Source organism: Musa acuminata, chromosome BXJ3-1, assembly GCF_036884655.1.
Source record: "Musa acuminata AAA Group cultivar baxijiao chromosome BXJ3-1, Cavendish_Baxijiao_AAA, whole genome shotgun sequence".
In the NCBI taxonomy this organism is placed as follows: Eukaryota; Viridiplantae; Streptophyta; class Magnoliopsida; order Zingiberales; family Musaceae; genus Musa; species Musa acuminata.
This window is the reverse complement of record NC_088349.1, coordinates 37635803-37707235: the sequence shown is the minus strand read 5'-3', so window position 1 is coordinate 37707235 and position 71433 is coordinate 37635803. Positions and strand designations below refer to the sequence as shown.

Here is a 71433-nt window from a genome sequence, read left to right as displayed (position 1 = left end):
TAGGCAAAAGTAACTTAATCTTTGCAAGCTGACCGCCATGTTCTATAGTTTTTCTTTTCCTCCGAGTTACTTCAGTATATTCATGTGCTTAGGTTGAACGAAGCTTATAATAGGAAATTGGAACATGTTGCAGATATCCATCTAAAATTCTTGTATTTTTGTCGTAGATAGTGGTAAGTGGTAGGACTTTGCAAGAAAATGCTTGTTCTACATGGCTATGTCAACCAAAACCTTTAAAACACTATGCAATCATATAGAGTAGCATGATACGTGCGTGAGGCACAGAACAAATATGGAGGGATTGATGACCTACTATCTAAGCTTTCAGAGAAGCTAATAAAAAAATATGCGGATGGATGAAACAGAACTACTCAATTAGAAGCCGGTATGACTTGTAAGAAAATAATCATGTCTGTTGAAACAAGTCAAATATTTTCTCAGCATGTTCACTAGTTGGAGGATTGAACTCCAAAGCACCAAAAGCATCTATTTTCATTTTTGTTTAGATAGTATTATTTGGTCCTTTACTATCTCTTACCCATTATGCAAATTCTGCATACTAAAAGGTTAAGTCATGCTTAAAAATAATAACAACAATGGGTTACAAATCGTGGCAAGCATGTATACTATGTTGGAATATCGGATAATTGTTCAAAGTGATCGACTATGCAGTATTCCGAATAATGTTACTGTTGAAGCTATTAAATAATTGTTTAATGCCATCGACTGTAACAATCTGGTTAATTCATGCCGAATCATAACTAATACTACAAGAATTTCATTTTCTTTCCATGTTTGACTTGTATTTATCGTCACAAAATCTTTGCTGCTATCTGTTTTCAGCTAACAATTATACAACACAATCCGGAAGAGAAACTAATCACTCAAACTTGAGTACACCAAATCTGCTATTTAACTGTCCTTCCAGTGTTTTATAATCAAAGACCAACCTCAACAGTAGTATTGAGTTGTTTTTTGTTTATATCAATCATGTATTTATTTATTTATTTTGCAGAAAGTGGTGACAGCGAAACCTTGTTTGTGGAATGGAATGAAGAGACTTTGCTACTTGTTTGCTAGGAAATTTTATCCTGAAGCTCTTCACAACCTGATGCAGTTGTTCTCTAATGACACCCTCATATGAGACACATCAGCAGGAACACCATTGTTTGGTCTGGTTGTGCCTCCTGACATCACATTGTTGAGTCATTTGCTCCATGAAATCCCTGCCAATTCTTGAACTCAAGCCACCTCATTTTGACACCAAACTCCACCATGTAGCAGCAGAAGATTGTTGGAGGCAATTGGGATGACTTGAATCTATGTTTCTCTCTAAGTAGGGATGAGGTGGATACTACTTTATTTGATGGTGCACTCCACCCAGTACTGGTCTTCTCTCTGTTTTGTGTTTTCCTGGTTATTTGATCTCTTGAGCAGCAAAATTTTGTTAGTCCATTTAACTTTATAGAGTGCTCAATTCTTTTGTAGAGAGAGAGATTATAAAACACTTTCTTTGTGAAGTCTTTATGGCAAATCTCTTATTCTTTTTTTGAAAGAAAACTGAAGCACAAACAGAAGTGAATAATTTGGTTAGCAGATTCATAAAAGATGTCATTAAAAAAACTTAAACAATGGAGAACAACTTAAAAGTTCTGAACTTCTAAGATCTGATCTCAAACACAAGCTATATGGTATATTGTGAACATAGTGAATAACAATTATTATGTAATGGATGTTAATACGTACAACATACATATAATGTTATGATGTATAAATCAAATGTAATGTTCTATATCACATTAAAATATGACATAATTTATAAATCATACATAAAAATGATATAATAATGTTTAAAATAATAAAAATCTTCTTGGGTTTGGTCGGATACTATAGTAGATTTGTAGAAGACTTCTAAAATAGCAGCACCATTGATCACACAAAAACATATATAAAGTTCATATGGGATGATAAATGTCAACAAAGTTTTTGGGAATTGAAGAAGAAATTAACCGATGCTCCTATCTTAGTGATTCCTTGCTTATGCAATTAAAGTCTCACAAGAAGAACTATCCTACTTATGACTTAGAGCTATGAGCTATCATTTTTGCACTGAAAATTTGGAGGCATTATCTCTATGGACAGACTTTTAAAATCTTCACAGATCATAAGAGTCTCAAATATATTTTCGTACAGAAAGATTTAAATATGAGACAAAGAAGATGGTTGTACTTTCTAAAGAATTATGATTTTAATATCAACTATCATACTGGGAAGGCTAATGTAGTTGCTGATGCCTTAAGCAAAAATACCTATAGTCTTATAGCCTATATGAATATTTAAAGAAATTCTATGATGATGGAGTTAGCAGACTTAAAACTTAAACTTTTATCGGAGACAAATAAAGGTTTTCTTGCGTGTCTGATGACACATTCATATTTGGTGGAAAAGGTTAAATAATGTCAGAAGGAAGATACATATATTTAGATGATAATTAAGGAGATAGCTCAAGGATTTAGACCCAAATTCCTCCAAGCCGAAGATGGTTCTATTACATTCTACAATCGACTTTGTGTTTCCGAAAGCCATCTAGTAAAGATTTAATTATTGGAGGAGGCACATAGATCAAAATTTAATATCCATCCCGGGACTACTAAGATGTATCGAGATTTACGTCAAAACTATTGGTGCCGTGGTTTGAAGAGAGATATAGTAGAGTTTGTTTCTAAATGTTTGATATTCCAACAAGTGAAGATAGAACATCGAGTACCTATGGGGAAATTGCTTAGGATTTCGATTCCTGAATGAAAGTGGGAGCAAGTCATTATGGATTTTGTAACAGGATTACCCAAGACTGCGAAAGGATATGACAGAATTTAGGTAGTAGTAGACAAACTTACTAAATCAGCTCACTTCCTCCCTTTTAATAAGAAGTATTAATTGGATAAATTAGCAAGCTTATATATTAAGGAAATTATTCGGGTGTCAATTAGCATTATCTCAGATAGAGATCTAAGGTTCACCTCTAAGTTTTGGGGAAGTTTACAAAAATCTTTGGTATATAGTTAAAGTTTAATACAACTTTTCACCCCCAAACTGATGGCTAATTTAAAAGGAGAATACAAACTCTTGAAGATCTCTTAAGAGCATGTACTTTGGATTTTGGTGGGAGTTAGGATATGCACTTATACCTAATTGAGATTTTTTATAATAATAGTTACCATTCTAGTATACAGATGGCTCCATTTGAAGCCCTTTATGGAAGAAAGTGTAGATCACCTATATATTGGGATGAGATAGGAGAACGGAAGCTTTTAGGACCTCAATTAATTCAAAAAGATACTGATAATGTTCGAATTATACATCAAAGATTATTAATAACTCAAAGTCATCAGAAAAGTTATACAGATCGAAGGCGAAGAGATCTAGAGTTCGAAGTTGGTGAGCACGTCTTCTTAAAAGTGTCGCCAACCAAGAGAGTTATGAGGTTTGGTCAAAGGGGGAAGTTAGCCCCAAGATTCATTGGCCCATTTGAGATCTTATAAAAGATCGGGTCTGTGGCGTATAGATTGGCATTGCCCCCAGCTTTGGCTAGTATCCATGATGTATTTCATGTGTGTATACTTCGAAGATATATCAGGGATCCATCACATGTCATATCTTACCAACCTCTATAACTAATAGATGATGCTACTTTTGGAGAACGACCAACCCAGATCTTAGAAAGGAAAGAATATATTCTAAGGAATAAAATTATACCTTTGGTAAATATTTGTTGGCAACACCTAGACCAAGAGGCAATGAGGGAAAGAGAAGAAGATATGCGAGAGCAGTATCTTCATCTATTCTATTAAGGTGAGCTAAATTTGGGAACCAAATTTTTTTATAGGAGGGGAGAAATGTAATCAAATCAAATAATTAAGTTAGTAATTAATTTTTTTCCTTACTTGCCATTGTAATTTAGGAAATATTAATCTATTTCCTTATTTGTTAATACGAATTAGGAAATAACTATTAAATATTCTAAGTAGGGTGATATCATATTAGTATATTAAATAGAAATAATTTATATTAAATAAATATGAAAATAAAATAAATTTTCTTTAATGGAGACTCACCTCCTCCTATTTAAGGGGAGGGATTTCTCTCTTTTGTTTCTCACTTAGCCAAACCTAGCAACGGTAGGAACGAGGAATTACACCCTATTGACGAGAGGTAGGTTTCTATACCTTTCTTGAAAATAAAAGTTTTAGTTTTTATTTTGATTTTTTAAATGTTGAATGTTTTGTAGTTTGAAAAATATTTATCAATTCTTTAAATATCAAAATTTTTATTATTGCATTAAAGTCTATTAACTGAAGTTTTTATAATGTTCTTTAGTTTATTTAATTTTAGATTTAAATAATTTAAAATTTTACATATTTCATGTATTAAATATATGATATTTCTTGGCATTACAACTTGCCTTTAATCTTATTTGGATTAAGATTTTTGTTAAATTAAAATATATTATTTAAAATTTTTGATATTCTTTGATCTAAAAATTCAAATTAAAATGTACTATTCTGAATTATTTAAAATTTATTTGACTAGAATATTTTAAAATTATACATGTGTTAAAAATTTAATTTTTATTTGAATTTAGAAGGTTATTTTCTTGTATTAAAACTTATCTTACAATTTATCTTTTAATGGGTTATTATATTTTTTTGTTCATATAGTTGTTAGTGAATATATGTTGTTGTATGAAATTTGATATGAATTGGATTGAAATTGCTCACAGGCCTAACCCATAGGTTAGGCCACAACCCACTAGCAGCCCGTAAGCCTAACACAACCCAAAGGTCAGGCCTTGGCCCGTAGGCTAGCCCAGCCCAACCATCATGGGCGGTCACATGCGACGCACATGACTAGTCCATGGGCCTGGGCTAGGTCAGTCTTGTGTGATGCATGTGCTAGTCATAGATGCCCAGTAAGCCAATCACGTCAGTGATGACACGTGTGACTTGACACGAAATTTTTTTTATTATTATATTTTTGGCATTTATCATTTTATATTGATTATTGCATATATGCATGTATATATTGTGATGTCCTTGGATCTGTGAAATGGGAATCGAATCGTGATGAGATCACGATAATGAGATCAATTCACCTTTAAACACAGATCCTAAATAATCTCGGTTATAGGTTACTCGAGAGAGACATTGAGATAACTAGATAGATTAGTGTACTGTATAGCCGTCCATATGATAGATGTAGCTAGACTTATAGATGCTCGTGTGGGGACACTAGGGATACAGTACAGGTGCTCATTGGAAACTGAGTTCATAGATTGATCCGCTTACGGAATGCTAGATGGTTGATAATGCCTTATTGTCAGACAACGATTTTGTAGTCCTAATGGTGTATCTAGTCTTTGGACTTAAAACACCAAGATGTCCTGTATGAGTGCTCCATTCTTTGATACCAGACTTATAGGTTTGGATATCTCAGATCTAGTACAACCAGTCATTGGGAGTGACAATCGACCTTACAAGGGCTAGTGAGTGTCGATAGAAGATCACCCACTCTCAGCGTCATGAAAGGAATATCCCATGTGTTCTTGCTCAGGCAAATCCCTGGCTAGGGTCATTCGGATTGAGAGAAAAAGAGTTCTCCGGGAGAATCTGATTAGAATGAGACTCGAGTAGAAACCGTATGGGTTTGACAAAATCATACCCGGTATATGGTCTCTGGGATATTCAGATGGATGAGAGACTATAGTTATACGGTAACTGAGGACAGGCAGGTCTAATGGATTGGATTCACATGTATCGTCTGGGGACTATGACGTAGTGGCTTAGTACGTGCGTAGTCGATGAGTCGAGTGAATTATTATAGAGATAATAATTCAATGAGCGAGAAGAAGTTCTGATAGGTATAGCTCATGGCCAGCTCAATATTGAGCCTAGAGGGTCACACACATATGGTAGGTATTACGATGAGTAGAGGTTCGGATATGAGATATCCGCCAGAGCCCCTGACTTATTGGATATCTAATAAGCCCCTGAATTATTGGATCCTATGGATGAGATTCAATAAGAGCCCATAAGAGATTATTGGATAGAGATCTACTAATCTAAGAGGCTTGGATAATTGGATGCAGATCCAATACCCAATATGGGAGGATCCATTAGGGTTTGACAGGGGACCTCTATAAATAGGAGGGATTCAGTTATTCATAGGCTAGAGTCTTTGCTTGCCTCTCATATTCTCCTCCCCCTCTCCACCTCAAAGCAAGCCTAGAGTTTTGAGGAGCCTAGTCGCAGCCCTATTGTGTGGATCACAGCTAGAGAGGAGGACGCTTGACTTCCTTCACCCTCTCCTAGATATCTGCAATGATTCAGAGGTATACGATCTCTCTAGGTAACACAATCTACTATATACGCAGTTTTAAGTTTCGTGGATTTTTCAATCTTCGCACGACAACGAACATCTCTTTGAGAATAGGGGATTTTGTTTTTGTTCTTCCACTACGCATGTGATGTCGTCCTAAGATTTTCCAACAATGGTATCAGAGCCAAGTTGTTCATGCGAAAATTGGTTTTGAATGTTTGTGTAATGCTTTTGATGTCAAAATTGTTAACGCATTAGGCGAGGAAGGCCAGCAACTATTGCTGCCCTTGCTACGCTCGAAGATGGCTACCTGCTTACTGCCATCTTCGTGTAGGCAGGTCGCCTACAGCGGTGGCCGCAAGGGCGGCGCTCGGCCACCTACGTAGCAACTGCTGATGCACGCGGTTGCAACCGTCAGCTGCCGGCCACCCGTAGGCAGAGCCGCCTATGGCACGCTGACGGTGGCACCCGCAGGCACTGCTTGCGGGCACAACGCCCGCAGCGGCGCTCGCTCACGGAGCAACTGCCTGCACGGGCAGTGGCTGCGGGAGCAGCCCCCGTGGTAGAGGCCCCTGCTCGCGAGCAGAGCCGCTAGCGAGCACACCGCCCGTAGGCAGGGGCAGCGCCCCCGCTCCCCGCCGTAGAGGGCTACCGCCGGCAAGGGTAGCGGCGCCCGCACCAAGCAAGGAGAAGAGAGGGATTGGGGCAGTCTTGGGCCAAAGATAGTTTTGCCCTTGGGAATTTAAGAAATTCCAGTTTCTGTCCTTTGTCTAAATTATGAAAATACCCCTCAAAATTCTAAAATTCTCTACATATCCCTTATTTCAGAAAATATTAATTAATTAAATGGTTTAATTAATTATTATTTTTATTATTATCTAGTAGTCCTATATGATGATGATTTATACATGTGATGTATGATGTGTGGACAGATGATCATGGACCGTATGATGTGTGTACTTATGATTATTATTATTGAGATCTATGAGCCTCCATTATATTTCTCATTTATTATCGGGCCTGCGTGTTTATGATTAAGATATAATCATACAAGGAGGCATAGCGGGAGCGTGGATGCGATAGCGGGACCCACGAGATGAATGATCGCAATGCATGGAGATGTATCAAGATGTCGACGGAACCGACAAGGATGAGATGGACGATCACAGGGCATGGAGATGCACCGTTGCACACATAGATCTTGATGTAAGTGATTAGGCCTATTGGTTCAGGCTTGATCACATTAGGTTGTGGTCCATGATCATCTGGTGTGATTGCTTATACACACATTAGATATGTATATATATTTGCATGCGATGTAGATATATATTAAATATGTATATGTGTGACATATCATATTAGGAAACCAAATCATAGAAACCCCTCTCTCGATAATATTAAGTCGGTAAACGTGAGGTAATTAGATTGACCCAGCTGGCCTTCTATCGTTATAAGGACCGATTTCCGGTGTAGGTTGAGTTGGTCGAGTCCCTCGAGGCTCACCTATATCGCGATTTGCTATCTTGCCTATGACATAGAGATGTCACCGGTGACCTGAGGACATGGTATACTTGGTCGAGTCCCTCGAGGGTATATCATCGAATCAGACTTATCTTGTAACGATGGTGTTGACTTAACCGAGCATCTTGGTTGGTCGAGTCCCTCGAGACCATGGTGATTCGGAGGTCGAATAGGACGGGAATCACAAGGAGTTGTGATCGGCAATAGTTTCCTACCTTTTGGGCTTAGTGTGATTGGTCGAGTCCCTCGAGGTTACTCTAAAATGCTGATTGGATCCTGATCCCCACTAGAAGCTTGCCAGAGAATTTTGTTTCACATGCTGAGGGTGTCGCGTGACTTCCCAGTAAAATAGTGGGAGCATATTAAGATAAAAGTCCATATCTTGATTTTTTATTTCTTGCAAAATCTGTATATTATTCATTTCTGCGGCATCTTTGTTTTCAGAAAATGTCGCTTTCAAATCCCTTACGTGACATACTTGATATCAACCACCTTACTGGTCCAAATTATACAGATTGGCTCTGCAACTTGAGAATTATTCTCACAGAAGAGAAAATCGCATATGTCCTTGATACAGTGATGCCTACGCCCGAGAAATGGGCAAGCGAGGATGAAATCGCTTGCTACGTGAAGTATATTGATGACTCCACTCTTGCTTAATGTTACATGTTAGACTCTATAACTCCTAAGTTATAGAGACAATATGAAAAGATGGATACCAGATCCATTCTCCTACATGTCCACAAATTATTTGAGGAACATGGAAGGACTCAGCGATATGAGATATCCAAGAGCCTCTTTGGCGCTAGGATGACTGTGGGGATACTAGTTCAGAACTATGTCCTAAAGATGATTGAGTGGATAGAGAAACTCACAGGTCTAGGAATAGTCCTAGAGGATAACTTGTGTGTGGGCATTGTGCTTCAGTCCTTACCAGATTCCTTTTCACATTTCATAATTAATTTTAATATGAACAAGCTTGAGATTACTCTCTTAGAGCTCCTCAATATGTTGAGGGAGGCAGAGAGCACTATAAAAAAGGAGAAGCCAGTTCTATACACTGGTGAGACAAAAAAGAAAAGGAAAGCAGAAAAGTCCCTTAAGAAGGGCAATGGCAAGGGTAGATCAGGTAAAGTAAAGGTTGCTAAGAAAGACTCGACAAAGGACAAAGGCCAGTGCTTCCATTATGACAAAGATAGGCACTAGAAGAGGAATTATAAATAGTACCTTGTAGAGAGGGCGAAATAGAAGCTTAGAGAAGCTTCAGGTATATTCATGATCAGTCTCCATTTGTCAGACTCTTATGATAACATATGGGTATTGGATATCGATAGTGCTTATCTTATATGCAATTCGTTGCAGGTTCTGGCAAGGCCCAAGAGACTGGAGAGAGGCGAGATGAACCTCAAGATGGGCAATGGAGCAAAAGTTGCTATAGTAGCTATTGGCGAGGTCACCCTACATCTGCCTGGTGGAGCTATTATTGCATTAGATTGATGTTATTTTATTTCTTCTATTATCAAAAACATTATCCCCATTTCATGTTTGACAGTTAGTGGATATAAATTAGTTTTTTAGAACAATGGTTGTTCGATATTATTAGATGATGAGATCATCAAGAAAGAAATATTCCATAATTGTTTATTTATGCTAGACACTACTCCACATATCATGAATGTAAGTGTGTCTAAGAGGAAACAAGATAAGGTGAATAGTGGATACCTTTGGCATTGTAGGCTAGGTCACATCCATGAGGGAAGGTTCAAAAGTTGCTAAAGGATGGATATCTAGATCCATTCGACTATGAGTCATATGCAATATGCTAGCCTTGCCTTCGTGGAAAATTGACCAACTCTCTATTTAGTGGAATTGGAGAAAGAGGCACTGAGTTGTTGGAACTCATATATAGTGATGTATATGGACCCATGTCAATTGATGCCATTGGTGGTTACTCCTACTTCATTACCTTCACTGATGATTTCTTAAGGTATGGATATGTATACTTAATGAAGTATAAGTCTGAGGTCTTTGAGAAATTCAGAGAGTATAAGAATGTAGTAGAGAACCAGACTGGAAAGAGTATCAAGACTCTTCGATCAGATCGAGGAGGTGAGTACTTAAGTACAGAGTTTACCCAATTCCTCAAGGACTATGGGATATTATCCCAGTGGACACCTCCTTATACACCTTAGCTCAATAGTGTGTTTGAAAGGAGAAATTGTACGCTGTTAGACATGGTACGATCCATGATGAGTTTCACTGACCTACCCATCTCATTCTAGAGATATACCCTAGAGACTACAGCTTACATTCTGAACAGAGTTCCAACTAAGTCGGTAGTGTCTACACCATATGAGATATAGAAAGGGAAGAAACCCGATCTTAAGGTTATTAAGATTTGGGGCTGCCCTGTCCACGTTAAAAGACATAACCCCGATAAGTTGGAATCGAGGACAGAGCGATGCAAGTTCGTGGGATACCCCAAGGAAACTTGTGAATATTATTTCTATCATCTCAAGGACCAAAAGGTCATTGTAGCTAAGAGAGCAGTATTCGTTGAGAAGGAACACACTCTTGGCGGAGACAATTGGAGCATAATAGAGTTGAGCGTAGTTGGAGAACTTAACTCAAGCACCACTCTACAGCCCGAGTCTGTTCAAGTACCTAATACACAAGTTCCAACTTTACGTAGTTCCGACAGAGTATCCCATCCTCCGGAGAGATATGTGAGACATATTAGAGGAGAGGATGTTGAAGATATTGATCCTTAGACCTATAATGAGGCTATTATGAGTATAGACTCTAGGAAGTGGCAAGAAGCCATTAATTCTGAGATGGATTCTATGTACTCCAACAAGGTTTGGAACCTAGTTAATGCGCCTGAAAGTATTGTACCCATCAATTGCAAGTGGATCTTTAAGAAAAAGATCGAAGTATATGGAAAGGTAGACTATAAAGAAAGGCTAGTGGCTAAGGGGTATCGACAAAGGCAAGGTGTTGACTATGATGAAACCTTCTCACCCATAGTAATGCTAAAATCCATCTGAATTCTATTGGCTATTGCAGCACATTATGATTATGAGATCTGACAGATGGATGTGAAAACTACATTCCTCAATGAGAACCTCGAGGAGGAGATATATATGATACAACCCGAGGGATTCGTGTCCAAGGACTGCCCAGATATGGTGTATAGGTTGCTTAGATCCATTTATGGACTAAGATGCGGATGACATCCTGATCGTTTGGAATGATGTAGGAATGCTATCCATAATAAAGGCTTGGTTATCTAAAAACTTCTCCATGAAGAACTTAGGGGAAGCATCCTATATCTTGGGGATTGTGATCTATATAGATAGATCCAAGATGATGCTTGACTTGTCCCAGTCCAGGTACATAGAAACCATTGTTAAAAGGTTTAGCATGGAAAATTCCAAGAGAGGTCTCATTCCGATAAGACATGGGATATCTCTTTCTAGGAGTATGTCCCCAAAGACTCTTGAAGAAAGAGCGAACATGAATATGATACCATATGCCTCAGCGATAGGGTCTATCATGTATGACATGCTACGTACTAGGCCTGATATAGCGCATGCTCTGAGTGTCGTGAGCAAGTATTAGGAGGATCCAGCCTTGGAGCATTGAAAAGCAGTAAAGTGTATCCTTAAGTACTTGAGAATGACTAAGGATCTTTTACTAGTATATGGAGGTAGTAGCCTTAAGGTTGAAGGCTACACAGACTCGAGCTTTCAGTCCGATGTCGATGATAGCAAGTCAAATTCGGGGTTTGTGTATACCCTGAATGGAGGAGTAGTATGCTTGAAGAGTTCCAAGCATGATACTACTGCTGACTCTACCATAGAGGCGGAGTACATTGCTGCAGCAGAGGCAATAAAGGAGGGAGTCTGGATGAAGAAGTATATCACAGATCTAGGAGTCGGGCTAACTAGCAAGGAGTTGATTCATTCTATTGCGACAACTACGGGGCGATTACTCAAACAAGGGAACCCGGGTCTCATCAGAAGTGTTTTAAGGAGGTTCCAACTTATTAGAGAGATCATGACCCGAGGAGATATAATAATGGAAAGAGTTCCATCCGAAGATAACATTACAGATCCACTGACAAAGCCATTGTCTCATATTGTCTTTGAGTGTCACAATGGTCTAATGGGGATCAGACACATAGGTGATTGACTTTAGGTCAAGTGGGAGATTGTTAGTCATAGGTGCCTAGCAAGCCAATCACGTGAGTGATGGCACATATAACTTGACACGGAATCTTTTTGCTTATTATATTTTGGCATGTATCACTTTATATTGACTATTGCATATATGCATGCATATATTGTGATGTTCTTGGATCTATACAATGGGAATTGAATCGTGATAAGATCATGATAATAAGATCAATTCACCTTTAAACACATATCCTAAATAATCTCGATCATAGGTTACTCGAGAGGGATATCGAGATAACCAAACAAACTGGTGTGCTATATACCCATCCATATGATAGATGCAGCTGGTCTCATAGTTGCACATGTGGGGACACTAGAGATACAGTATAGGTGCTCATTAGAGAATGAGTTCACTAATTAATCCGCTTATGAAATGCTGCATGGTTGATGATGCCTTATTGTCAGACAACGATTTTGTAGTCCTAGTGGTATATCTAGTCCTTAGACTTAAGACACAAAGGATGTCCTATATGAGTGCTCCATTCTTTGATACCAAACTTATAGGCTTGGATGTCCTAGATCTATTATAGTTGATCATTGAGAGTGACAGTCGACCTTACGAGGGCTATTGAGTGTCGAAAGAGGAGCATCCACTTTCGGCGTCATGAAAGGAATATTCCATGTATGCTTGCTCAAACAAATCCCTGGCCAGGGTCATTCGAATTGAGAGAGAAAAAGTTCTCCGGGAGAATCCGATTAGAGAGAGACTCGAGTAGAAACCATATGGGTCTAACAGCACCATACCCGGTATATGGACTTTGGGATATTAGATAAATGAGAGACTATAGGTATACTATAATTGAGGATAGACATGTCCAATGGATTGGATTCCCCTGTAATGTCTGGGACTACGACGTAGTGGCCTAGTATGTCCGTAATCGATAAGTTGAGTAAATTGTTATGGAGATAATAATTACTAAGCTAGAAGGAGTTCTGACAGGTATGACTCACGGCTAGCTCGATATTGGGCATAGAAGGTCACACATATATGGTATGCATTGCGATGAGTAGAGGTTCGGATATGAGATATCCGTCGGAGCCCCTAACTTATTGGATATTCAAGAAGCCCCTGAATTATTGAATCCTATGGATGAGATTCAATAAGAGCCCATAAGAGATTATTAGATAGAGATCCACTAATCTAAGAGACTTGGGTAATTGGATGCAGATCCAATACCCAATAGGGGAGGATCCATTAGGGTTTGACATAGGACCTCTATAAATAGGAGGGATTCAGTGGTTCATAGGCTAGAGCATTTGCTTGCCTCTCCTATTCTCCTCTCCCTCTCTAGCTCAGAGCAGGCCTAGAGTTTTGAGGAGTGTCGTCATAGCCCTGTTGTGTGGATCACCGCTAGAGAGGAGGACGCTTGACCTCATTCACCCTCTCCCAGAGATCTATAAGGATTCAGGGATATACGATCTCTCTAGGTAACATAATCTACTCTATATGCAATTTTAAGTTTTGCGAATTTTTACGCATCAATCTTCGCATGACATCGAATATCTCTTTGAGAATAGGGGATTTTGTTTTTGTTCTTCAACTGCGAATGTGATGTCGCCCCCAGATTTCCCAATAGCATGCCTAGTCATGTGTAATGCACATGACCAATAGATGAGTTGGCCCAATCTAGCCTAATATTGTTATTCGATTTGAGCTCAAATATTGATTGAACTAAACTAGGCTTAATTAGTCTAGATCAATTCAGGGTGATTCCGAATCGATTGACTTATTTAAGTCAGTTTAACCTAAATTGAACCTAATCTAGTCCAAATTATACTAGGCTAGGGTGGTTCTAGACCAGTTAAATAAGGATTAAAGATCGGTTCGGTTAGGTTCTAGTAAATTGAGTTCAATTGGATTGATTGAACTAGGGTTCAAGTCAATTGAGGGCTAATTTGTATTATTTGATATTGATAATATTTGAAAGAGATGTTTTAAATGTGTTATTTCATCCCGATATGGACATGACAAGTGTGAGATTATGTTATTTCCCTACAAAGAGCAGGTAGGGCAATTCCCTTCGGGGATTAGCGGGCCGTCAGATGTGACGGTTGGACGGTTCCTCCATCCGTTGTTGGGAGGAACGTGTCCCCACTTTGGCTGGTGAGGGATACCACTTCATCCGCTATTGGGAGTGCAATATGAGATTGCCTCCATCCGTTGTTGGGAGAACACAAACTCATCCCATAGGATAAAGCCTCTCCATCCGTTGTTAGGGGAGTGCTCCTTCGGGTATTTGATATACGCCAATGGGATGATTGAATTTTGATCATGTATTCATTTTGAGTTGACTTTTAGGGTTCCTACTCAGTATTGTTGAATTTTCTTTGTTTTTAATTTTCAGAGTAACCTCCCTCTAGTACTAAATTGGATTCTAGTGGAGAGCAGACCTTCCTCTACCACTAAGTAGAGCCACTTGTATGATTTTTGAAGTTAACATCACTATGTTTATTTTTCTACTTATGATTTGATGAATAAATGAATTATAATAAATATTTATAAATGATGAATAAAATGATGTTTATCTACTTGACTCTGTATAAAAAAATATGGAAAAAAAAAATTCACCATTGACTATTGTATCTCATCATCAAGACCCCTAGTTTCTAAATTTGGTGGTATTCAATAGTTGCAAAATTCATTTAAATATAGATTGACATAATATTTGGGAACTTTAAGACCAGAAGGGTAGATGAAGAACTCATTTATACATAATATCCTTATAAGTGCACTAATAAGGCAAAACTGAAGCTATGCTTTCAGTGAAACCAAGTTATAATTAAGTGTACTACCTCATCTCCATTCTAAACGAAAGGGATTCCAGAGGGGTGTAACTCGGTTTATGTGATAAACTTGAAAAATATCTCGGGGATATAAATAAACAAACTATTCTACTGTCATTGTTGTTTGCTAATGATAAGCTTTCAATCCCTCCCTTATCAGAACAAGTATAATTGTGCTAAGAGTTGGTTTCTAAGAAGGAGTGATGTCTAGAGCAGAGAAAATTGGCTCAACATGGTCCCCAAAGATCATTACACGATCGAGGTAACTGAGGCCAACCTTTTGAGGTATTGGATCTTCTATTTATAATACGAAGAGATTTGTATGCATATCTTGAGTAACAATGAAGCTTATGTGTTGCAATAGAGATGCACAAAACTATTTCTTAAACATTAGTTCAAAATATCAAGTTTATAGGTACATTAAAGAGCTTATTTATCCTATTTCACTCTGATCACATGGTTTAATACTTTTAGGTTCTTAATATCGTGTCTAAATGTTGGTATGACTTTTTCATATTCAATTACCAAAGATTACTATTTTAAATGTTTTTGCTGGCTTTTCCTCTGAACTATAAGTTTTGTCTTAACATCAAGTTTGCATTTCTTGTCGTTTGACTAGTATCATTTTCAATTTAGGCTTTTCATGGTTGCTAATTTTTGGCATCTAGAATTGATAGTAGTAGTTAAATTTAGTCAATGAGATTAACTACAATAATATATATGTGTTAAGTATTTGTATTTCAAATTTAGAAGGGCTCATACGAAAAAACCATCAACATTGAAAAATCTGCATGCAATTTCCCAAATAAATAGAAACATAATTTAAACTTTTTAAATAAAATTAAGAAATCAAAAATTTACATCTACAAAAGGGGAATTATATTTTTGGGATTTTTTGTTCAATGAGTTTTTGAGAGGGATCAGAGGATCACACTGGAATATGACATAATATAAAAAATAAGCAAAAAGTTATCAATTAAACCATTGACCTTCCAAATCTAATTTCATGAACAAAAACTTGAATTTTCTTCGGCCACAAGGAGAAACTCCTGAAGGTATGATCTTAAATTCTTAATTATGGATAATTTTGTGGTGTCCATAATTGTATAAGGAAGACTTAACGAGTGGAAAGCATGATTTGCAGATATAACTACAGTTGAAGGTTACATAGATATAATTGTTTTAAAACACTTCAAAAGTGGAGTTGCTAGATGGCAGCTTCTACAGCCAATATTCTTTTTTATAAAAGCTGGGATGATCAAGGACAGCATCCAACACAGGTAAAAGGAATAGTATCTCAAGTTATCTTGTTCAGGAAGGATGATAAAAACAGAAAAACACAACTGGAGGTTTTTATGCTGCATTTGCTCTCTGATGATTCTGACGTATGCATGATATGTAGACAGCCAGGTTTTCTATGTAGGGAAGTTTGCTTCACCATTAGAACTACATGTGAAAAAATACTTGAAACCTCAATGAATTATGATGACATAATTGTTCTTACTTGTCATATTAGGAAGTACATTACTTCATCAGAAAATATTCCTTAAGGTTACTGTGAATTCTTTGAGGTCACCATAGGGAAATAGAAGTCAACCAGTTCATGATGCTAGTTGTAATAGAAAAATCAGATATTTGTATGAATTGCTAGCCTCAGTGTATAAGTACTATCGAGAGATATTTCACAAGCTGATAAGCACCACAATAATGCATTAATTTTCTTGGCATCTACATTGTGAACAAAGCTCTAGTTTTCTAGACGTGGCTACGAGGAGTGATGTTGCCTATCAAGCTCGCGTTCAGAAAGAAAGATTTGGTGAGATGATGCATAGAACTTTATGAAAAAATTTATGGCAAGTGCATTGTGGAAAAATAGGTGTTAGATGTGCTTCCTAAGCATCGTGCTTTCATGCAAATCCTCACCCAAGACCTGAACATGTCTGAAACCATTTCTTTCGTGGTATGTGGAACAAAAGATCCATCGTCTCAGCAACCAACACTTCATTTTCACAAAGATAATTGCTAAAGAAATACAAGGTTTACTTTAATTTGAGATTTTCTTTTTTTTCTTTTCAAATACTGCAATCTCTATTTGTATTTGGACCTCGTAAATAAAATCACTTGATATCTCTTAAGCAACCATTCATTGCGAAGTGACTAAAACTTGGTTAATGTTATGCAACAAAGGATCAAAATTTAAAATTTATGAAATTGCATGGACGGTGATCCTAGAGCTGCATATTTCAGACAAGCCAAGAATGGTTTTTATGTTTGAATCACTCTATCGATGTTGTTGCTGCTTTGCTGGTAACTATCGATACAAACTATGTCTTTTATTTGTTTTACGTAATTCGATAGGCCATTTTGACATTGTTCGTTTATTTTTTCTGCTTTTGTGTCCAAAAAATAAGTAGCATAATTTCATCAAAAGATTGTTGAGCTAATGTTATAAAGAGATTAGGTTGACTGATACTGTTTCTTAAAGATCTGATATGATCAACAGAAGCACAAAGGAGTATGAAAATTTAATACCATTTTGCCTATCTCATCTTGATGAGAAACACTAATTGTATTTATGCTCTGAATAATTGCTTGCTTGTTTCTTGTAAGATTAACTGTGTATTTATTTATTTATTTTATGTATTTTGGATGGGATCCCTTCTAAAATCTGGCTTTGATTGTAATAATATTATTCTACGTAGTAAATGTCAAATGAGTTTTATTTATCACAATGGAGTAATGTGGCGAAGCAATAAAGAGAGAAAAAAAACATCTTGATGATTAAGGTCAAGAATTTAAGTCTTGATCTAAATAATTGGCTATATTATATTTGAATAAAAATAATTAAATTTTAATGTAACATATGTGTTTTATTATTCTAATATAAAATTTTCATATGGCATCCCTAATAACTGGAATCATGTGTTATCTGTATTTTTAATAAGTCGTAATGCCTCAACTATTTAAGGTGGATAAATTCTTTTTATATCTAGTCTATTTTATATCATTCACATGACTTGTTTATTTTGTGAATATTTTACATATATTTTTAGTTTAATCTACTATTACAGTCATGTCTAGTCCCATACATAATATAACTTAAATATATTTAAAATAAAAATAATTTTTAAAGTATTCATATCAGATAAGATTGATGTAAATTATAATTTTAAGTGTTAAATGTAACTTAAATATATTTAAAATAAAATTTGATTATTTAAGAATTGTTGTCATATAATATAGAATGTTGATATAAATTAAAATCTTAAGAATTAAATAGATGGTGATTGGAGGGTACCTTAAAATTATAATGCTAATAACTATATTTAGACTCGTGTATTTGCAATTTTGTGTCACTGTGAAGGCAAATAAGAATTGAGATCGGCTTCTCCTTTTATCGTCTCTCTTTCGAAGCCAAACCTCCTATGCTTACTTTCGATCTCGAGCTCTCTCGGTGGTACACCACAAAACCCTAGGTTCCATGGGCCAGGGAACCCCCGGAGGCATGGGGAACTAGGGGCACCCCGGCGATCAGAAGCACGATGGCGACAAGAAGGATAAAAAGATTGAGTTGGCAGCATCGCCGTCCCAAGTCAAACGGAAGCAATGCAGGCAGAAGGGTTCTGAGGTTGTTGCTTGGCTCCCCACCATCACCTTGCTCTCTAAGTGCCGCCTCCACATCCTCAAGGTCGAGCTCGTCAAAGACTACCTCCTCATGGAGGTGGCGTTCGCCGCCAACCAGGAGCGCCTTTGTCCCTACGAGGAGAAGAACGAGGAGGATTGCTCCAAGTTCGATGATCTTCGGGAGTCGCCGATAAGTGTCAGAAACCTGGACGAGCTCATCGATGAGAACCATGTCATCGTTTCGTCGTCGATTAGAATGAAGTACTACGTTACGATCCTATCTTTTGTCGACAAGGATCAACTGGTATTGGACTATGCTATTTTTATGCACAACAAGGTCAGTTTTGCTGGTTTAATGATTTATGGTTTTGGTCGCATGATCTCGGATTGGTGAAGATTTTTAGTGTTTAGGGTGCGAATTGGTTGTGGTTTTCTTGATATACCTAATTTGCTAGTATTCTGATAAAAATAACTTAAAATATTATGTGTATTTACATAGATCACTAGTATTTAGGCTCGACGAACTTGGTTAACTGGAGATTTAGTGTTCGAGTGTTTTGTGGTCAATTTTTATGAGTGAGCATTGTGAAGCATTTGTAGGCATCATACGTTTGCCCATATAATTTCTATTGCCGAGGGTACCTTAAATCTCCAAAAGTTAAGAAGATAACAAAATAATTGAAGTCTATAAGGTAAATGGAGCCCCATTTTGCTAGGATACATAGTAATATGTTAGATTCATGGGTTGGACTATAGGAGATCCAAGTTCTGATGCATAATGTCTGCTTAATAATCATCAAGTTTTTTTCTTTTTAGGCACTTTGTTTCTTTTGAATGTATCTAAAAGTTTATGTGTTGAATCACTCAATGGTTGCTCCCTCAGATTGATCAACCAGCAATACCGATTGCTATTTTTGCCCATTTCTTGACCTCAGTCAGGTTTTGATAGTCGCAACTGCTATGCTGATGAACATTATCTTCCAACTCTGTCGAGTGTAAGTACATTAGATCATTTTGCATTTTGGCTTTCCTAAGTAATGGCTTATCTGGAAATTTAAGAGTATCACTAACTAGACAGGACATTTCGACATCCTGCAGATAGTGGATCCTATTGGAAGTGCCAATTGGTCCGTGATGCATGTTGATTGGTCTGAAAGAAAGTGGCATCCAAAAGCATATTGAGCACAAGATGTCACTTTTGAGCTCCCGAAGAATATTTCTGTAAGCATTCTCTCTTTCAAAAATTCATACTTTAGGATGTCCATATGCCTCTAAATTCTTGTTGACTGATATGGGTTTTGTTGACAGTCTATTGATGAGAGTTATCATGTCACCATTGATGAAAAGGTAAATCTTTTAGAACTTGTATTCATATATGCTGATTCTTTCCTTTTTCTGGTTCACCTATTCCTGATTTACTTTCGTTAGTGTTGTCACAATCACCGAAAGCACATCAGATTAGGCAAAAGTAACTTAATCTTTGCAAGCTGATTGCCAAGTTCTATAGTTTTTCTTTTCCTCTGAGTTACTTCAGTGTATTCATGTGCTTAGGTTTAATGAAGCATATAAAAGGAAATTGGAACATGTTGCATATATCCATCTAAAATTCTTGCATTTTTGTCATAGATAGTGATAAGTGGTAGGACTTTACAAGAAAATGCTTGTTCTACATGACTACGTCAACCAAAACCTTTGAGACATTATGCAATCATACAGAGTAGCACGATACATGCATGAGGCACAGTACAAATTCGAAGGGATTGATGACCCTTAATCTGAGCCTTTAGAGAAATAAATAAAAAAATAATCCGATGGATGAAATTTAATTATTCAATTAGAAGCTGATATGACTTGTAAGAAAATATTGTCATATGTCAAAAGAAGTCAAATATTTTCTCAGCATGTTCACTATTTGGAGGATTGAACTCCAAAGCACCAAAAGCATCTATTTTCATTTTTGTTTAGATAGTATTATTTGGTCCTTTACTATCTCTTACCCATTATGCAAATTCTGCATACTAAAATATTTATTCATGCTTAAAAATAATAACAACAATGGGTTACAAATCGTGACAAGCATGTAAACTACATTGGAATATCGGATAATTGTTCAAAGTGATCGACTATGCAGTGTTCCGAATACTGTTACTGTTGAAGCTATCAAATAATTGTTTAATGCCATCGACTGTAACAAATCTGGTTAAATTGCATTTTCTTTCCATGTTTGACTTGTATTTATCATCACAAAATCATTGCTGCTATCTGTTTTCAGCTAACAATTATACAACACAATCTGGAAGAGAAACTAATCACTCAAACTTGAGTACACCAAATCTGCTAATTAACTGTCCTTCCAGTGTTTTATAATCAAAGACCAACCTCAGCAATCATGTATTTATTTATTTATTTTGCAGAAAGTGGTGACAGTGAAACCTTGTTTGTGGAATGGAATGAAGAGACTTTGCTACTTGTTTGCTAGGAAATTTTATCCTGAAGCTCTTCACAACCTGATGCAGTTCTCTAATTACACCCTCATACGAGACACATCAGCATGAACACCATTGTTTGGTCTGGTTGTGCCTCCTGACATCACATTGTTGAGTCATTTGCTCCATGAAATCCCTACCAATTCTTGAACTCAAGCCACCTCATTTTGACACCAAACTCCACCATGTAGCAGCAGAAGAATGTTGGAGGCAATTGGGCTGACTTGAATCTATGTTTCTCTCTAAGTAGGGATGAGGTGGATACTACTTTATTTGATGGTGCACTCCACCCAGTACTGGTCTTCTCTCTGTTTTGTGTTTTCCTGGTTATTTGATCTCTTGAGCTGCAAAATTTTGTTAGTCCATTTAACTTTATAGAGTGCTCAATTCTTTTGTAGAGAGAGAGAGAGAGAGAGAGAGAGATTATAAAACACTTTCTTTGTGAAGTCTTTATGGCAAATCTTTTTTTTTTTTTTTGAAAGAAAACTGAAGCACAAAAAGAAGTGAATAATTTGGTTAGCAGATTCATAAAAGATGTCATTAAAAAAACTTAAAACAATAGAGAACAACTTAAAAGTTCTGAACAACTTAACTACTTTAACTCAATGAACATTGTCAAATTATTTCTCGATATAATATTACCCATGTTAATGGATAAGGGAACCAAACATTTGCTTTATTTCTCTGGCTGAACTTGCCAATTAATTAAGCATTATCATTCGAGTGCTGAACATTGACTTATAGTTTAATGAAAAGGATTAATGGAGGTGAAGTCCTATGATATTGATGTGAAAAATGAGACCATGGGAAAATGGAAAGCTTATTTGAATTATCTATAGCAATATGAAACAGTGAAATCTAAAAATGCACTTTGTTAAGGATCATTTTTCCAGTGGTTTGGACTGACCATTGACTGATGCATATCATCATCAAAACTCCCAGTTTCTAATTTTGGTGGTATTCAACAGTTGCAAAATTCATTTAAATATAGATCGACATAATATTTAGGAACTTTAAGACCAGAAGGATGGATGAAGAACTCATTCATACATAATATCTTTATAAGTGCACTAATAAGATGCATAAAGCAAACTCGCACTATAATTTCTTCATTCATATTCCTTATGGCAGATAAATTGATGAGTTTCTTTAAGCTAAGGCAAAATTGAGGTTATGCATTCTCTGAAACCAAGTTATAATTAAGTGTACTATCTCATTTCCGTTCTATACTATAAGAATTCCAGAGGAGTGTAACTGGGTTTATGTGATAAACTTGAAAAATTTCCCAGGGATATAAATAAACAAACTGTTCTACTGTCGTTTCGTTGGTGTTTGCTAATGAAAGGTTTTCAATCTCTCCCTTATTAGAACAAGTATAATTTTGCTGAGTATTGGTTGCCAATGAAGAGTGATGTCTGGAGTAGAGAAAATTGGCTCAACATGGTCTCCAAAGATCTTTCCACGGTAGAGGTAACTGAGGCCAACCTTTTGAGGTATTGGATCTTCTATTTATAATATGAAGAGATTTGTTTGCATATCTTGAGTAACAATGAAGCTTATGTGTTGCAATAGAGATGCACTAAACTATTTCTTAAACATTAGTTCAAAATATCAAGTTTATAGAGACATTAAAGAGCTTATTTATCCTATTTCACTCTGATCATATGGTTTAATTATTTTCGGTTCTGAATATCGTGTCTAAATGCTAGTATGTCTTTTTCATATTCAATTACCAAAAATCACTATTTTGAATGTTTATGCTGGCTTTTACTTTGAACTATAACTTTTGTCTTAACATCATGTTTGCATTTCCTGTAGTTTGACTAGTATCATTGTCAATTTTAGGCTTTTCATGGTTGCTAATTTTTGGCATCTAGAATTGATAGTAGTAATAAAATTTAGTTAATGAGATTAACTACAATAACATATATGTGTTAAGTATTTGTATTTCAAATTTAGAAGGGCTCATACGAAAAAACCATCAACATTGCAAAAATCTACATGCAATTTCCCAAATAAATAGAAACATAATTTAAACTTTTTAAATAAAATTAAGAAATCAAAAATTGACATCTACAAAAAGGGAATTATATTTTGGATTTTTTTGTTCAATGAGTTTTTAAGAGGAATCAGAGGATCACACTGGAATATGACATAATATAAAAAATTAGCAAAAAGTTATCAATTAAACCATTGACCTTCCAAATCTAATTTCATGAACAAAAACGTGAAAAAAAGGTAATATTTCAGTTCAGATTGACTCTCATGAATCAAACTTGGCCAATCTACTATTACTGTTTTACTTGTGATTATTTGAGATTATTGGAGTTATAAGAAAGAGTGGAAAAAAAAGGGAAAGATGATGGTCTCAACTTCAGCTGTCCCTAACATGGAACACTCCCCTGGCCATGCTGTCGTGGCCCAAGCATGAACTCACCACAAATCCTTTTAATACTTACGGTAGAAAAAGTTACTTGTACAAACAAATGATTTGCATAACTAAAATGATGAATTTCTTGTATCTCATTTATATATATTGTTGTTCTTGTTACCACCAATTCAAATTAACACTGTTTAGGATGTTGGTTTCATGTTAATTAGTTTTCACATTTGTTCTGTGCTTGTAGTTAATCTGTGTTTGTTCTGTTCTTCCCCTTTAATTAACTTCTGATTTCTATTATGATATAGTTTTTGTATAATACGTTCTTTTTGTAAATTAATTTTTCTTATACTCCTCAAATTTGTCTGAAGAAATGATTTTGCGTTTTTTTAATTGCCTCTTAACCTGTAATGGCTTTGTTCACTCCATCTGGTCTTGTAATGCAGAAGGATTTGTTGACTTCAAACGATCGCTCAACGAGATGCCATCAAGCATCTATCTTTTCTCATTCAACTAGTAGCGTTGAGAACTTGCTCTTTCTCGGAGCACATCCTGTCTCCACCAATCTACTATGCAAACCATCATCTTTGACAAGACACCCTGAAGGTGGCCATTTTTAGATTTACCCATGAGTGGCAGCAAGTGCTATTTATTTGATTCTTAGAAGTTTTCAGCTTCATGTGGCAACAAGTTCTAGCTTGATGATGTCAGTGAATCTCAACAGTTTGTTCCAGATATTTTGAATGGAATAATTGAAATGGCAATTGAGATGGAAAAGATTGAGAAGATTCATTGAGAAGCAAAATGCTGGAGGGGTATCTTATGGTAGCTTTGTTTGAGTCATCAACATCAACCAGACTTTCCTTTGAGCCAGCTATAAAAAGGTTAGGAGGAGAAGTTTTTTATTACAGAAGAAGCACGTGAATTTTCTTCAGCCACGAGGAGAAACTCCTGAAGGTATGATCTTAAATTCTTAATTATGGATAATTTTGTGGTGTCCAGAATTGTATAAGGAAGACTTAACGAGTGGAAAGCATGATTTGCAGATATAACTACAGTTGAAGGTTACACAGATATAATTGTTTTAAAACACTTCAAAAGTGGAGTTGCTAGATGGCAGCTTCTATAGCCAATATTCGTTTTTATAAAAGCTGGGATGATCAAGGACAGCATCCAACACAGGTAATAGGAATAGTATCTCAATGTTATCTTGCTCAGGAGGAATGATAAAAACAGAAGAAAACAACTGGAGGTATTTATGCTACATTTTCTCTCAGATGATTCTGATGTATGCATGATTTGTTGACAGCCAGGTTTTCTATGTACGGAAGTTTGCTTCACCATTAGAACTACAGGGGAAAAAATACTTGAAACCTCAACGAATTATGATGACATAATTGTTCTTACTTGTCATATGAGGAAGTACATTACTTCATCAGAAAACATTCCTTAAGGTTGCTGTGAATTCTTTGTGGTCATCACAAGGAAATAGAAGTCAACCGGTTCATGATGCTAGTTGTAATAGAAAAATCAGATATTGGTATGAATTGCTAGCCTCAGTGTATAAGTACTATTGAGAGATATTTCACAAGCTAAAAAGCACCACAATAATGCATTAATTTTCTTGGCATGTACATTGTGAACAAAGGTCCGGCTTTATAAAGAAATTCATGGCAAGTGCATTGTGGACAAAGAGGTGTTAGATGTGCTACCTAAGCATCCTCACCCTGATGGGGATATAAACAGGAATAAACTTTGTATAGGAACAAATACTAGAAGACCAAAATACGCAGCGGAATAAAATGGAAACACAATCAAACAGAACACCAAGATATACGTGGAAAATCCCTTCAATGTGAAGGGTAAAAACCACGGGGTAAACTAGAGATAATCCACTATGAGAATAATGAATGTACAAATCTCAATCTCTTGCCCAAAACCCTAGCAACAACCACAAGAGAATAACTGGGATACAAGGATCACGTCACTGCCCACAATATCTAAAACCTCCCAAGTAATCACAGCAAGAGCTTACTGTAGATTTGATCTAACCTGAGATGATAACACTACTAGATGATTGAGAACAGTCTCTCTGCGTTGTCCTTGTCTTCTTCCCTTTTTTTCTCTTCCTTTTCTGCCTTGTTCTCCTTCTTCTCTTTGGAATCTCGTCGCTCCAGATCTGCCTCGTTGCTGCCTTTTTATAGCTTTAATCTGCCTCTAAAACGCAGCCACCACACCCCCCTAATCTTAATTAGGGTTAGGTTAAGAGGGGGTGTGGGCTATGGGCTGCCCTAGCCCACATGGGCTGAATATGGGCTATCAGCCCAACAACCTCCCCCTTCAGCCCATAAGGGAGGCTGTCCCATGACTCCTCAATGTGAAGCCATACCGACCAACTGTCGACATATCTCTTGTCTTTCTTTTGTTCCATTTGGTAGCAGCACCAAATCATAAGTGTGGTTCTTCTGAAGAGCATCCATCTCTTCCTGCATAGCAACTAACCACTTCTCTTTCTGCTCACTCTCAATTACTTCCTGGTAACTCTCTGGTTCACCTGCATCAGTAAGCATCACATACTCATCTGTAGAGTATCTTCTGGAAGGTTGATGTTGTCTAGAAGATCTTCTCAATTGAGGTTCTGCGGGATCTTACTCTCCTACTTCTTCTTGCTCAACATGCCCTACAGGTAAATCAACATTAGGCTCTACACTATTTTCCTGCACATCTCCCCCATCACCCTGATATACTGGAGGAATAACTGGGTCACAATCTGCTAATCCTTCTACAGAAGTCTTGGCTGGTGCCTTCTTCTTCAAATCCTCAAAGGTTTGATCCTCAAAGAAGACCACATCTGCTCCTGAACACCTTCTGCTTTTCTGGATCCCAAAGCCTGTAACCAAACTAATCATGTGAGTAACCAAAAAAAATACATTCTTTAGACTTACCATCCAGCTTGGACCTCTCATTATCTGGAACATGTGCAAATGCACGACAACCAAATACTCTCAAATGCTTGTAGGAAACATCTTTCTCTGACCATACATGCTCTGCAACATCACCATCTAGGGCTGTACATGGTGATAAGTTGATCACATCAACTGCAGTCCTCAAAACCTCATCCCAAAACCTTTTGGGTAGCTTGGCTTGTGAAAGCATACATCTGATCTTTTCCATGATGGTGCGGTTCATCCTCTCTGCAATTGCATTATGCTAGGGTGTACCAAGAACTGTCATCTCATGTTGGATCCCATGTGACCTGCAATAGTCATTAAACAATCCCGTATACTCACCACCATTATCTAATCTTATGCATTTCAATTTCCTTTCTGTCTCCCTTTCAACCCTGGCATGAAACTCTTTGAAGACATTAATAACCTGATCTTTGGTCTTCAAAGCATAAGCCCAAACTTTCCTGAAAAAATCATCTATAAAAGTGACAAAATAAAGTGCACCACTTATACCAAGAACATCAACAGATCCACCAGGAGTTTTTGTCCTCAAAGGACCACATACATCTGTATAAACACGGTCTAAGGCATGCATTTTTCTAGACAAAGCAGCACTAGTAAATGAAACTCTATGTTGTTTACCAGCCAAACAATCAATACAAGGGTTCAGATGTATACCTCTGAGATATGGTAATACCTCTCTCTTGGAAAGAGCTTGCAGCCCCTTCTCGCTCATGTGTCCCAATCGCCTATGCCACAACTCCATACTGAAGTCTTTCTCTGTAGCATTTAACTGCTCACCATAAGCTTTAGCCTGCAACCTGTACAAAGTATGACATTTCTTTCCACTAGCTATAACAAGAGAACCCTTACTGAGCTTCCATTGCCCTCTGTGAAATCTGCGTTCATACTCTTCATCATCTAGTCTTCCAACTGAAATTAAATTCAGCCTCAAGTCAACCACATGCCTCACATCCTTAAGTACCAACTTGCAGCCAAGGTTGGTCTTTAAATGGATATCACCCATGCCAATGATGTCTGCTGTGCCATAGTTGCCCATCTTGACAACACCAAAGTTTCCAGACTTGTATGTAGCAAAAAACTCTCTCCGAGGTGTAGCATGATAAGAAGCACCTGTGTCAATCACCCACTCAAGATCCTAACACACACAAGAAAAAATATCATCAAAAGGAGACAAAATCAAATAATCACCACCCTGCACTGTAGTTGTAGTATTACACTTCTTTTCCCTTTTTCTTGTTCTTCTTAGGTTGCTTATATTGGTTCTTGTAATGTCCTTTCTCACCACAGTTATAGCAAACAATATTTTTTCTTGATCTTGACTTGCTCCTACCCATACGTGAACTGCTTCTAGACTTTGACCTTCCTCTGTTCTCTGAGATAAGTGCCTGTGAATCATTCTGAGATGTTGCCGAACTCTTTCTTCTCAACTCCTCATTCAACAAACTACTTGTTACTTGACTCATAGTGACAATATCATCTGGCGCAGAATTACTAAGGGAAACCACCAGTGTCTCCCAACTTTCTGGTAATGAACTGAGAAGTAACAATGCCTGCAACTCATCATCAAGAGACATTTTCATAGAGGATAACTGGTTAGTATTACTCTGCATTTCATTCAAATGCTCAGCAATAGAAGCACCCTCTCTATATTTTAGGTTCACAAGTTTTTTGATCAAAAAAGCTTTGTTGCCAGCTGTTTTTCTTTCATAGAGACTTTCTAATTTTTTCCAAAGAGAATATGCAGAAATTTCAGTAGAAACATGGTGAAAGACACTGTCATCAAGCCACTGTCTAATAAACCCAATTGTTTTTCGATCTAACCTCTTCCACTCATCATCTGTCATAGTTGTAGGTTTTGCACTATCCCCTTGCAAAGGTCCATACAAATCTTTGCAATACAAGAGATCTTCCATTCTTGGTTTCCATATCATCCAATTATTTCCATTCAAACTAATCATGAGAGAAATATTACTAGCCTCCATGTTCAAATACAAAAATTAAATCACCAAAACCCCGCTCTGATACCAGTTGATGGGGATATAAACAGGAATAACCTTTTGTATAGGAACAAATACTAGAAGACCAAATTACGCAGCGGAATAAAATGGAAACACAATCAAACAGAACACCAAGATATACGTGGAAAACCCCTTCAATGTGAAGGGTAAAAACCACGGGGCAAACTAGAGATAATCCACTATGAGAATAATGAATGTACAAATCTCAATCTCTTGCCCAAAATTTTAGCAACAACCACAAGAGAATAACTGGGATACAAGGATCACGTCACTGCCCACAATATCTAAAACCTCCCAAGTAATCACAACATGAGCCTACTGTAGATTTGATCTAACCTGAGATGAGAACACTGCTAGATGATTGAGAACAGTCTCTCTGCGTTGTCCTTGTCTTCTTCCCTTTCTTTCTCTTCCTTTTCTGCCTTGTTCTCCTTCTTCTATTTGGAATCTCGTCGCTCCAAAGATCTGCCTTGTTGCTGCCTTTTTATAACTTTAATCTGCCTCTAAAACGCAGCCACCACACCCCCCTAATCTTAATTAGGGTTAGGTTAAGAGGGGGTGTGGGCTGTGGGCTGCCCTAGCCCACATGGGCTGAATATGGGATATCAGCCCAACACACCCAAGACTTGATGAGGTACGTGAACATGTCTGGAACCATTTCTCTCTTAGTATGTAGAACAAAAGATCCATTATCTCAGCAACCAACACTTAATTTTCACAAAGATAATTGCCGAAGAAATGCAAGGTTTGCTTTTATTTAAGACTTCTTTTTTTTTCTTTTCTAAATACTGCATCCTTTATTTGTGTCAGTGATTTAAAAAGCGCTAGGCGTCAAGGTTCATAAACGCCTGAAGCGCTAGGCGCTCGCTTGAACGAAGCGAGACACTAAATATAAAAATATATAATATAATTAATAAAAATTTTAAATATAATTATTTAAATATAATAATTTTAAATAAATAAAAATTAATGGTATTAAAATCAAAATAAAATACTATTAATCTAATAAATATAAATACTATTATTAATATATTGTTAATAGTATACTATATACTGTTAACAATATACTGAAGGAGAAGAAGGAAGAGGTGTGTTAGGGGGTGCTGATTGAGAAAAGAGGAAGCGGGAGCGGGAGCGAGAGCGACGAGCGGCGACAGCGGCAGCAGCAGCGAGCAACGGCAACGGGAGCAGGAGCGGGAGCAATGTCTGTTGTTTTCTGTTGTTTTTTCCTTCTCTTATTTGAATATTTTCAAAGTGGCTCAAAACATTTCTTGAAAATAAAGGAGAAATGTCTTATTTAGCTTGTCTACCTCTTGTTTTGGACTTCTCCTAGGAGTAAAAACAAGTGTTCGATGCAATCCTTATTGAAGAGACAGCTGCAGAGATTGAAATATAGTTTTCTTGAAAAGCTTTCTTACAGTTGGTTGACACTTATTTTGTCTCCTCTGCAGTGTAACCTACACTGAATGGTCTGGAATATTTTTTTTGGTTGAATCAATATGCAACTTGACTTGTTTATAGGTGTGGGTGAAGAAACCGGTCAAGCTACATCTAGCTCTGGATTTTTCCAATCCAGAAGATTTTGCAGAATTATTATGTACCTGTATGTTATTCAACTAAAGTGTAAAATAATCATTGGTCTTTGTCCTTTTTATCTTAGCCTATGCTTTAGATGTTTCTAATCCTTACCTTTTATGTATCTTCACATGACATGATACATAATGATATGCTTTTTACTTGGCGGCTTTTGTTCACATAATTGTTAAATTCTGAAATATTATATCAGGATATGTTGTTATTGAGTGGATAAATGGGTGATTAGATTAAAATGTCTTTTGCAGATCTTGTCTGTTGTTGGGCTTCTTCAGGATGAACTTGATCCTATGGTTTCTATCATGAAAGTTGAAAAAGCTCCTTTGGAATCTTATGCTGATATTGGTGGCTTAGATGCACAAATTCAATAAATTAAAGAAGCTGTTGAACTTCCTCTTACTCATCCTGAGCTGTATGAAGATATTGGAATTAGCCTTCCCAAGGGAGTTATACCATATGGGGAGCCAAGGTGAGAGTGTAGCATGTGAATTTCCATAACATGGACTTTACAACTTTGCCCCACACATTCTTTACCCTCCCTCTTCTCTATTCTCTCGATCTCTATTTAGTTACATTTGTATTTTGTGTTTATGTGTGCTATTTATTGGCTCTAACTCTTTGCATATGCCTGCTTAAGAATCATCATGTTCTTTTCTTCTTAGGAACTTTGTTTCTTTTGAATGTATCTAAATGTTTGTGTGTTGAGTCACTCAATCTAGGAAACCTATGTTGGGTAGCTAGAGCATTGATTTTGTTTTTACAAATTATATTATCTACTCTGTTTGATTTTAATTCTAATCCTTTAAGATTGTTTCATTTATTTTCAGTGGTCATTTAATTCTGTGAGTTAGTCAAAGTCTTTGATAAAGTGACAGTTTGGGTTCATTTTTTATCTATATGTTTGAATAATTGGATATTATTCAAATGGTGGCCTCTTTAGCTTCTTAATAGATGGGTTGTGTACTTGCTTTCAACAATCGTAGAAATTCTAAATGTCAGAAGAAATTTGGGTCGCCCACTCCTGTATGTCTTGCCTCCATCTCCACCTCCACCTCCACCTCTTCCTTTTGTTTTCTGTTGTTTTTTCCTTCTTCTCTTATTTGAATATTTTCAAAGTGACTCAAAACATTTCTTGAAAATAAAGGAGAAATGTCTTATTTAGCTTGTCTACCTCTTGTTTTGGACTTCTCCTAGGAGTAAAAACAAGTGTTCGGTCCAATCCTTATTGAAGAGACAGCTGCAGAGATTGAAATATAGTTTTCTTGAAAAGCTTTCTTACAGTTGGTTGACACTTATTTTGTCTCCTCTGCAGTGTAACCTACACTGAATGGGCTGGAATATTTTTATTGTTTGAATCAATATACAACTTGACTTGTTTATAGGTGTGGGTGAAGAAACCGGTCAAGCTACATCTAACTCTGGATTTTTCCAATCCAAAAGATTTTACAGAATTATTATATACCTGTATCTTATTCAACTGAAGTGTAAAATAATTATTGGTCTTTGTCCTTTTTATTTTAGCCTGTGCTTTAGATGTTTCTAATCCTTACCTTTTATGCATCTTCACATGACATGATACATAATGATATGCTTCTTACTTGGTGGCTTTTGTTCACATAATTGTTAAATTCTGAAATATTACGTCAGGATATGTTGTTATTGAGTGGATAAATGGGTGATTAGATTAAAATGTCTTTTGCAGATCTTGTCTGTTGTTGGCTTCTTCAGGATGAACTTGATCCTATGGTTTCTGTCATGAAAGTTGAAAAAGCTCCTTTGGAATCTTATGCTGATATTGGTGGCTTAGATACACAAATTCAATAAATTAAAGAAGCTGTTGAAATTCCTCTTACTCATTCTGAGCTGTATGAAGATATTGGAATTAGGCTTCCCAAGGGAGTTATACCATATGGGGAGCCTGGAACTGGGAAAACTTTACTTGCCAAGGTGAGAGTGTAGCATGTGAATTTCCATAACATGGACTTTACAACTTTGCCCCACATATTCTTTACCCTCCCTCTTCTCTATTCTCTCGATCTCTATTTAGTTACATTTGTATAGAATATAGATTAGTATATCTACCAGCATTTATTATGAGTAAATAGAGAAGAGAAATGAGAAAGGATATTTTTATTGCCTGTGCGCTTCTTCTTTACCAATGGATGTCTTTTTTTAAAAAAAATTGACCTTCTATTATTACAAATTTACAATCTAGATGATGGTGGCTAATTTAAAAAAAAAAAGCTTAACCGAGTTTCACTTTACAATTGGAATTATCTCTCTTGTGGGTTTGCAACCTAAAAGGTTTTTGCCATCCAATTTGTGTTGCATGGTGATCTAAATGCTTTGGTATCTGCATTGGTTATTGCAAAGTCCTAATTTTTGTACTATTTATGAATGCTTAATTTCAGACTGTGGCTAACTCAACTTAAGCAACTTTCTTGCATGTTTTTGGAAGTGAGTTGATTCAGAAATATTTGGGTGATGGCCCAAAACTTGTTAGAGAACTGTTTAGAGTGGCAGATGAACCTTCTCCTTCGATAGTCTTTATTGATGAGATAGAAGCAGTTGGCACCAAAAGGTCTGTCTATGAGAAATAAAAGTCCCACTTTTTTCTTTCTCTTGTATGTAAATCATAGTTAAAATTATCAGACTATTCTATCTGACCAATTTTAGATATGATGCTCATTCTGGTGGTGAGCGTGAAATACAGGGAACCATGTTGGAATTGCTGAACCAGTTAGATGGTTTGGACTCAAGGGGGGATGTTAAGGTCTTGCAACCAACATAATTGAAAGCCTTGATCCAGCCTTGCTTCGGCCTGGTCGTATTGATGGGAAGATTGAATTCCCGTTGCCAGACATTAAACATCGTATTTTTCAGGTTTGTTATGTTTCATGAACAAATATAGGATACTTATAGAACACTGGTGCATGTTTTTGTACACTTTGCGGGTTCTTGCTAAATTCTTATTTTCATGTTAATTTCTTTTGATACATACCTCTAGAATGACGCTGGCCAATAATGTCAACCTGGAAGAATTTGTCATGACAAAGGACGAGTTCTCTGGAGCTGATATAAAGACAATCTGTACTGAATCTGGCTTGCTTGCTTTAAGAGAGCGTAGGATGAAGGTGTGTCACATATTTACATGTAAAATTGTATTCTTTTATATAGAAGGTCATTGTTAGATAAAGCTTTTGTTATTACACTAATATTATCAGCAATTGTTATTGTGGTCTTATATACCTTTTGTTTGGGATGTATACATGCTTTTTTAAATGGATATTGACTTTTGAATGCTAGTTGTCCATACCCTAGGGATTTTATGAATTTTTTCTATGTTCCTATTAATTGTTCAGAAATTGATCACTTAAAAAGTTAACCACTAAAAGACAGGAGAACTTTTCATATTACCTCTCCTATTCTATAAAGGTAACTCATTTCTTTATAATTTAAATATGATGGTTCATGTAAGCTGTATTTAGTCTATGTTCTCTATTAGATTGCTTTTCAGATTCATATTATAAAGCTATATTGTCCAGATGACTTCTTCTAACCCCAGTTATAGTTCCTGGTATGTATTTTATAAAGCCACTAATTTACTCGAATGGGGGTTCCTTGTTGATTCAAGTTTTTATTACTTCTCTTTCTTGGGGCAAGAGGAGCATGACCATTTGAGGAAGCATCAATCTTTATTAGTGTATCATTGCTCTGGATAAAACTTGTTATAAGAAGTAGAATAAAGAACCACAAACGATCATTCTTTGGGCTAGATGTAATAAAGTTATTTACCTGTTGAGGGAGATTTACTTACAAAAGCATATTGGAAATTTGTTCAGGTGACATTTTTGGTGATCTCTGAACACTCAAGTCTATGCTTCGTGTTTTCAAGTCTAAAGGTCTACAACCAGGTTTAGAAGCTCGGTCGACCTCTGGTCTTGACACCTTGTTGTATTGGTATCTCACCAGTTTATCGGGCAATATTCCAACCTTTTTCACACATTATCAGTAAAAGATAATACAAAAACAACACCATTTAGTACTGAACCATATGATCCTTACAGGTCCTTACTCAGGCTAATTAAGGTTTGTTATAGGCTCTAAACCTCCACCAATGTGTCTTAACAGTGGTTGACCACTGAAACAGTTTGTCATGCTGCTAGAATAGAGATCCTCTTCTTCCTCCAAAAATAGAAAATGGAAAGGAAAGATGCTACTTATCTATTTTGTTCCCATTTCTTATGACAGCTTATCTCTCGTATAGAGAAGTGATGTGGTGATGCCTTGGCTCTTGGAAATGTCTTGATCTCGTCTTAATTTCTGATTCTCTGTTCTTTGTTTTTCTTTTCCCAATTCTCTTCTATAGCCTTGAGAAGTGAGACAATTTGGGAGAGAATCATTCAAGGCCCTAAATAATGAAATAAAGAAAAATTCAACTTAAAAAGTAAAATATAAACTGAATAAGATCAGTTCAACGTAAAAGAATATGGTTTGGCTTATAAGTAAAATTCTTGCTCTTGGGCACATGTTGGATCATATAATTGATAAGAAACAATACGAATAATTCAAAACTAATATTGTTGATATGGATTCTGATGGTTTTCAAATGTTTGTTTTAATCAAAAGTTTTTCAAACAAGATCGTCAAATACTTGAATATTATCCTTGGTTTGGTGCATATTAAGTTTGACAAATCTGATATGGTAGGGACATACCCAACAAATGGAATATTAACTAGTCTTCTTTGAAGAGACACTCTCACTTGACTAGTTTGAGTTGGACTACACGTCTTTAGTGGTTGGATCGGCTAGTTGAATTTGACTTGCATTGGATTAAGAGTTTAAACTAATACCCATTTGCTTTATCTTGCATTCCCAAAGTGCCCTAAGTTACATATCTCAGTAATTTGTAGCTACATCATCTTACGCTCAGGTAACTCATGCAGACTTCAAGAAGGCCAAGGAGAAGGTGACGTTTAAGAAGAAGGGGTGCCTAAGGGACTCTACATGTGAGCTATTAATTCGCTTGCCTCATAACATGAAGGTTTGTCTCATATGTCGCTTTTGATTATCGTGATTCTCAATATATTATTTTTAGATGTTTGTTTGTGGACCTTGATGATCGCAAATTGGATAACAAAAATGGTTCAACATAAATAATCTTTTGAGAAATATTGTGCATCTTCATGCCCAAGTTGTAATCACATACCTTTTATATAAATGTGTTGTGTTTATATGTCTTAAGAAATCAAAGAACTAATTACATAATACCCCTTGTATTTAACTACCTTGAGCATCTCGGTCCTTATGTTTTAAAAAGTTTCATTGGCATCCCTATAATTATGAAGGTAAAACATTTAGGTCTATTTACCATAATGTTGTTCATTTTATCAACGGAAATTCAAAAACAAAAAAAAGGTAATTTAGCATTCTAGTTGACGGCGGTGGATGACGTCGGTGGTGGCGGATAGTGGCATTGTTGGGGGTTGCGGGTGGCTATTGTGGATGAGGAGAGTAGCGGTGAGAGGTAAGAGTGCCTCTGCTTCGGCGTCAGCGTCGACATCGTTGCCATTGTCGAGTGGCGAAAGGGCTGCTCGGCATCTGCATTGGTGGCTCTTTCATCGCTTGGCAATTGCATCAACGTTGATGTAGATGCAAAGCGGTGTCGCTCTGCATCTTCGTAGGCGCCGACGCAAACGCAGAGCGACCGATGTAGTTGCCGAGTGACGTCGCTCTGTATCTGCGACGACGTAGATGCAGTTGCTGAGTAACGTTGCTTTACATTTACATTTACGATGGCGAGTGACTTTGCATCTACGTCGGCGCGACGTAGTTGCCGAGCAAAAGGGCCATCGATGCATATGCCAAGTAGCATCGCTTTACATCTGCATCGGTGACCCTTTCCCCGCTCGGCAACTGCATCGATGTCGATGTAGATGCATAGCAACCCTTATCTTTCATCGTCGCTCTCCTCATCCACAACAGTCACTCGTGGCGTTGTCGGTTGCCACCACTGACGTTGTTTGCCATCATCAACTGGAACATTAAGGGTACCTTTTTGCTCTTTATTTTCATGTTTCTATCGGTAAAATTAATGGTGTATGGGTAAATTGACTTAGATGTTTCATTTTCGTACTATAGGGATGCCAATGTAAATTTCTGAAGTGTAGGGATCGAAATGCTAAAGGAAGCTAATTATGGGGGGTAATATGTAATTAGTTTGAAATCAAAAGTATATGCTAAATTGTTTCATGTTGGAACATGTCTTTTTCAGGAAATAGGAAAGATAAACTAGAGTGGCAATTCAGTAGGTGGGACTTCAACTTGTCACAAATGAAAATTGAAATGGGACAAAATATACATTGATTCACTGTGTTGGCACATGACATTTCCAGAAAGGGTCAGGATTCATGCTGACTAAGTTGAACTATTGATCTTTTGGGTTTTGGCTAAAGCATAAAGAAGGATCACTGATTCACTCACAGTTTTTCTCGGAATATTTAATTGCCGCATGAACAAATGGTCTCAGGTATTTGTTATTGTCACTGTGGACCACTAACCTTCAAGATATTATTGTCTAAACCGTTTCATGTCTGATATTAAGCAAGTTTTAGACATCAAAAAGATAAATCAGTTTATTCATGTTGAAACTTGTAGGTCGTGCTAATTCCATTGAGTTTTAGACCACTAGTCTTTGTTTTTGCCGGCCTTATTCCGTTTGGTTATTTGACAAATCTTTACACAAGTGTTTTGGTCTCTCTTTATTGATCTATCTTGTTGAGTAGTTTTCTGTCTCCCTTAATTCACCATATTCATTCTGCCTTCAAGTATAATTGCTCACACTTCAAGCAAAGACTATTTCCAGGTGATCGACTATGCAGTGTTCCGAATACTGTTTCTGTTGAAGCTATTAAATAATTGTTTAATGCCATCGCAACACAATCTGGAAGAGAAACTAATCGCTCAAACTTGAGTACACCAAATCTGCTATTTAACTGTCCTTCCAGTGTTTTATAATCAAAGACCAACCTCAACAGTAGTATTGAGTTCTTTTTTGTTTAAATCAATCATGTATTTATTTATTTATTTTGCAGAAAGTGGTGACTGTGAAACTTTGTTTGTGGAATGGAATGAAGAGACTTTGCTACTTGTTTGCTAGGAAATTTTATCCTGAAGCTCTTCACAACCAGATGCAGTTCTCTAATTACACCCTCATACGAGACACATCAGCATGAACACCATTGTTTGGTCTGGTTGTGCCTCCTGACATCACATTGTTGAGTCATTTGCTCCATGAAATCCCTCCAATTCTTGAACTCAAGCCACCTCATTTTGACACCAAACTCCACCATGTAGCAGCAGACGATTGTTGGAGGCAATTGGGATGATTTGAATCTATGTTTCTCACTAAGTAAGGATGAGGTGGATACTACTTTATTTGATGGTGCACTCCACCCAGTACTGGCCTTCTCTCTGTTTTGTGTTTTCCTGGTTATTTGATCTCTTGAGCAGCAAAATTTTGTTAGTCCATTTTACTTTATAGAGTGCTCAATTCTTTTGTAGAGAGAGAGAGAGAGTGAGAGACATTATAAAACACTTTCTTTGTGAAGTCTTTATGGAAAATCTCTTATTCTTTATTTTGAAAGAAAACAGAAGCACAAAAAGAAATGAATAATTTGGTTAGCAGTTTCATAAAAAATGTCATTAAAAAAACTTAAACAATAGAGAACAACTTAAAGTTCTGAACTTCTAAGATCTGATCTCAAACACATGCTATATGGTATATTGTGAACATATTGAATGACAATTATTATCTAATGGATGTTAATATGTACAACATACTTGTAATGTTATGATGTATAAATCAAATGTAATGTTCTAAATCTCATTAAAATCTGATATAATTTCTAAATTATACATAGAAATGATATAATAATATTTCAAATAATAAAAGCCTATCTATTGTGAGGAGGAAGAACAACTTCATGGCTTACTCAGCTCTTTCACAGGATAATTGATATCAAAATTAGTTGCCCGTGATGTTTAGAGAGAGAGAGAGAGATTATCTTCTACTCCTTTGCTTTAAAACTTATATACATATATATATATATATATATGTATATATATTATTGGTGAGAATTCTGAAAACATTTTATGCTAATTATTAAATCATTATAGAGATCATTTTTTGGCTAAATACTGAAGACAGCATTTTATTGTGTTTGTAATGAATAAGCACACCGCAACCTTTTTTCTCTCCCGTACGACTACTCAGCACGTGAATCCAACATGTTTCGGATCCGTTTCGAGTGGATGTCGCATCGCACATGCTTCGGACCCGCTTCACTAGAAGATCCGATTCCAGTTGAACTTAACGCGGCCTATATATACATATATCCTCAGTCTCCACCCCCATCCCACTCCCGCTCTCGCTCTCTCTTCTCTTCCTCCTTCGATCTCTCTCCCTCTCTTCGTGTTTGGCTTCGCCGTCCTTGGTCAATCCTCCGCCGTGCCCTCCTCTCTCTCTGTCTCTCTTCGGGCGAAGATGAAGCGGCCGGTGAAGTTCATCGCCGACCCTAGGGCACGGCGCACCGCGTTCAAGAAGAGGAGGGCCTGCTTCCTCAAGAAGGCCTATGAGCTCTCCACCCTCACCGCCACCGACGTCGCCGCCATCTCCTTCGCTCCACATGATGCACCTCCCGGCGCCGTCCCCGACCTCCTCACCTGGCCTCAGGACCGGAAAGAGGTGGTCCGCATTATCCGCCGCCTCCCTAAGTACGGCGACGGCGCCGGTCCCGGCATCAATAAAACGCCGAAAATCAAGCCCCCGGAGGAGGTTGCCGTCGACCAGGCGTGGGACGACCAGGGGGCGCTTTGGACCATCGTGAGGTCCCTGCTGGAACCAGAGATCCTGGCCCTGAGAAATAGCGGAACTAAGTTACCGGAGGAACCGGAGTGCTCGAGCTCCCATCACATCCTAGGGCTTCAAGATCCTCTTCCTCCTCCTCCTCCTCTCGCGGCGGCGATCGTCGACGATGCCTCCGACCCCACTGCCATGAGGATTCACGAGCTCCTGAGTATGCCCGATACCTTCTACGGGAACGATGAGGCCTCCTTCGCTGAGTTGCTGCACCTGATGCAACAAGAGTAGACCAGCAACATCTGCGATAACTTCTTCAGCTACAAGGAAAATGGGTATTTTTTTTCTTTTTATTGCGAAGTTGGATACACAGTCAAAATCTGTCCTCTGATTCCACGAGCAATAAAATCAGCTTCTTTTTAAACAAAAATCGTGCAAAATTTTACTGGTAACATCTATTCAGCAACCAGAGTGCCAAATAGATGACTTGCATACACCATTGTTTCATACTTGTTTACCTCTCAGTACTTCTTTACATTTAGATTAGCTCAAGAAATAATAAGATTTTCTTATGCATTTTGTCTTTCCGACTTGACAGCAGTATCCAATTTTAGGCTTTTAGCCAATGATCTAACACTAGCGAGTTAAGAACTGCTTTCATATTTTATCCTTTCTCAATCAGTGCCATCTTGTGTTTCAATGGGTCATAGAGGAACTCTCAATTGTTCATCTCCTTATAAGTACATTTATAAGAGATGAATTATCCTACTTTGCTTTGATCATATGTTTTAATTGTTTATTTTTGGGGTTTTAAGTATGCTGTCTGCAGTCCTATCACAATCACTTTTGCCTCGAGTGCAGGTATGTCTTTGGCAGGCATATTCATCTACCAAGTTAGCTGTTTTTAAATGTTTATGCTTGCCTTTACTCTGAACTATAACCTACATTGTCTTACATTATCTTGGCATTTACTGTAGTTTAACAAGTATCATTTTCAGTTTAGGCTTTTATTCATGATTATTCAATTTTGGCACCTAATTCATGATTGTTCCATTATACTAATACATCCACCGTGTCCCCATTTTTTCTATTGGACATCATGTCTCGTAGTCAGCCTTAACAACATTAACTCAATGAACATTGCCAAATTATTTCTCGATATAATATTGCCCATGCTAATGGATAAGGGAACCAAACATATGCTTTATTTCTCTGGCTGAACTTGCCAATTAATTAAGTATTATCATTCGAGTGCTGAACATTGACTTATAGTTTAATGAAAAGGATTAATGGTGGTGAAGTCCTATAATATTGATGTGAAAAATGAGACCATGGGAAAATGGAAAGCTTATTTGAATTATCTGTAGCAATATGAATCAGTGAAATCTAAAAATGCTCTTTGTTAAGGATCATTTTTCCAGTGGTTTGGACTGACCATTGACTGATGCATCTCATCATCAAGACTCTCAGTTTCTAATTTTGGTGGTATTCAACAGTTGCAAAATTCATTTAAATATAGATCGACATAATATTTAGGAACTTTAAGACCAGAAGGGTGGATGAAGAACTCATTCATACATAATATCCTTATAAGTGCACTAATAAGATGCATAAAGCAGACTCGCACTATAATTTCTTCATTCATATTGCTTATGGCAGATAAATTGATGAGTTTCTTTAAGCTAAGGCAAAACTGAGGCTATGCATTCTATGAAACCAAGTTATAATTAAGTGTACTATCTCATTTCCGTTCTATACTATAAGAATTCCAGAGGAGTGTAACTGGGTTTATGTGATAAACTTGAAAAATGTCCCGGGGATATAAATAAACAAACTGTTCTACTGTCGTTGGTGTTTGCCAATGATAGGTTTTCAATCTCTCCCTTATCAGAACAAGTATAATTTTGCTGAGCGTTGGTTGCTAATGAAGAGTGATGTCTGGAGCAGAGAAAATTGGCTCAACATGGTCTCCAAAGATCTTTACATGGTAGAGGTAACTGAGGCCAACCTTTTGAGGTCTTGGATCTTCTATTTATAATATGAAGAGATTTGTTTGCATATCTTGAGTAACAATGAAGCTTATGTGTTGCAATTGAGATGCACTAAACTATTTCTTAAACATTAGTTCAAAATATCAAGTTTATAGAGACATTAAAGAGCTTATTTATCCTATTTCACTCTGATCATATGGTTTATTTCTTTTCGGTTCTGAATACCGTGTCTAAATGCTGGTATGTCTTTTTCATATTCAATTACCAAAGATCACTATTTTGAATGTTTATGCTGGCTTTTACTTTGAACTATAACTTTTGTCGTAACATCATGTTTGCATTTCCTGTAGTTTGACTAGTATCATTTTCAATTTAGGCTTTTCATGGTTGCTAATTTTTGGCATCTAGAATTGGTAGTAGTAATTAAATTTAGTTAATGAGATTAACTACAATAACATATATGTGTTAAGTATTTGTATTTCAAATTTAGAAGGGCTCATACAAAAAAACCATCAACATTGCAAAAATCTGCATGCAATTTCCCAAATAAATAGAAACATAATTTAAACTTTTTAAATAAAATTAAGAAATCAAAAACTTACATCTACAAAAAGGGAATTATATTTTGGGATTTTTTGTTCAATGAGTGTTTGAGAGCGATCAGAGGATCACACTGGAATATGACATAATATAAAAAATAAGCAAAAAGTTATCAATTAAACCATTGACCTTCCAAATCTAATTTCATTAACAAAAACTTGAAAAAAGGTAATATTTCAGTTCAGATTGACTCTCATGAATCAAACTTGGCCAATCTACTATTACTGTTTTACTTGTGATTAATTGAGATTATTGGAGTTATAAGAAAGAGTGGAAAAAAAAGGGAAAGATGATGGCCTCAACTTCAACTGTCCCTAACATGCAACACTCCCCTGGCCGTGCTGTCGTGGCCCAAGCATGACTCACCACAAATCCTTTTAATACTTACAGTAGAAAAAGTTCCTTGTACAAACAAATGATTTGCATAACTAAAATGATGAATTTCTCGTATCTCATTTATATATATTGTTGTTCATGTTACCACCAATTCTTTTTCTTTCTCCTCTAACTATCAAAATGAATGAAAAATTAACACTGTTTAGGATGTTGGTTTCATGTTAATTAGTTCTCACATTAGTTCTGTGCTTGTAGTTAATCTATGTTTGTTCTGTTCTTCCCCTTTAATTAACTTCTGATTTCTATTATGATATAGTTTTTGTATAATACATTCTTTTTGTCACTTAATTTTTCTTATACTCCTCAAATTTGTCTGAAGAAATGATTTTGCGTTGTTTTAGTTGCCTCTTAATCTGCAATGGCTTTGTTCACTCCATCAGGTCTTGTAATGCAGAAGGATTTGCTGACTTCAAGCGATCGCTCAACGAGATGCCATCAAGCATCTATCTTTTCTCATTCAACTAGCAGTGTTGAGAACTTGCTCTTTCTCAGAGCACATCCTGTCTCCACCAATCTACTATGCAAACCATCATCTTTGACAAGACACCCTGAAGGAGGCCATTTTTAGATTTACCCATGAGTGGCAGCTAGTGCTATTTATTTGATTCTTAGAAGTTTTCAGCTTCATGTGGCAACAAGTTCTAGCTTGATGATGTCAGTGAATCTCAACAGTTTGTTCCAGATATTTTGAATGGAATATTTGAAATAGCAATTGAGATGGAAAAGATTGAGAAGAATTCATTGAGAAGCAAAATGCTGGAGGGGTATCTTATGGTAGCTCTGTTTGTGCCATCAACATCAACCAGACTTTCCTTTGAGCCAGCTATAAAAAGGTTCGGAGGAGAAGTTTTTTATTACAGAAGAAGCACGTGAATTTTCTTCAGCCACGAAGAGAAACTCCTAAAGGTATGATCTTAATTATGGATAATTTTGTGGTGTCCATAATTGTATAAGGAAGACTTAACGAGTGGAAAGCATGATTTGCAGATATAACTACAGTTGAAGGTTACACAGATATAATTGTTTTAAAACATTTCAAAAGTGGAGTTGCTAGATGGCAGCTTCAACAGCCAATATTCTTTTTTATAAAAGCTGGGATGATCAAGGACAGCATCCAACACAGGTAAAAGGAATAGTATCCCAATGTTATCTTGTTCAGGAAGGATGATAAAAACAGAAGAAGACAACTGGAGGTTTTTATGCTGCATTTTCTCTCAGATGATTCTGATGTATGCATGATTTGTTGACAGCCAGGTTTTCTATGTACGGAAGTTTGCTTCACCATTAGAACTACAGGGGAAAAAATACTTGAAAGCTCAATGAATTATGATGACATAATTATTCTTACTTGTCAGATTAGGAAGTACATTACTTCATCAGAAAATGTTCCTTAAGGTTGCTGTGAATTCTTTGAGGTCATCACAAGGAAATAGAAGTCAACCGGTTCATGATGCTAGTTGTAATAGAAAAATCAGATATTGGTATGAATTGCTAGCCTCAGTGTATAGGTACTATCGAGAGATATTTCACAAGCTGATAAGCACCACAATAATGCATTAATTTTCTTGGCATGTACATTGTGAACAAAGCTCTGGTTTTCTAGAAGTGGCTTCGAGGAGTGATGTTGCCTTATCAAGCTTGCGTTCAGAAAGAAAGATTTGGTGAGATTATGCATAGACCTTTATAAAGAAATTCATGGCAAGTGCATTGTGGACAAAGAGGTGTTAGATGTGCTTCCTAAGCATCCTCACCCAAGACTTGATGAGGTATGTGAACATGTCTGGAACCATTTCTTTCTTAGTATGTAGAACAAAAGATCCATTGTCTCAGCAACCAACACTTAATTTTCACAAAGATAATTGCCGAAGAAATGCAAGGTTTACTTTTATTTGAGACTTCCTTTTTTTTCTTTTCTAAATACTGCATCCTCTATTTGTGTTTTGACCCCCATAAACAAAATCACCTGATATCTCTTAAACAACCATTCATGGCGAAGTGACTAAAACTTGATTAATGTTATGCAAACAAAGGACCAAAATTTATGAAATTGCATGGATGGTGATCCTAGAGCTGTATATTTCAAACAAGCCAAGAATGGTCTTTATGTTTGAATCACTCCATTGATGCTGCTGCTGCTTTGCTGGTAAGTATCGATACAAACTATTTCTTTTATTTGTTTTACGTAATTCGATAGGCCATTTTGACATTGTCCATTGTTACAGAATTCTTTTTTCTGCTTCTGTGTCCATTGTTAATGGCTGAAAAACAAGTATCTTAATTTCGTCAAAAGATTGCTAAGCTAATGTTATAAAGAGATTAGATTGACTGATTCTGTTTCTTAAAGATGTGATGTGATTAACAGAAGCAGAAAGGAGTATGAAAATTTAATGCTATTTTGCCCATCTCATCATGATGAGAAACACTAATTGTATTTATGCTCTGAATACTTGCTTGCTTGTTTATTGTAAGATTAACTATTTATTTATTAATTTCTGCTTCTGTGTCCATTTTTAATGGCTGAAAAACAAGTATCTTAATTTCGTCAAAAGATTGCTAAGCTAATGTTATAAAGAGATTAGATTGACCGATTCTGTTTCTTAAAGATGTGATGTGATTAACAGAAGCAGAAAGGAGTATGAAAATTTAATGCTATTTTGCCCATCTCATCATGATGAGAAACACTAATTGTATTTATGCTCTGAATACTTGCTTGCTTGTTTCTTGTAAGATTAACTGTGTATTTATTTATTAATTTTATATATTTTGGATGGAATCCCTTCTAAAATCTAGCTTTGATTGCAATCATATTATTCCACATAGTAAGTGTCAAATGAGTTTTATTTACCGTAATGGAGTAATGTGGTGAATCATTAAATAGAGAAAAAAAAACATCCTGATTATTAAAGTTAAGAATTTAAGTCTTGCTCTAAATAATTGGCTATATTATATTTGAATGAAAATAATTAAATTTTAATATAACATATGTGTTTTATTATTTTAATACAAATTTTTCATAAGGCATCCCTAATAATTGGAATCATGTGTTATCTCTTCCACGGTATTTCTAATAAGTCGTAATGCCTCAACTATTAGGATTGATGAATTCTTTTTATGTCTGGTCTATTTTTATATCATTCACATTGACTTGGTTGTTTTTTGAATATTTTATATAATTTTTTTAGTTTATTCTTCTATTGCAGTCATGCCTAATCCCATATATAATATTACTTAAATATATTTAAAATAAAACTAATTTTTAAAGTATTCCAATCAGATAAGATTGATGTAAATTATAATTTTAAGAGTTAAATGTAACTTAAATATATTTAAAATAAAATTTAATTTTTTAAGCATTATTGTCATATAATATAGAATGTTGATGTAAGTTAGAATCTTAAGAATTAAATAGATGGTGATTGGAGGGTACCTTAAAATTAGAAGGATAATAACTATATTTAGAGGGGTGTATTTGTAATTTTGTGTCACTTTGAAGGCAAATGAAAACTGAGATCGGCTTCTCTTTTTCCGCCTCTTTTCCAAAGCCAAATCCCCAAGCCTTACTCTCGATCTCGAGCTCTCATGGTGGTACTCCTCGAAACCCTAGGATCCATGGGCTAGGGAACCCCCGGAGGCATGGGAAACTAGTGGTGCCTCGGCGATAGGAAGCACGATAGTGACAAAAAGGACAAAAAGTTCGAGTACTACGTTAGGATCCCGTCTTTTGTCGACAAGGATCAACTAGAACTGGACTTTGCCATTCTTATGCCCAATAAGGTCAGTTTTGCTGGTTTAATGATTATGGTTTGGTCGCATGATCTCGGATTGGTGAAGATTTTTAGTGTTTAGGGTGCAAATTTGATGTGGTTTTCTTGATATACCTAATTTGCTAGTTTTCTATAGAAAATAACTTGCAATATTATGTGCATTTGCATAGATCACTGGTATTTAGGCTCGATGAACTTGGTTAGCTGAAGATCTGGGGTTCGAGTGATTTGTGGTCAATTTTTATGGGAGAGAATTTCTTGCATTATGAAGCCTTTGTGGGCATCATACGTTTGCCAACATAATTTCTATGGCCGGGGGTATCTTAAATGTCCAAAAGTTAAGAATATAACAAAAGAATTGAAGTCTAGAAGGTAAATTGAGTCCCATTTTGCTAGGATACATGGTAATATATTAGATTCATGGGCTGGACTGTAGGAGATCCAAGTTCTGTTGCATATGCCTGCTTAAGAATCATCATGTTCTTTTCTTCTTAGGAACTTTGTTTCTTTTGAATGTATCTAAATGTTTGTGTGTTGAGTCACTCAATCTAGGAAACCTATGTTGGGTAGCTAGAGCATTGATTTTGTTTTTACAAATTATATTATCTACTCTGTTTGATTTGAATTCTAATCCTTTAAGATTGTTTCATTTATTTTCAGTGGTTATTTAATTCTGTGAGTTAGTCAAAGTCTTTGATAAAGTGACAGTTTGGGTTCATTTTTTATCTATATGTTTGAATAATTGGATATTATTCAAATGGTGGCCTCATTAGCTTCTTAATAGATGGGTTGTGTACTTGCTTTCAACAATCGTAGAAATTCTAAATGTGAGAAGAAATTTGGGTTGCCCACTCCTGTATGTCTTGCCTCCATCTCCACCTCCACCTCCACCTCTTCCTTTTGTTTTCTGTTGTTTTTTCCTTCTTCTCTTATTTGAATATTTTCGAAGTGACTCAAAACATTTCTTGAAAATAAAGGAGAAATGTCTTATTTAGCTTGTCTACCTCTTGTTTTGGACTTCTCCTAGGAGTAAAAACAAGTGTTCGGTCCAATCCTTATTGAAGAGACAGCTGCAGAGATTGAAATATAGTTTTCTTGAAAAGCTTTCTTACAGTTGGTTGACACTTATTTTGTCTCCTCTGCAGTGTAACCTACACTGAATGGGCTGGAATATTTTTATTGGTTGAATCAATATACAACTTGACTTGTTTATAGGTGTGGGTGAAGAAACCGGTCAAGCTACATCTAACTCTGGATTTTTCCAATCCAGAAGATTTTGCAGAATTATTATGTACCTGTATCTTATTCAACTGAAGTGTAAAATAATTATTGGTCTTTGTCCTTTTTATTTTAGCCTGTGCTTTAGATGTTTCTAATCCTTACCTTTTATGCATCTTCACATGACATGATACATAATGATATGCTTCTTACTTGGTGGCTTTTGTTCACATAATTGTTAAATTCTGAAATATTATATCAGGATATGTTGTTATTGAGTGGATAAATGGGTGATTAGATTAAAATGTATTTTGCAGATCTTGTCTGTTGTTGGGCTTCTTCAGGATGAACTTGATCCTATGGTTTCTGTCATGAAAGTTGAAAAAGCTCCTTTGGAATCTTATGCTGATATTGGTGGCTTAGATGTACAAATTCAATAAATTAAAGAAGCTGTTGAAATTCCTCTTACTCATTCTGAGCTGTATGAAGATATTGGAATTAGGCTTCCCAAGGGAGTTATACCATATGGGGAGCCTGGAACTGGGAAAACTTTACTTGCCAAGGTGAGAGTGTAGCATGTGAATTTCCATAACATGGACTTTACAACGTTGCCCCACACATTAGTATATCTACCAGCATTTATTATAAGTAAATAGAGAAGAGAAATGAGAAAGGATATTTTTATTGCCTGTGCACTTCTTTACCAATGGATGTCTTTTTTTAAAAAAAATTGACCTTCTATTATTACAAATTTACAATCTAGATGGTGGTGGCCAATTAAAAAAAAAAAGCTTAACTGAGTTTCACTTAAGAATTGGAATTATCTTTCTCTTGTGGGTTTGCGACCTAAAAGGTTTTTGCCATCCAATTTGTGTTGCATGGTGATCTGAATGCTGTGGTATCTGCATTGGTTATTGCAAAGTCCTAATTTTTGTACTATTTATGAATGCTTAATTTCAGGCTGTGGCTAACTCAACTTAAGCAACTTTCTTGCATGTTTTTGGAAGTGAGTTGATTCAAAAATATTTGGGTGATGGCCCAAAACTTGTTAGAGAACTGTTTAGAGTGGCAGATGAACCTTCTCCTTCGATAGTCTTTATTGATGAGATAGAAGCAGTTGGCACCAAAAGGTCTGTCGATGAGAAATAAAATTATCAGACTATTCTATCTGACCAATTTTAGATATGATGCTCATTCTGGTGGTGAGCGTGAAATACAGAGAACCATGTTGGAATTGCTGAACTAGTTAGATGGTTTGGACTCACGGGGGGATGTTAAGGTCTTGCAACCAACAGAATTGAAAAGCCTTGATCCAGCCTTGCTTCGGCCTGGTCGTATTGATAGGAAGATTGAATTCCCGCTGCCAGACATTAAACATCGTATTTTTCAGGTTTGTTATGTTTCATGAACAAATATAGGATACTTATAGAACACCGGTGCATGTTTTTGTACACTTTGCAGGTTCTTGCTAAATTCTTATTTTCATGTTAATTTCTTTAGATACATACCTCTAGAATGACGCTGGCCAATAATGTCAACCTGGAAGAATTTGTCATGACAAAGGACGAGTTCTCTAGAGCTGATATCAAGACAATCTGTACTGAATCTGGCTTGCTTGCTTTAAGAGAGCGTAGGATGAAGGTGTGTCACATATTTACATGTAAAATTGTATTCTTTTATATAGAAGGTCATTGTTAGATAAAGCTTTTGTTATTACACTAATATTATCAGCAATTGTTATTGTGGTCTTATATACCTTTTGTTTGGGATGTATACATGCTTTTTTAAATGGATATTGACTTTTGAATGCCAGTTGTCCATACCCTAGGGATTTTATGAATTTTTCCTATGTTCCATTAAATGTTCAGAAATTGCTCACTTAAAAAGTTAACCACTAAAAGACAGGAGAACTTTTCATATTACCTCTCCTATTCTATAAAGGTAACTCATTTCTTTATAATTTAAATGTGATGGTTCATGTAAGCTGTATTTAGTCTACGTTCTCCATTAGATTGCTTTTCAGATTCATATTATAAAGCTGTATTGTCCAGATGACTTCTTCTGACCCCAGTTATAGTTTCTGGTATGTATTTTATAAAGCCACTAATTTACCCGAATGGGGGTTCCTTGATGATTCAAGTTCTTATTACTTCTCTTTCTTGGGGCAAGAGGATCATGACCATTTTAGGAAGCTAAATTTTGCATCAATCTTTATTAGTGTATCATTGCTTTGGATAAAACTTGTTATAAGAAGTAGAATAAAGAACCGGAAACGATCATTCTTTGGGCTGGATGTAATAAAGTTATTTACATGTTGAGGGAGATTTACTTACAAAAGCATATTGGAAATTTGTTCAAGTGACATTTTTGGTGATCTTTGAACACTCAAGTCTATGCTTCATGTTTTCAAGTCTAAAGGTCTACAACCAGGTTTAGAAGCTCGGTCGACTTCTGGTCTTGACACCTTGTTGCATTGGTATCTCACTAGTTTATCGGGCAATATTCCAACCTTTTTCACACATTATCAGTAAAAGATAATAAAAAAACAACACCATTTGGTATTAAACCATATGATCCATATAGGTCCTTACTCAGACTAATTAAGGTTTGTCATAGGCTCTAAACCTCCACCAATGTGTCTTAACAGTGGTTGACCGCTGAAACAGTTTGTCATGCTGCTAGAATAGAGATCCTCTTCTTCCTCCGAAAATAAAAAATGGAAAGGAAAGATACTTCTTATCTATTTTGTTCCCATTTCTTATTACAGCTTATCTCTAGTATAGAGAAGTGATGTGGTGATGCCTTGGCTCTTGGAAATGTCATGATCTCGTCTTAATTTCTGATTCTCTGTTCTTTGTTTTTCTTTTCCCCATTCTCTTTCATAGCCTTGAGAAGTGAGACAATTTGGGAGAGAATCATTCAAGGCCCTACATAATGAAATAAAGAAAAATTCAACTTAAAAAGTAAAATATAAACTAAATAAGATCAGTTCAACGTACAAGAATATGGTTTGGCTTATAAGTAAAATTCTTGCTCTTGGGCACATGTTGGATCATATAGTTGATAAGAAAAAATACGAATAATTCAAAACTAATATTGTTGATATGGATTATGATGGTTTTCAAACGTTTGTTTTAATCAAAGGTTTTTCAAACAAGATCATCAAATACTTGAATATTTTCCTTGGCTTGGTGCATATTAAGTTTGACAAATCTGATATGGTAGGGACATACCCAACAAATGGAACATTAACTAGTCTTCTTTGAAGAGACACTCTCACTTGACTAGTTTGAGTTGGACTACACGTCTTTAGTGGTTGGATTGGCTAGTTGAATTTGACCTGCATTGGATTGAGAGTTTAAACTAATACCCATTTGCTTTATCTTGCATTCCCAAAGTGCCCTCAGTTACATATCAAAGTAATTTGTAGCTACATCATCTTACGCTCAGCTAACTCATGCAGACTTCAAGAAGGCCAAGGAGAAGGTGACGTTTAAGAAGAAGGAAGGGGTGCCTAAGGGACTATATGTGAGCTATTAATTCGCTTGCCTCATAACATGAAGGTTTGTCTCATTTGTCGCTTTTGATTATCGTGATTCTCAATATATTATTTTTAGATGTTTGTTTGTGGACCTTGATAATCGCAAATTGGATAACAAAAATGGTTCAACATAAATACTCTTTTGAGAAATATTGTGCATCTTCATGCCCAAGTTGTAATCATATACCTTTTATATAAATGTGTTGTGTTTATATGCTTTAAGAAATCAAAGAACTAATTACAGAATACCCCTTGTATTTAACTACCTTTAGCATCTCGGTCCTTATGCTTTAAAAAGTTTCATTGGCATCCCTATAATTACGAAAATAAACATTTAGGTCTATTTACCATAATGTTGTTTGTTTTATCGACGGAAATACAAAAACAAAAGACAAAAAGGTAATTTGAGCATTCTAGTTGACGATGGTGGATGACGTCGGTGGTGGCGGATGGTGGCATTGTTTGGGGTTGCGAGTGGCTATTGTGGATGAGGAGAGTAGCGGTGAGAGGTAAGAGTGCCTCTGCATTGGCATCGGCATCGGCGTCGGCATCGGCGTCGGCGTCGTTGGCATTGTCGAGTGGCTAAAGGGCTGCTCAGCATCTACATTGGTGGCTCTTTCTTCGCTTGGCAATTGCATCAGCGTTGACGTAGATGCAAAGCGGTGTCGCTCTGCATCTGCGTAGGCGTGGACGCAAATGCAGAGTGACCGACGTAGTTGCCGAGTGACGTCGCTATGTATTTGTGTCGACGTCGACGCAGTTGCCGAGCGGGGAAAGGGTCACCGATGCAGATGTAAGGTGACGCTACTCGACATATGCATCGATGGCCCTTTTGCTCGGCAACTACGTCGCGCCGACGTAGATGCAAAGTGGCATCACTCAGCATCTGCATCGACGACCCTTGCAGATGCAAAGTGATGTCGCTAGGCAACTACATCAATGTCGACGTAAATGTAAAGCAACGTCACTCGGCAACTGCATCGACGTCGACGCAAATACATAGCGACGTCACTCGGCAACTACGTCGGTCACTCTGCATTTGCGTCCACGCCTACGCCGATGCCGATGCCGATGCAGATGCTACGTCGGTCACTCTACAGTTGAAGGTTACACAGATATAATTGTTTTAAAACACTTCAAAAGTGGAGTTGCTAGATGGCAGCTTCTACAGCCAATATTCTTTTTTATAAAAGCTGGGATGATCAAGGACAGCATCCAACACAGGGAAAAGGAATAGTATCTCAAGTTATCTTGTTCAGGAAGGATGATAAAAACAGAAAAACACAACTGGAGGTTTTTATGCTGCATTTGCTCTCTGATGATTCTGATGTATGCATGATATGTAGACAGCCAGGTTTTCTATGTAGGGAAGTTTGCTTCACCATTAGAACTACATGTGAAAAAATACTTGAAACCTCAATGAATTATGATGACATAATTGTTCTTACTTGTCATATTAGGAAGTACATTACTTCATCAGAAAATATTCCTTAAGGTTGCTGTGAATTCTTTGAGGTCACCATAGGGAAATAGAAGTCAACCAGTTCATGATGCTAGTTGTAATAGAAAAATCAGATATTGGTATGAATTGCTAGCCTCAGTGTATAAGTACTATCGAGAGATATTTCACAAGCTGATAAGCACCACAATAATGCATTAATTTTCTTGGCATGTACATTGTGAACAAAGCTCTAGTTTTCTAGACGTGGCTTCGAGGAGTGATGTTGCCTATCAAGCTCGCATTCAGAAAGAAAGATTTGGTGAGATGATGCATAGAACTTTATGAAAAAATTTATGGCAAGTGCATTGTGGAAAAAGAGGTGTTAGATGTGCTTCCTAAGCATCGTGCTTTCATGCAAATCCTCACCCAAGACCTGAACATGTCTGAAACCATTTCTTTTGTAGTATGTGGAACAAAAGATCCATCGTCTCAGCAACCAACACTTCATTTTCACAAAGATAATTGCTAAAGAAATACAAGGTTTACTTTAATTTGAGATTTTCTTTTTTTTCTTTTCAAATACTGCAATCTCTATTTGTATTTGGACCTCGTAAATAAAATCACTTGATATCTCTTAAGCAACCATTCATTGCGAAGTGACTAAAACTTGGTTAATGTTATGCAACAAAGGATCAAATTTTAAAATTTATGAAATTGCATGGATGGTGATCCTAGAGCTGCATATTTCAGACAAGCCAAGAATGGTTTTTATGTTTGAATCACTCCATCGATGTTGTTGCTGCTTTGCTGGTAAGTATCGATACAAACTATGTCTTTTATTTGTTTTACGTAATTCGATAGGCCATTTTGAAATTGTTCGTTGTTACATAATTATTTTTTCTGCTTCTGTGTCCAAAAAATAAGTAGCATAATTTCATCAAAAGATTGTTGAGCTAATGTTATAAAGAGATTAGGTTGACTGATACTGTTTCTTAAAGATGTGATATGATCAACAAAAGCACAAAGGAGTATGAAAATTTAATACCATTTTGCCTATCTCATCTTGATGAGAAACACTAATTGTATTTATGCTCTGAATAATTGCTTGCTTGTTTCTTGTAAGATTAACTGTGTATTTATTTATTTATTTTATGTATTTTGGATGGGATCCCTTCTAAAATCTGGCTTTGATTGTAATAATATTATTCTACGTAGTAAATGTCAAATGAGTTTTATTTATCACAATGGAGTAATGTGGCGAAGCAATAAAGAGAGAATAAAAACATCCTGATGATTAAGGTCAAGAATTTAAGTCTTGATCTAAATAATTGGCTATATTATATTTGAATAAAAATAATTAAATTTTAATATAACATATGTGTTTTATTATTCTAATATAAAATTTTCATATGGCATCCCTAATAACTGGAATCATGTGTTATCTGTATTTTTAATAAGTCGTAATGCCTCAACTATTTAAGGTGGATAAATTCTTTTTATATCTAGTCTATTTTATATCATTCACATGACTTGTTTATTTTGTGAATATTTTATATATATTTTTAGTTTAATCTACTATTACAGTCATGTCTAGTCCCATACATAATATAACTTAAATATATTTAAAATAAAAATAATTTTTAAAGTATTCATATCAGATAAGATTGATGTAAATTATAATTTTAAGTGTTAAATGTAACTTAAATATATTTAAAATAAAATTTGATTATTTAAGAATTGTTGTCATATAATATAGAATGTTGATATAAATTAAAATCTTAAGAATTAAATATATGGTGATTGGAGGGTACCTTAAAATTATAATGCTAATAACTATATTTAGACTCGTGTATTTACAATTTTGTGTCACTGTGAAGGCAAATAAGAATTGAGATCGGCTTCTCCTTTTATCGTCTCTCTTTCGAAGCCAAACCTCCTATGCTTACTTTCGATCTCGAGCTCTCTTGGTGGTACTCCACAAAACCCTAGGTTCCATGGGCCAGGGAACCCCCGGAGGCATGGGGAACTAGGGGCACCCCGGCGATCAGAAGCACGATGGCGACAAGAAGGATAAAAAGATTGAGTTGGCAGCATCGCCGTCCCAAGTCAAACGGAAGCAATGCAGGTAGAAGGGTTCTGAGGTTGTTGCTTGGCTCCCCACCATCACCTTGCTCTATAAGTGCCGCCTCCACATCCTCAAGGTCGAGCTCGTCAAAGACTATGTCCTCATGGAGGTGGCGTTCGCCGCCAACCAGGAGTGCCTTTGTCCCTACGAGGAGAAGAACGAGGAGGATTGCTCCAAGTTCGATGATCTTCGGGAGTCACCGATAAGTGTCAGAAACCTGGACGAGCTCATCGATGAGAACCATGTCATCGTTTCATCGTCAATTAGAATGAAGTACTACGTTACGATCCTATCTTTTGTCGACAAGGATCAACTGGTATTGGACTATGCTATTTTTATGCACAACAAGGTCAGTTTTGCTAGTTTAATGATTTATGGTTTTGGTCGCATGATCTCGGATTGGTGAAGATTTTTAGTGTTTAGGGTGCGAATTGGTTGTGGTTTTCTTGATATACCTAATTTGCTAGTATTCTGATAAAAATAACTTAAAATATTATGTGTATTTACATAGATCACTGGTATTTAGGCTCGACGAACTTGGTTAACTGGAGATTTAGGGTTCGAGTGTTTTGTGGTCAATTTTTATGAGTGAGCATTGTGAAGCATTTGTAGGCATCATACGTTTGCCCATATAATTTCTATTACCAGGGGTACCTTAAATCTCCAAAAGTTAAGAAGATAACAAAATAATTGAAGTCTATAAGGTAAATGGAGCCCCATTTTGCTAGGATACATAGTAATATGTTAGATTCATGGGTTGGACTGTAGGAGATCCAAGTTCTGATGCATAATGTCTGCTTAATAATCATCAAGTTTTTTTCTTTTTAGGCACTTTGTTTCTTTTGAATGTATCTAAAAGTTTATGTGTTGAATCACTCAATGGTTGCTCCCTCAAATTGATCAACCAGCAATACCGATTGCTATTTTTGCCCATTTCTTGACCTCAGTCAGGTTTTGATAGTCGCAACTGCTATGCTGATGAACACTATCTTCCAACTCTGTCGAGTGTAAGTACATTAGATCATTTTGCATTTTGGCTTTCTTGAGTAATGGCTTATCTGGAAATTTAATAGTATCACTAACTAGACAGGACATTTCGACATCCTGCAGATAGTGGATCCTATTGGAAGTGCCAATTGGTCCATGATGCGTGTTGATTGGTCTGAAAGAAAGTGGCATCCAAAAGCATATTGAGCACAAGATGTCACTTTTGAGCTCCCGAAGAATATTTCTGTAAGCATTCTCTCTTTCAAAAATTCATACTTTAGGATGTCCATATGCCTCTAAATTCTTGTTGACTGATATGGGTTTTGTTGACAGTCTATTGATGAGAGTTATCATGTCACCATTGATGAAAAGGTAAATCTTTTAGAACTTGTGTTCATATATGCTGATTCTTTCCTTTTTCTGGTTCACCTATTCCTGATTACTTTCGTTAGTATTGTCACAATCACCGAAAGCACATCAGATTAGGCAAAAGTAACTTAATCTTTGTAAGCTGACTGCCAAGTTCTATAGTTTTTCTTTTCCTCTGAGTTACTTCAGTGTATTCATGTGCTTAGGTTTAATGAAGCATATAAAAGGAAATTGGAACATGTTGCAGATATCCATCTAAAATTCTTGCATTTTTGTCATAGATAGTGATAAGTGGTAGGACTTTGCAAGAAAATGCTTGTTCTACATGACTACGTCAACCAAAACCTTTGAGACATTATGCAATCATATAGAGTAGCACGATACATGCATGAGGCACAGTACAAATTCGAAGGGATTGATGACCCTTAATCTGAGCCTTTAGAGAAATAAATAAAAAAATAATCCGATGGATGAAATTGAATTATTCAATTAGAAGCTGATATGACTTGTAAGAAAATAATGTCATATGTCAAAAGAAGTCAAATATTTTCTCAGCATGTTCACTATTTGGAGGATTGAACTCGAAAGCACCAAAAGCATCTATTTTCATTTTTGTTTAGATAGTATTATTTGGTCCTTTACTATCTCTTACCCATTATGCAAATTCTGCATATTCATGCTTAAAAATAATAACAACAATGGGTTACAAATCGTGACAAGCATGTAAACTACATTGGAATATCAGATAATTGTTCAAAGTGATCGACTATGCGGTGTTCCGAATACTGTTACTGTTGAAGCTATCAAATAATTGTTTAATGCCATCGACTGTAACAAATCTGGTTAAATTTCATTTTCTTTCCATGTTTGACTTGTATTTATCATCACAAAATCATTGCTGCTATCTGTTTTCAGCTAACAATTATACAACACAATCTGGAAGAGAAACTAATCACTCAAACTTGAGTACACCAAATCTGCTATTTAACTGTCCTTCCAGTGTTTTATAATCAAAGACCAACCTCAGCAATCATGTATTTATTTATTTATTTTGCAGAAAGTGGTGACAGTGAAACCTTGTTTGTGGAATGGAATGAAGAGACTTTGCTACTTGTTTGCTAGGAAATTTTATCCTGAAGCTCTTCACAACCTGATGCAGTTGTTCTCTAATGACACCCTCATATGAGACACATCAGCAGGAACACCATTGTTTGGTCTGGTTATGCCTCCTGACATCACATTGTTGAGTCAATTGCTCCATGAAATCCATGCCAATTCTTGAACTCAAGCCACCTCATTTTGACACCAAACTCCACCATGTAGCAGCAGAAGATTGTTGGAGGCAATTGGGATGATTTGAATCTATGTTTCTCTCTAAGTAGGGATGAGGTGGATACTAATTTATTTGATGGTGCACTCCACCAAGTACTGGTCGTCTCTCTGTTTTGTGTTTTCCTGGTTATTTGATCTCTTGAGCAGCAAAATTTTGTTAGTCCATTTAACTTTATAGAGTGCTCAATTCTTTTGTAGAGAGAGAGAGAGAGAGAGAGAGAGAGACATTATAAAACACTTTCTTTGTGAAGTCTTTATGGCAAATCTCTTTTTTTTTTTTTGAAAGAAAACTGAAGCACAAAAAGAAGTGAATAATTTGGTTAGCAGATTCATAAAATGTCATTAAAAAAACTTAAAACAATAGAGAACAACTTAAAAGTTCTGAACAACTTAACTACTTTAACTCAATGAACATTGCCAAATTATTTCTCGATATAATATTGCCCATGTTAATGGATAAGGGAACAAACATATGCTTTATTTCTCTGGCTGAACTTGCCAATTAATTAAGCATTATCATTCGAGTGCTGAACATTGACTTATAGTTTAATGAAAAGGATTAATGGTGGTGAAGTCCTATAATATTGATGTGAAAAATGAGACCATGGGAAAATGGAAAGCTTATTTGAATTATCTGTAGCAATATGAATCAGTGAAATCTAAAAATGCTCTTTGTTAAGGATCATTTTTCCAGTGGTTTGGACTGACCAATGACTGATGCATATCATCATCAAGACTCCCAGTTTCTAATTTTGGTGGTATTCAACAGTTGCAAAATTCATTTAAATATAGATCGATATAATATTTAGGAACTTTAAGACCAGAAGGGTGGATGAAGAACTCATTCATACATAATATCCTTATAAGTGCACTAATAAGATGCATAAAGCAAACTCGCACTATAATTTCTTCATTCATATTCCTTATGGCAGATAAATTGATGAGTTTCTTTAAGCTAAGGCAAAATTGAGGTTATGCATTCTATGAAACCAAGTTATAATTAAGTGTACTATCTCATTTCCGTTCTATACTATAAGAATTCCAGAGGAGTGTCACTCGGGTTTATGTGATAAACTTGAAAAATTTCCCAGGGATATAAATAAACAAACTGTTCTACTGTTGTTGGTGTTTGCTAATGATAGGTTTTCAATCTCTCCCTTATTAGAACAAGTATAATTTTGCTGAGTATTGGTTGCCAATGAAGAGTGATGTCTGGAGTAGAGAAAATTGGCTCAACATGGTCTCCAAAGATCTTTCCACGGTAGAGGTAACTGAGGCTAACCTTTTGAGGTATTGGATCTTCTATTTATAATATGAAGAGATTTGTTTGCATATCTTGAGTAACAATGAAGCTTATGTGTTGCAATAGAGATGCACTAAACTATTTCTTAAACATTAGTTCAAAATATCAAGTTTATAGAGACATTAAAGAGCTTATTTATCCTATTTCACTCTGATCATATGGTTTAATTATTTTCGGTTCTGAATATCGTGTCTAAATGCTAGTATGTCTTTTTCATATTCAATTACCAAAAATCACTATTTTGAATGTTTATGCTGGCTTTTACTTTGAACTATAACTTTTGTCTTAACATCATATTTGCATTTCCTGTAGTTTGACTAGTATCATTTTCAATTTTAGGCTTTTCATGGTTGCTAATTTTTGGCATCTAGAATTGATAGTAGTTTGTGAACAAAGCTCTGGTTTTCTAGAAGTGGCTTCGAGGAGTGATGTTGCCTTATCAAGCTTACGTTCAGAAAGAAAGATTTGGTGAGATTATGCATAGACCTTTATAAAGAAATTCATGGCAAGTGCATTGTGGACAAAGAGGTGTTAGATGTGCTTCCTAAGCATCCTCACCCAAGACTTGATGAGGTACGTGAACATGTCTGGAACCATTTCTCTCTTTGTATGTAGAACAAAAGATCCATTGTCTCAGCAACCAACACTTAATTTTCACAAAGATAATTGCCGAAGAAATGCAAGGTTTACTTTTATTTGAGACTTCTTTTTTTTTCTTTTCTAAATACTGCATCCTCTATTTGTGTCAGTGATTTAAAAAGCGTTAGGCGTCGAGGTTCATAAACGCCTGAGGCGCTAGGCGCTCGCTTGAGCGAAGCGAGACACTAAAATCTAAAAATATATAATATAATTAATAAATATAATTATTTAAAATTTTAAATATAATTATTTAAATATAATAATTTTAAATAAATAAAAATTAATGGTATTAAAATCAAAATAAAATATTATTAATCTAATAAATATAAATACTATTATTAATAAATTGTTAATAGTATACTGTATACTGTTAACAATATACTGAAGGAGAAGAAGGAAGAGGTGTGTTAGGGGGTGCTGATTGAGAAAAGAGGAAGCGGGAGCGGGAGCGGGAGCGAGAGCGACGAGTGGCGACAGCGACAGCAGCAGCGAGCAGCGGCAACGGGAGCGGGAGCGGGAGCAATGTCTGTTGTTTTCTGTTGTTTTTTCCTTCTCTTATTTGAATATTTTCAAAGTGGCTCAAAACATTTCTTGAAAATAAAGGAGAAATGTCTTATTTAGCTTGTCTACCTCTTGTTTTGGACTTCTCCTAGGAGTAAAAACAAGTGTTCGGTGCAATCCTTATTGAAGAGACAGCTGCAGAGATTGAAATATAGTTTTCTTGAAAAGCTTTCTTACAGCTGGTTGACACTTATTTTGTCTCCTTTGCAGTGTAACCTACACTGAATGGTCCGGAATATTTTTTTTGGTTGAATCAATATGCAACTTGACTTGTTTATAGGTGTGGGTGAAGAAACCGGTCAAGCTACATCTAGCTCTGGATTTTTCCAATCCAGAAGATTTTGTAGAATTATTATGTACCTGTATGTTATTCAACTGAAGTGTAAAATAATTATTGGTCTTTGTCCTTTTTATCTTAGCCTGTGCTTTAGATGTTTCTAATCCTTACCTTTTATACATCTTCACATGACATGATACATAATGATATGCTTTTTACTTGGCGGCTTTTGTTCACATAATTGTTAAATTCTGAAATATTATATCAGGATATGTTGTTATTGAGTGGATAAATGGGTGATTAGATTAAAATGTCTTTTGCAGATCTTGTCTGTTGTTGGGCTTCTTCAGGATGAACTTGATCCTATGGTTTCTGTCATGAAAGTTGAAAAAGCTCCTTTGGAATCTTATGCTGATATTGGTGGCTTAGATGCACAAATTCAATAAATTAAAAAAGCTGTTGAACTTCCTCTTACTCATCCTGAGCTGTATGAAGATATTGGAATTAGGCTTCCCAAGGGAGTTATACCATATGGGGAGCCAAGGTGAGAGTGTAGCATGTGAATTTCCATAACATGGACTTTACAACTTTGCCCCACACATTCTTTACCCTCCCTCTTCTCTATTCTCTCAATCTCTATTTAGTTACATTTGTATTTTGTGTTTATGTGTGCTATTTATTGGCTCTAACTCTAGCGACAACACTTTATTGATTTGTATAGTTTAGTATATCTATCAGCATTTATTATGAGTAAATAGAGAAGAGAAATGAGAAAGGATGTTTTTATTTTCTATGTACTTCTTCTTTACCAATGGATGTCTTTTTTAAAAAAAAATTGACCTTCTATTATTGCAAATTTACAATCTAGATGGTGGTGGCCAATTAAAAAAAAAAGCTTAACTGAGTTTCACTTTAGAATTGGAATTATCTTTCTCTTGTGGGTTTGCGACCTAAAAGGTTTTTGCTATACAATTTGTGTTGCATGGTGATCTGAATGCTGTGGTATTTGCATTGGTTATTGCAAAATCCTAATTTTCGTACTATTTATGAAAGCTTAATTTCAGGCTGTGGCAAACTCAACTTCAGCAACTTTCTTGCATGTTTTTGGAAGTGAGTTGATTCAGAAATATTTGGGTGATGGCCCAAAACTTGTTAGAGAACTGTTTAGAGTGGCAGATGAACTTTCTCCTTCGATAGTCTTTATTGATGAGATAGAAGCAGTTGGCACCAAAAGGTCAGTCGATGAGAAATAAAAGTCCCACTTTTTTCTTTCTCTTGTATGTAAATCATAGTTAAAATTATCAGACTATTCTATCTGACCAATTTTAGATATGATGCTCATTCGGGTGGTGAGCGTGAAATACAGAGAACCATGTTGGAGTTGCTGAACCAGTTAGATAGTTTTAACTCAAGGGGGGATGTTAAGGTCTTGCAACCAACAGAATTGAATGCCTTGATCCAGCCTTGCTTCGGCCTGGTCGTATTGATGGGAAGATTGAATTCCCGCTACCAGACATTAAAACTAGACATTGTATTTTTCAGGTTTGTTATGCTTCATGAACAAATACAGGATGCTTACAGAACACCAGTGCATGTTTTTGTACACTTTGCGGGTTCTTGCTAAATTCTTATTTTCATGTTAATTTCTTTAGATACATACCTCTAGAATGACGCTGGCCAATAATGTCAACCTGAAAGAATTTGTCATGACGAAGGACGAGTTCTCTGGAGCTGATATCAAGACAATCTATACTGAATCTGGCTTGCTTGCTTTAAGAGAGCATAGGATGAAGGTGTGTCACATATTTACATGTAAAATTGTATTCTTTTATATAGAAGGTTATTGTTAGATAAAGCTTTTGTTATTACACTAATATTATCAGCAATTGTTATTGTGGTCTTATATACCTTTTGTTTGGGATATATACATGCTTTTTAAAATGGATATTGACTTTTGAATGCCAATTGTCCATACCCTAGGGATTTTATGAATTTTTCCTATGTTCCTATTAATGTTCAGAAATTGATCACTTAAAAAGTTAACCACTAAAAGGCAGGAGAACTTTTCATATTACCTCTCCTATTCTATAAAGGTAACTCATTTCTTTATAATTTAAATGTGATGGTTCATGTAAGCTGTATTTAGTCTATGTTCTCCATTAGATTGCTTTTCAGATTCATATTATAAAGCTATATTGTCCAGATGACTTCTTCTGACCCCAGTTAAAGTTCCTGGTATGTATTTTATAAAGCCACTAATTTACCCGAATGGGGGTTCCTTGTTGATTCAAGTTTTTATTACTTCTCTTTCTTGGGGCAAGAGGAGCATGACCATTTGAGGAAGCATCAATCTTTATTAGTGTATCATTGCTCTGGATAAAACTTGTTATAAGAAGTAAAATAAAGAACCACAAACGATCATTCTTTGGGCTAGATGTAATAAAGTTATTTACCTGTTGAGGGAGATTTACTTACAAAAGCATATTAGAAATTTGTTCATGTGACATTTTTGGTGATCTCTGAACACTCAAGTCTATGTTTCGTGTTTTCAAGTCTAAAGGTCTACAACCAGGTTTAGAAGCTCGGTCGACCTCTGGTCTTGACACCTTGTTGCATTGGTATCTCACCAGTTTATCGGGCAATATTCCAACCTTTTTCACACATTATCAGTAAAAGATAATACAAAAACAACACCATTTAGTACTGAACCATATGATCCTTACAAGTCCTTACTCAGGCTAATTAAGGTTTGTTATAGGCTCTAAACCTCCACCAATGTGTCTTAACAGTGGTTGACCACTGAAACAGTTTGTCATGCTGCTAGAATAGAGATCCTCTTCTTCCTCCAAAAATAGAAAATGGAAAGGAAAGGTGCTACTTATCTATTTTGTTCCCATTTCTTATGACAGCTTATCTCTCGTATAGAGAAGTGATGTGGTGATGCCTTGGCTCTTGGAAATGTCTTGATCTCGTCTTAATTTCTGATTCTCTGTTCTTTGTTTTTCTTTTCCCAATTCTCTTCTATAGCCTTGAGAAGTGAGACAATTTGGGAGAGAATCATTCAAGGCCCTAAATAATGAAATAAAGAAAAATTCAACTTAAAAAATAAAATATAAACTGAATAAGATCAGTTCAACGTAAAAGAATATGGTTTGGCTTATAAGTAAAATTCTTGCTCTTGGGCACATGTTGGATCATATAATTGATAAGAAACAATACGAATAATTCAAAACTAATATTGTTGATATGGATTCTGATGGTTTTCAAATGTTTGTTTTAATCAAAAGTTTTTCAAACAAGATCGTCAAATACTTGAATATTATCCTTGGTTTGGTGCATATTAAGTTTGACAAATCTAATATGGTAGGGACATACCCAACAAATGGAATATTAACTAGTCTTCTTTGAAGAGACACTCTCACTTGACTAGTTTGAGTTGGACTACACGTCTTTAGTGGTTGGATCGGCTAGTTGAATTTGACTTGCATTGGATTAAGAGTTTAAACTAATACCCATTTGCTTTATCTTGCATTCCCAAAGTGCCCTAAGTTACATATCTCAGTAATTTGTAGCTACATCATCTTACGCTCAGGTAACTCATGCAGACTTCAAGAAGGCCAAGGAGAAGGTGACGTTTAAGAAGAATGGGTGCCTAAGGGACTCTACATGTGAGCTATTAATTCGCTTGCCTCATAACATGAAGGTTTGTCTTATATGTCGCTTTTGATTATCGTGATTCTCAATATATTATTTTTAGATGTTTGTTTGTGGACCTTGATGATCGTAAATTGGATAACAAAAATGGTTCAACATAAATAATCTTTTGAGAAATATTGTGCATCTTCATGCCCAAGTTGTAATCACATACCTTTTATATAAATGTGTTGTGTTTATATGTCTTAAGAAATCAAAGAACTAATTACAGAATACCCCTTGTATTTAACTAAGCATCTCGGTCCTTATGTTTTAAAAAGTTTCATTGGCATCCCTATAATTATGAAGGTAAAATATTTAGGTCTATTTACCATAATGTTGTTCGTTTTATCAACGGAAATTCAAAAACAAAAAAAAGGTAATTTAGCATTCTAGTTGACGGCGGTGGATGACGTCGGTGGTGGTGGATAGTGGCATTGTTGGGGGTTACGGGTGGCTATTGTGGATGAGGAGAGTAGCGGTGAGAGGTAAGAGTGCCTCTGCTTCAGCGTCAGCGTCGGCATCGTTGCCATTGTCGAGTGGCGAAAGGGCTGCACGGCATCTGCATTGGTGGCTCTTTCGTCGCTTGGCAATTGCATCAACGTTGATGTAGATGCAAAGCGGTGTCGCTCTGCATCTGCGTAGGCGCCGATGCAAAGGCAGAGCGATCGATGTAGTTGCCGAGTGACGTCGCTCTGTATCTGCGATGACGTCGATGCAGTTGCCGAGTGACGTTGCTTTACATTTACATTTACATTTACGATGCCGAGTGACTTTGCATCTACGTCGGCGCGACGTAGTTGCCGAGCAAAAGGGCCATCGATGCATATGCCAAGTAGCGTCGCTTTACATCTGCATCGGTGACCCTTTCCCCGCTCAGCAACTGCATCGATGTCGATGTAGATGCATAGCAACCCTTATCTTTCATCGTCGCTCTCCTCATCCACAACAGTCACCCGTGGCGTTGTCGGTTGCCACCACTGACGTTGTTTGCCATCATCAACTGGAACATTAAGGGTACCTTTTTGCTCTTTATTTTCATGTTTCTATCGGTAAAATTAATGGTGTATGGGTAAATTGATTTAGATGTTTCATTTTCGTAACTATAGGGATGCCAATGTAAATTTCTGAAGTGTAGAGATCGAGATGCTAAAGGAAGCTAATTATGGGGGGTAATATGTAATTAGTTTGAAATCAAAAGTATATGCTAAATTGTTTCATGTTGGAACATGTCTTTTTCAGGAAATAGGAAAGATAAACTAGAATGGCAATTCAGTAGGTGGGACTTCAACTTGTCACAAATGAAAATTGAAATGGGACAAAATATACATTGATTCACTGTGTTGGCACATGACATTTCCAGAAAGGGTCAGGATTCATGCTGACTAAGTTGAACTATTGATCTTTTGGGTTTTGGCTAAAGCATAAAGAAGGATCACTGATTCACTCACAGTTTTTCTCGGAATGTTTAATTGCCGCATGAACAAGTGGTCTCAGGTATTTGTTATTGTCACTGTGGACCACTAACCTTCAAGATATTATTGTCTAAACCGTTTCATGTCTGATATTAAGCAAGTTTTAGACATCAAAAAGATAAATCAGTTTATTCTTGTTGAAACTTGTAGGTCGTGCTAATTCCATTGAGTTTTAGACCACTAGTCTTTGTTTTTGCCGGCCTTATTCCATTTGGTTATTTGGCAAATCTTTACACAAGTGTTTTGGTCTCTCTTTATTGATCTATGTTGTTGAGTAGTTTTCTATCTCCCTTAATTCACCATATTCATTCTGCCTTCAAGTATAATTGCTCACACTTCAAGCAAAGACTATTTCCAGGTGATCGACTATGCATTGTTCCGAATACTGTTTCTGTTGAAGCTATTAAATAATTGTTTAATGCCATCGCAACACAATCTGGAAGAGAAACTAACGTACATGATAGATAAATAATATTTAATCTCTTATATTTTAATGATGAATAACGTACATGATAGATAAATGAAAAAATTTTAATTTCAAATCACTAGTTGATAATGAGTTGAAATACATTATTAGTTACCAATGATAAACTAGCATTGGACCATTAAAATACACTCATCCTGAACTTTAAGAGGTTATCATCTTAGAGTAGGCAAAACTAAAGTTTTGTAAAAATTTTATACAATTGTTATATTTTTTATTTTTAATATGTTTGACTTTTTAGTTCACGCATTTTAACAATACATTATTAAAATTTATCTTTTTTAGGATTTGAGTAAAAGAATTAACATAAAAGCGAAGATAAATAATAAAAAATATTTTTAGGTTTATTATCAATAAATACAATATTGATAATATCATATTTTGATTTAAATTATCTTTAGATAATAGATGTTTATTGTAAAATATTATATTTTTGATATAAAATAATCAACAAAGGACTCGGACAAGTCAAATTGACAATCAATACATATGTATTTTAATATTTTTAACTTATATAAGAGGATCATCAACTATATTCCTGAATAAGGTAAATCAGATATTATTCAAATATAAAATTGTAATAGTGATAATTTTCAATCCACATTTAGATTTTTATATATTACATGAATACTAAATTTACAATATAAAAAATTAAGTTGGGTCTCTTTTCAAATAAGAATTCTATGTGTGGAGAGTTTTACACCATGCTTTATAAACTTCATCTCAAGAAGCGCATAACATATTAATTTACTAAGGTATTAATTTATAATTCTCAACATAAACTTTAATTCCTCTCTTAGTTTTATGAACATGAAAGATATGAAATAATTTTTTTAAATTTAAATCTTAATAGTGTTATGTAAACTATAAGTATCATGTCAAAAGATGATAATATTCTTATAAAATATTTATTTTATGGATAAAACAAGCATAGTTTATCAATTGTATGATGTCACAATTCTTTATTCAACTTTTATACATTTCACTTCTTCCATTTTATAAATTATTAGATACTATGTAATTTGCTATATATAATGAAGATTTCAATTTACATGAAAAGTGTTAAAAATAATATAGTCTTATGCATAAAATTCATTTGACCCGAATCTTTATATTAACTCACTCTTGTGATGAATAATTCATCCATCTACACATTATTTTAATAATGCAAAAGTTATTATTTTTATGAATAATAAAATGTTAGTCTATCACGTTTCGAAGACAACTTCTTATTGGCCTAACGATCTTCCTACTTTTAACGACAATGCAATTTTTTGCACCAGCATATAAAGAGATTGCTCCAACATCATCTTGAGAATTAGAATAGTTGGCTAAAATCATATATTAGTAATAAAATAGTTTCACTTGCTTAAGATATTTGGAAAAATATACGATCACGTATTATGCTTATTTCGATGTTAAAACTTATGACTAATAACACCAAGTATAGCTCAATGTGGACCATAAAAATAAGTGGTTTATGAAAATTTGTCTAGTTTTTTTAATGCCATTAAGTTAGTTTTGATTTAAATTAATTATGCTATATTATTCAACATTTTAGATAATATCATTTGATTATTAAAATTTAGATCTTTTTTCAAAATATTTTATAAACATGAATTACTTTTATTTTTTAGCCATTGCTATCAAAGAGATGAAAGTTGGGGATGAGATTAGAATGATTGATATTAAACCTTTAATCATACCTCCACTTTATAATCCAGTACACCTTACATCTCCTTGAGCTATTTTTTTCTAATATCATAAAAAATAAATTTTAATGCATTATCTTTATCATTATCATAATATGTGATGAATAAAAAATGATAAAATAAAAGTCTCTAATACTATCGAAAAAATTGATATGGTTAGATATCATCTTGAGGAAAAAAATGACCGAAATGAAATTATAAATATCAATATTTATCAGTTTTAGATTGTCCATAATCATGACAAGTATTATTATATCAAAGAATGCTCTCTTTCAATTTCTAGAAATAGAAACATCCAATTTTATAAGAAAAGAAGTTTTGACATTACTATTACCACATGAAATCAAGTAATATCATTATATTGCAGAAAGTTTCCAACAAGATTCATGTTTTTTTCGATATTATTCAATTATTTAGTTTATTATTGTAAATGTGCAATTCTTGTATTAGGGGTAGATTTTCAATTTCCTCTACAAATGCAAACCAATGTACATAACTCTAACTCTATTAAAATATAATTATATTATTTGCTACTAGATTTTGATAATGAATAACGTAGTCATTAATTAAATGAACAAATTCTCAGTTCAAGTCACTATCATGTACTAAGTCTTCATGTCATATAATTTAAAAATATATTAATACATCTATCTAAATAAATAAATTAATTAAAATTAAAATATTTAGTGATCCTTACATGCTCAAAGATACTCCAGTTTCGCTCACAACCCAAAGCACTACATGTCAAACTAAGTACTTTGATAGCATATTGCTGTAAGTTCGGGGTGGAATTTCCAAATAGACTCCACCATTCAGCTACAAAATTTATCTTATTATTAGCAATAATATAGTACATAATATATATGAAATTAATTATATCAAATTATTAATACCTAGAGACGTAGTTGTCTTGGATCGAACGATAATTGGAATTCCAAAAAGACCTTCGACATTTTTATATAAAGATAATTCATGAATAATCTTGTCTTGAACCTCAAGGCTGGAAACTAATCTTGCAACGCACTGATATAACCCACCCAAAACTTATGCATCAAATACAACTGATTTAACCTTATAAAAGAATTCAAGGTTCAGATAATATCCTACTGCATGTAAGGGACGATGAAGTTGACAATTCTATCTTTCATCAATGATTGTAAAAATCTTCTAATATTTTTCTTCATTTTCATTAAAAGATCTTTTAATTATCTCCTTTGCTCTATCCATAGCCTCATAAATATATCCCATTGTAAGCTTATTTTCATTATCCACCAATCGAAGGACTCGAACAAGAGGGCCCATTACCTTTAATATATAAACTATATGATTCCAAAAGGATGACATTAAGATGATATCAGCAGCCCTCTTGCCTTTTGCTTCTTTTGTCTATTTGCTTGTCACCCATTTCTCATAGGTAAACATGTTTTTCAGATTATGTTTTTGATGATGCATGCTCTGTAATGTCAAGAATGAAGTAACAAATCGGGTGACACCATGTCTTACTAATTCTTTATTCCCTGTAAATTCTCTCATCAGATTCAAAACTCCAATGTGATTATAAAGAAATCCAACAACAAAAATTGCCCTTTCTATGGTTTTCTTAATTTCTAAGATCTTTCCAATATCCTCCAACATTAAATCAATACAATGTGCTGCACATGGAGTCCAATACAAGTGTTATCTTTTTTATTCAAATAATTTACTTGAGAAAAAGGATAATAAAAATGATAAAACTTAAGAGTTTAACACACTTAATTGAAGATAAAATAATTAACAAATTCAAAAGATGAATATTACCAGCTAAAACATAGTTGCTTCCGTTGTCGGTTATAATTTGAACGACATTTTGTTCTCCAATTTCTTCCACGAAGTTGTCAAGTAAATCATATATCTTATCTCCAGATTTTACAAAAGATGAAGTATCTATTGACTTCACAAACATAGTCCCTTAAGAACAATTAACCATGAAATTAATTATACTCCTGCGCCTCTTATCAGTCCAAACATCTGACATAATAGAGCAACCATGTGTTGCCCATGATTCTTTATGACCCTTTAGTAAGTCATTTGTATAATTCAACTCTTTTTGCAGCAATGGAACTCGCATCTCATAATAACTTAGAGGTTTTAATCCTGCACCATATCTTCCAATAGCTTCAATCATATCCTTAAAATTGTCTAAACGAGTTATACTAAGGGGAAGACCAGCCTGATAGAAGAAGCGAGCAATGTGCTGAATTGTTCTTCCTCTTATTTCTTTATCAGAAGCATCACTTATATTTGTTTGTCTAAATTTTGAGCCTCCTGCTTGCCCTTGTTGTTTCCGGGATCTTTGAAACATATATAGATCCATCGGTCCTTTTTTACCCTTCTTAGTACTCATAACTTATTTTCCTTTTTTGTCGTATACACTTTTTCCACTTGGGTTAATACTCATAGAATAATTTTCTTCTTCATCCCTGAGATGTTCAACATTGTCTTCTGGTAAATTCCCATAAGATTCATTTTTTTGTGTCTTCTTTTTATTCATATAACTTAGCAACTCTTCTTTTACCTAAGGTGGACACTTTTTGCAAGTTGTTGCATTCTTGAAATTTCCTACTAGTTGTTTTGCATGAAAAATACCACCTCTAGTAGTCTTATCGCAAAATAACTTCCATGCAGGATCTTTTTTTGATACCATTGGAGACTCTATTGAGTTTCTCTTTACACTTGTCATTTATGTTGAAACTTAGCAATAAAATCAAATAAATAAAAATTAATAATATTAAAATTAAAATAATATATTATTAATATATTAATAATATTAAAAATTAATCATTTTAAATAAACTTAATAATATTAACATTTAACAGTATATGTATACTTTTAAAAGGAAGTGTAAAGGGGTGTTGAGCTTGTTGATTGAGAAAAGAGGAAGTGGCAGCGGTAGTGACGATAGCGGTAACGGTAACGGCAAGCGGCGACAGCAGCGAGTAGCGGGAGCGAGAGTGGGAGCGGGAGCGGCGAGCAGTAGGAGGCGCTAGCGACGACAGCGATAGCATTTGTGAGCAGCGGTAGCGGGAGCAGGAGCAAGAGTAGGAGCAGGAGCAGCAAGCATCGGGAGGCGTGAGCGGCAACAGCGGCAGCGTTTGCGAGCAACGACAACAGCGAGCAGCGGCAGCGGGAGCGGGAGTAGGGGCGGTGAGCAGCGAGAGGCGCGAGCGGCAACAACGGTAGTGTTTGCGAGTGGCGACAGCGGCAACATTTGCGAGCGGCGACAACGGCGAGCAACGGGATTGGGATCGGGATCGAGATCGGCAACGGCGAGGGTTAGGGTTCGTTTGTCACTTATTTCAGTTTTAGTTGGTTTGATTGAACCAACTAACCATCATAGACCGAACCAGGACCGAACCATACCTAAAATCCTGGTTCGGTCGCCTTGGTTAACCCAAGCGCTCGCTCGAAGCGCCCAGCGCCTGGGCTCGGGCGAGCGCCCAGGCGGTGCCTGTTTGAAGTGCGCCGCCTGGGAGATTAGCGAGGCGCTCGAGCCTCGCCTCGCTTCGCCCGAGTGCCTAGGCGAGCGCTCGAGCGCCTTTTTAAATCATTGATTCCACATAGTACATGTCAAATGAGTTTTATTTATCAGAATGGAGTAATGTGGCGAAGCAATAAAGAGAGAAAAAAAACATCCTGATGATTAAGGTCAAGAATTTAAGTCTTGATCTAAATAATTAGCTATATTAAATTTGAATAAAAATAATTAAATTTTAATATAACATATGTGTTTTATTATTCTAATACAAAATTTTCATATGGCATCCCTAATAACTGGAATCATGTTTTATCTCTTCCACGAAATTTTTAATAAGTCATAATGCCTCAACTATTTAGGGTGGATAAATTCATTTTATGTCTAGTCTCTTTCTATATCATTCGACTATTTAGGGTGAATAAAAATAATTCATTTTGTTTTTTTGAATATTTTATATAATTTTTTTAGTTTAATCTTCTATTGCAATCATGTCTAGTCCCATACATAATATAACTTAAATATATTTAGAATAAAAATGATTTTTAAAGTATTCATATCAGATAAGATTGATGTAAATTATAATCTTAAGTGTTAAATATAACTTAAATATATTTAAAATAAATTTTAATTTTTTAAGAATTGTTGTCATATAATATTGATTGTTTATGTAAGTTAAAATCTTAAGAATTAAATAGATGGTGATTGGAGGGTACCTTAAAATTACTATGATAATAACTAAATTATGAGTGGTGTATTTGTAATTTTGTGTCATTGTGAAGGCAAATAAGAATTGAGATTGGCTTCTCCAATGTTTACTCTCGATCTCGAGCTCTCGGGGTAGTACTCCATAAAACCCTAGGTTTCATGGGTCAGGGAACCCCTGGAGGCATGGGGAACTGGGGGCACCCGGTGATCGGAAGCATGATGGTGACAAGAAGGACAAAAAGTTTGAGTCGGCGGCGTCGCCATCCCGAGTCAGATGGAAGCTACGCAGATAGAAGGGTTCTGAGGTTGTTGCCCGGCTCCCCACCGTCACCTCGTTCTCTAAGTGCCGTCTCCACATCCTCAAGGTCGAGCGCATCAAAGACTACCTCCTCATGGAGGAGTTCGCCGCCAACTAGGAGCGCCTCTGTCCCTAGGAGGAGAAGAACGAGGAGGA

At 35.8% G+C, this 71433-nt stretch overlaps 1 long non-coding RNA gene and 3 pseudogenes across 1 annotated transcript in view; all 4 read left to right on the top strand.

Annotated features, from left to right (window-relative positions):
- The first annotated feature begins 18399 nt into the window (after positions 1-18399).
- On the top strand, positions 18400-35005 carry LOC135628558 (26S proteasome regulatory subunit 4 homolog; annotated as a pseudogene).
- A 3532-nt stretch (positions 35006-38537) lies between these two features.
- On the top strand, positions 38538-50361 carry LOC135629263 (26S proteasome regulatory subunit 4 homolog; annotated as a pseudogene).
- Positions 50362-52295: 1934 nt separating this feature from the next.
- On the top strand, positions 52296-63068 carry LOC135629262 (26S proteasome regulatory subunit 4 homolog; annotated as a pseudogene).
- An 8066-nt stretch (positions 63069-71134) lies between these two features.
- LOC135628863 (uncharacterized) overlaps positions 71135-71433 on the top strand; it is a 1444-nt gene continuing 1145 nt past the window's right edge. The window contains exon 1 of the long non-coding RNA XR_010493034.1: positions 71135-71433. This exon is cut by the window's right edge and continues 181 nt beyond it. This is a non-coding gene — a long non-coding RNA (uncharacterized LOC135628863).